The 70466-nt window shown below is 40.8% G+C and overlaps 4 protein-coding genes across 10 annotated transcripts in view; 3 read left to right on the top strand and 1 right to left on the bottom strand.

The window, feature by feature from the left end:
• Window positions 1-20168, top strand: part of kpna6 (karyopherin alpha 6 (importin alpha 7)) — a 24140-nt gene extending 3972 nt beyond the window's left edge. The window contains exons 2-15 of one of the 2 annotated variants that reach the window (XM_083543316.1): window positions 662-795; window positions 3280-3375; window positions 3544-3643; window positions 4234-4328; window positions 5595-5726; window positions 7892-7980; window positions 8064-8163; window positions 9115-9278; window positions 9630-9708; window positions 10126-10251; window positions 10361-10488; window positions 12368-12546; window positions 16279-17327; window positions 17406-20168. In XM_083543316.1, the coding sequence (XP_083399442.1) occupies window positions 662-795; window positions 3280-3375; window positions 3544-3643; window positions 4234-4328; window positions 5595-5726; window positions 7892-7980; window positions 8064-8163; window positions 9115-9278; window positions 9630-9708; window positions 10126-10251; window positions 10361-10488; window positions 12368-12546; window positions 16279-16466 (1610 nt within the window). In that variant the 3' untranslated portion in view covers window positions 16467-17327; window positions 17406-20168. Of the gene's footprint in view, window positions 1-639; window positions 796-3279; window positions 3376-3543; window positions 3644-4233; window positions 4329-5594; window positions 5727-7891; window positions 7981-8063; window positions 8164-9114; window positions 9279-9629; window positions 9709-10125; window positions 10252-10360; window positions 10489-12367; window positions 12547-16278; window positions 17328-17405 lie in introns of those variants that run through there. The other variant, XM_083543315.1, reaches the window with a different exon arrangement.
• Window positions 20169-26636: 6468 nt separating this feature from the next.
• On the top strand, window positions 26637-39727 carry txlna (taxilin alpha). Its single transcript, XM_083543320.1, has 11 exons — window positions 26637-26789; window positions 28870-29042; window positions 29191-29430; window positions 29799-29890; window positions 35449-35619; window positions 35705-35899; window positions 35990-36109; window positions 36837-36911; window positions 37047-37139; window positions 37490-37585; window positions 38020-39727. Exons 2-11 carry the CDS (start codon window positions 28877-28879, stop codon window positions 38338-38340), a joined length of 1569 nt encoding a protein of 522 aa, XP_083399446.1. The 5' UTR covers window positions 26637-26789; window positions 28870-28876; the 3' UTR covers window positions 38341-39727.
• A 3490-nt stretch (window positions 39728-43217) lies between these two features.
• Window positions 43218-54342, top strand: eif3i (eukaryotic translation initiation factor 3, subunit I). Its single transcript, XM_083543369.1, has 11 exons — window positions 43218-43378; window positions 45039-45131; window positions 45351-45438; window positions 47668-47733; window positions 48365-48514; window positions 49623-49750; window positions 50048-50158; window positions 51588-51677; window positions 52687-52760; window positions 53775-53867; window positions 54075-54342. The coding sequence occupies exons 1-11, from the start codon at window positions 43376-43378 to the stop codon at window positions 54154-54156; spliced, it is 978 nt and encodes a 325-aa protein (XP_083399495.1). The 5' UTR covers window positions 43218-43375; the 3' UTR covers window positions 54157-54342.
• Window positions 54343-58875: 4533 nt separating this feature from the next.
• The window catches only part of chd4a (chromodomain helicase DNA binding protein 4a), a 22794-nt gene continuing 11203 nt past the window's right edge, over window positions 58876-70466 (bottom strand). For 2 of the 6 annotated variants that reach the window (XM_083543153.1, XM_083543154.1), the window contains exons 16-41: window positions 70223-70423; window positions 69806-69943; window positions 68921-69042; window positions 68655-68828; window positions 68350-68491; window positions 67285-67416; window positions 67081-67198; window positions 66742-66866; window positions 66152-66244; window positions 65910-66048; window positions 65628-65797; window positions 65363-65540; window positions 65091-65180; window positions 64911-65002; window positions 64691-64824; window positions 64463-64607; window positions 64164-64341; window positions 62587-62690; window positions 62258-62483; window positions 61896-61958; window positions 61648-61803; window positions 61457-61565; window positions 60455-60587; window positions 60178-60373; window positions 59295-59458; window positions 58876-59152 (exon numbers count right to left, since the gene is read on the bottom strand). In XM_083543153.1, the coding sequence (XP_083399279.1) occupies window positions 59138-59152; window positions 59295-59458; window positions 60178-60373; window positions 60455-60587; window positions 61457-61565; window positions 61648-61803; window positions 61896-61958; window positions 62258-62483; window positions 62587-62690; window positions 64164-64341; window positions 64463-64607; window positions 64691-64824; window positions 64911-65002; window positions 65091-65180; window positions 65363-65540; window positions 65628-65797; window positions 65910-66048; window positions 66152-66244; window positions 66742-66866; window positions 67081-67198; window positions 67285-67416; window positions 68350-68491; window positions 68655-68828; window positions 68921-69042; window positions 69806-69943; window positions 70223-70423 (3537 nt within the window). In that variant the 3' untranslated portion in view covers window positions 58876-59137. The remainder of the gene's footprint in view (window positions 59153-59294; window positions 59459-60177; window positions 60374-60454; window positions 60588-61456; window positions 61566-61647; window positions 61804-61895; window positions 61959-62257; window positions 62484-62586; window positions 62691-64163; window positions 64342-64462; window positions 64608-64690; window positions 64825-64910; window positions 65003-65090; window positions 65181-65362; window positions 65541-65627; window positions 65798-65909; window positions 66049-66151; window positions 66245-66741; window positions 66867-67080; window positions 67199-67284; window positions 67417-68349; window positions 68492-68654; window positions 68829-68920; window positions 69043-69805; window positions 69944-70222; window positions 70424-70466) is intronic. The other 4 variants (XM_083543156.1, XM_083543157.1, XM_083543158.1 and 1 more) reach the window with 3 other exon arrangements.

Genomic DNA, 70466 nt, shown 5'->3' with positions numbered 1-70466 from the left:
TTACACGTCAGAGCGGTATATTATATTTATAATTTATTCACTATTTAATTATATATATTAATTAATGAACATAATTATATTTGTTTCATTTAGCACATGATTCACTGTTTTTTATTTTTGTTCGTGGTTTTTTATTTATTTATTTATTCATTTATTTTTGGATAATAAAGTTCAGTACCTTCCTAACATGGAGTGTTTTATAAATTTTTTTAAATTAGAATTATAGGTTGATTAATCGGTTACCGGCAGGTACTGTCCAATCCACTATCGGTCGACCTCTAGTTAAATATTTGTTCGAATCAACCATATGAAGTAACTGTTTTGATTTTAATAGCAATGAATATGAAAAATAAATTTGATAGTAATAATGCTCTTTTTATAGGCAATATGAATTTCTTGAAAGGTTCAGCTCATTTGTCTGTACGGCGCAGAGCATTACAACTAATCTAGCATTAGAAGGCTTCATAAATACGTTTACAATCATAAATCTCCACATTACATCTGCAGTAAAGATTCGAGCAAGGAACCTTTCATGGATGAAGTTTATGAAGCGATCCTTATAAACTCGTTTTAGGTTATACGGATAAAAGTTTTAGTTTGGTTTCTCACGAAGGTGCGTTTGAGTTTACGCTCACGTTTTTCATCCTCTTTTGTATGTCAGAGCCGTCAGCAAGTCCTGCGAAGGATAACTACAGGATGAACCGCTACAAGAACAAAGCACTCAATCTGGAGGAGATGCGCCGGAGACGAGAAGAGGAAGGCATTCAGCTGAGGAAACAGAAACGAGAACAGCAGGTAATAGTTCCACGTTCGCTTTTCTTCCCGAGGCATTACACTCGCCTGGGAGGTGACCTGTACCCCAGGTTGGACAGGGGGATTTATTTGCATACGATGTTTGCAGGGTCCTGCATTGACCCATGAAAAGAATATCACAAAATCTATCATTAAGTGGACCTTTCTCTTGATTATTGTCATGATACTCTGGAAAAAGAACTGAAACGATCCTGTAGAGTGATTTAATTATTTATTTTTTTATTTTTGTCATGAACCACATTCTCTTGGACATTTGTATGAAAACACAGGGTTCCTACATGTTTTGAAAAAGTAAAGAATTTGATTTGAATGATTTCCAGGTCTGAATTAGTATTGGTATTGTTTCTATTAGAGGGGCCCGCATGTAGGACGTTTTGGAGACTAGGTGAGGTGATTGAGATGTTTTATATTGGGGTATATCGATAGGAGAATGCTGAGGATGGAGCTGCCAGGAAGAAGGAAAAAGGGGAATTCCATGGAGGAGGTTTATGGATGTGGTGAGGGAAGACATGCAGGTAGTTGGTTTGAAAGAGGCAAATGTAGAGGACTGGGGGGTGTGGAGACGGAGGATTCACTGTGGCGACCCCTAGTGGGAGCAGCCGAAAGATGTTGTTTTCTAAAATCTAAAATTAAGTATTTGTAAAAAAAAAAAAAAAAAAAATTTATTATAAAAACTAATCTAGAACTGTTTTTATCTATTAAGCATTGGCGAACTCTGTCCACGACAACGAGGATTGCATGATTTCTCCTCGTCCTAGCTTTCCCCCTAGTGCACTACCCCCCAGTTTAGATTCAATGTAGATTAGATTTATTATTAAAAACAATTCCATATTTCATTTTTTTTATAGAGCGCTTTTAACCGTGGACTTTGTATCAAAGCAGCTTTTACAGAAAGAAAAAGGTTATAAAGTTGTAAAAAAAAAAAGAATGTATGTTTGTCCCTAATAATTCTAGGTTTATCCCTAATAAGTGACCCAGTGGTGACTGTGGCAACGAAAACCCGAGGTGGTGTGAAGAGGAAACCTTGAGAGGAACTTCATCCTCAACACTGAATGTCCATTCATTACAGTTCCATCATTGTTGAGGTGCTGTTCAGTGATTGGTGCTGAAATGTCAACTGTGATCCTGAGCACATTTTAACAGATTGTTGATGTTAATTACAGTCCAAATCCATCCAGTTCTTAAGTTGCTTAGGAAATTCACGGATCTTTAGGCTGTTGAGGTGGAACTTGGAATTGAAGAGAACACCATCCAGAGGTAGAGTGTCAGCAGGAATCGGGCAGATCTGAAGAGAAGAAAGTCGCTGGTACCTCAGGTGCATGTTCGATAGAGAGAGAGAGAGAGAGAGAGAGAGAAAGCGAGAGAGGAGAGGGCCGATTTAGAAGTACAGTAAAGCAGTGATGGGATGATATAAGAGGCGTCCAGGTTTCCTTTCAGGAAGTCGAGACATGGACGTTTTAATCTCTGGTGGAAGGTTACTGCTATGCAGGCTGAATGTGGACGAGCACAGAGTTTGGTGAAAAACTAGTAGGTATATATTTAATCTTCTCCAACTAGGCCACATTTGCACCGAGGAGAAAAGATAACAGTCAAAGGAGTGTGCAGATCGAAAAATTCACCATCATGGTACACTATATGGACAAAAGTACTAGGACACCTGTGGAAGTGGACGCTTTTTGGTTATGGCATTGTAATTTGGCATTTCAATCCTGAGCTAAAATCCAAGCCATGGCAAGCTACCAGTCCTGGGCCCCTGAGCAAGGCCCTTAACCCCATAGCTGCTCAGTTGTATAAACGAGATAAATACAAGTTGTTCTGGATAAAAGCGTCTGCCAAATAATGTTAATGTAAAGGAATTTTCTATCCATGTCGTTCTTCCCCAAACTTTTCCCACAAAGTTGGAGGCACACAATTGTATCGGACATCTTTGGATGCGGTCGCATGAAATGTTTCCATCACTCGAACTCTGAGCATGTAAAGTTCCAGCATGACGGTGCCCCTGTGCACAAAGCCAGCTCCATGAAGATATGGGTTAGAGGGGAAGATCTCAAGTGGCCTGATGTAACCTCAACCATATTGGGATGAATTGGAACACCACCTCAGTTCACCTACATCAGTACCTGACTTTACTCGCCCCAAGCACACTCCAAAATGTAATGGAACATCTTCCCAGACTAGTGGAGGTTAATTATAGGGGCAAATAGGGATGAAATGTGAGAGGAATCTTGTGATCAGGTGTCCTCAAATGTCCATATAGTGTTTTTGTATGCCACATCATAAAGTCTAAATAAATAATAGAATGTCGTCATAGAAATTCTTTGATTAGATTTTTTTTTTTTTCAAGGCACGATTCAAAATGCAAATCCATCTCCCTTATGAACATGCGATGAATTTTTCTCTGTTACTACTCGGTGCTTTTCCTCACACTACCCGCCACCCTGACATGCCTGTCTTTGCTTCCTGCAGCTGTTTAAGAGGAGAAACGTGGAGTTGCTGAACGAGGAAGGAGGAATGTTTGACAGCCTTAACATGGACGCTTACGTCAGCTCCAGCACAGCACCAGTGAGTCGGAGCACTTCAGAGCAGTGCATTTGCTGACTTCATTAGAATAATCCTATAATCCCGAGCTGAACCGTTTCACCGTTGTTATTGCTGCTCATTATAGAGTCGAACATCGAGCAGAAATGGGATCTGGTGTGCAAATTTACTTATTACTTTTGGTTTTTTCAGGAAGGAGTCATAACCAGAGACATGGTGGAAATGCTCTTCTCAGATGATCCTGATCTGCTGTTGGTGACCACTCAGAAATTCAGAAAACTACTTTCCAAAGGTGTGCACGAATTCTCTGTAACAGTAGATTAGGAAGTGGTAGCTCAGTGGTCGAGGGTTCAAACCCCAACATCACCAAGCTGCCACTTTTGGGCCCTTCAGTAAGGCCCCTAACCCTCTATGCTCCAGAAGCGCTGTATCATGGCTGACCCCAGCTTCCTAACCTCTGCTGCTACGTAAATGACGTAGTATCACAACACTACGGAGGCCGAGGCGTGTCCTGAGAGTCACATAGAATATAGATTAACATGGCAGAGGTAGAGCTGCATCTTCCTGGAAACAGAACAGGAAAAGAACGGATCATGGATCAACGTTTAAGGATTCGATTAAGGATCACATGATGGATCAGATTTTTCCTCTTTTTTACGATAAGAAAAAAACTATTAAAAAAAATATTTGTAGCTGCTGATGCATAAGCGATGCAGCGGATGTTTTAGAAGGTACCACTAAATGAAAGAAGTACAGATTGTTCTTTAATGCATTAAAAAGCATGTGCTAGTTTAGGAAAATAAACAAAATCAAGGTGGATGAAGTATTTTGCTGTTTATAATTTTTTTAGCTTATCGATTTTCCAATGCTTTTCATACGCAGAACCGAACCCACCCATCGACGAGGTCATCGGCACTCCGGGAGTCGTGAACAGATTTGTGGAGTTCCTTGAAAAAAGCACCGATTGCACATTGCAGGTAAAAGAAATCATAGCCACCGTCTACACCCCCCTCTTGTCTTTCAAATACAGTCACTTTACCTGAGCAGAGCTGCTTCAGGACTCTGACCACTGCCTAGTTCATCTTCTCCCTACATACAGGCAAAATCTAAAATCTAAGACCAATGAAACAGAGCAGGCATCACAGCCTGTTTTCACTGCCCTGATTAGAGTGTATTTAAAGTGGCTGCCTCTGATCTGGATGAGCTCATATTTCTGTGAGGATATATGCATAAAACATAAAACCAGGATAAACCGTGGTTCACAGCAAGACTCAGGCTGCTTCGTCAGGCCAAAGAAGATGTATAATCAGACCAGGAACACACTGGAAGCTGGAAAATCAATTTTCATTCAACTGGTCGATGACCTAAACGAGTTTTACTGTAGATTTGAAACTCCCGGTCTCACAATTCACACCTGGTTTGACCATCTCGCCACTCAACTAATAACACCTCCAGCAGCCCCCCCCCCCGTACTTAAGATCAGTGAAGATGATGTGCGTCAGGTCTTCATGAAACAAAAAAGAAGAAAAGAAGTTTCACCATCATCTTTTCGCAGATCTTTAACAGATCAATGGAAATGTCAAGTGCCTGCATGCTTCAAACATTCCACCATCATCCTCATCCCAAAAGAAACCAGGAATCTTCAGATCCACTGCCCTAACATCTGTGGTCATTGTCATTTGAGAGAATGGTGTTTGCTTATCTGAAGGATATCACTGGACCCTTGCTGGACCCCCTTGGTGGAAGATGATTGTGGATTTTAGGAGCTCAGCTACACAATCAGACATCAGAAGACTACAGAGGACGCATTGAACGGCTGAAAGGATTATTGCTGCTCCCCTGCCCAGAAAATCACTCTGGTTTCCACACATTCAAACCGTATGCTTTTTTAACTTTTGCCATCTGACCGACGGTACAGAGCACCAGTTCAGTCAGTCACAAGAAAAGTTCTTCCCCCAGGCATCTACCGCCTGAACACTTAAAATGTGTAATACGAATGTTTACTAATCTAAATCTTTACTTTTTCTGTCAAATAATACTGTTTTTCTTTATAAAAATGTGCAAAAACTTATCTTTTTTTTTATTTATAATTTTTTGTTTTTTTTCCCTTTTTACTTAAAAATAAAATGTGCAACTCAAAGCTTCTGTCACCAAAACAAATATCTTGTAAGTGCAAACATACTTTGCAAAAACGTCCTTTTTCTGATTTCCTCACCGTGCTAATGTGTCTGTTTCCTGTGCAGTTTGAAGCAGCGTGGGCGCTGACCAACATCGCCTCGGGAACATCTCAACAGACCAAGTTTGTGATCGAGGCAGGTGCCGTGCCGGTGTTCATCCAGCTGCTCAACTCAGAGTTCGAGGACGTCCAAGAGCAGGTAAACGGAAGACCGAGGCAGTTCGAGCCGGCTGTCGGTGTAATCACCGGCATTAGCGCGCCAGTGAAGCTGCGCGAGCCAAATGAATGCTCTTAATCATATTGAAATGAGCTGCAAATTAAGTTCGGGCTCAACACAGAACCTAAAGTGCAAAAACACATTTCTCTTTGGCCCTGTGGTGGTTATTTCAGCTGTTGGAGCTTTCCTGTTTCTTCACGTTTAAGTCCTGTTTCCCCTCTGTGTCTATGGGTGTCGTGGTGAAGCTTTTCAATGTTTAGGGAAGTTTTTCTTGTTTTTATCAGCAGTCTTGCAAAAATGAAATTGAAGGAAGCGGTTCAAATATTCCTTTTTAGACTTTTATCTTTTCTCTCTGTACCCCTGAAATAGTCGACTAATGCGTATAGCAAACAAACACTGATCGTGCTGATGAGCTAAGAAGCTCATTAACACTGAATGAAACAAGACTCTTATTTCTGTAAGGTTTGACCACAAGGTTTCATCATCTAAAGAAATGAAAGCAGGGAAAAAAACTTCTCCCGTACATCTTTCTGTTTCATTCTTGCTCATTTCCAACCACGATTTGAGGATGAAGAAGTGAAAATGGGTGGAGTGGTGGAGGCCATTCGAGGTGGTATCAAAAAGTTTCAAGACTTGCCATGTCTGCAAGAAAGTATTTTATTTGTCTACGTGTACGCAAGATCACCTTGCACATCGATACAGCACTGTTCCTGCCACTTCCGTAATGTGTCCTGGAAGTGTTCTTTTCGTAGCGCGTCGTACCTTCTGATTTCTCATTTCTGTGATTGATGGTTCGGAAAAAGGGCACTCATGCACTGCTAATCATCCACAGTCTTCAAGGAGTGGAAGCCGCTTCCCTGAATGCAACAAAGAAAAGAGTGTATTTTTGGGATGGCTGAGGTCCTTTACAATCTTCCTGGTCCTGGTCCGGCACCGCGTGCTGTAGGTTTGGTGCGGATGGTACGTTCAGCTGACCGCACCACCCTCTGGAGGGCTCGCCTGTCCTGCAAGGTGCTGTTCAAGAAACAGGAAGTGATGCTACCCGTCAGGACGCACTCAATGGTGCAAGTGTAGAAAGTCTTTAGCACCTGAGAGGGTAGTTTAAAGTTCCTTAGGCGTCTCAGATGGTACAGACGCTGCTGGGCCTTCTTCACCCGGGTGTTAATGTGACCGGACCAAGACGGGTCCTGTGTAATGTGAACACCTAGGTATCGGAAACTGTCCACTCTACTGTGGTCCCGTTGATGTTTAGCGGTATGACCGCTCCAGCGTCGTGCTGAAGTCCACTATCAACTCCTTAGTCTTGCTGACGTTCAGGAGAAGATTGTTTTCCTGGCACCATCTCTCCAGGTTTTTAATCTCCTGTAGGTAGGCCGTCTCGTTGTTGTTGGGGATCAGGCCCACCACAACAGTGTCGTCAGCAAACTTGATGATGGTGGTGGAGCTAGAAGTGGCCACACAGTCATATGTGTACAGTGAGTACAGCACGGGGCTCAGAACACAACCCTGGGGAGCTCCGGTGCTGTGAGTGAGGGTGGATGAGGTGTGTTTGCTCACCCGTACGGCTTGTGGTCTGTCTGTCAGGAAGTTGGAGATCCATTGATACAGCGGCAGGCTGTGTCCCAGGACCTCCAACTTAAAGGTGAGTGTGGATGGAATTATGGTGTTGAAGGATGAACTGTAGTCCACAAACTGCATTATTGCTCAATTCCATTTCTGTTCATACATCCTTTATTTGTATATATATATAAAATATATTTTCACCTGAAAAGCTGCAGTCTAAAGGAATGCAAAAAAAATTCCGTGAAATACCATTGGTTGTCAGGTGTCTGCACATGATAGCCTTTTCAGTGTTGCTAGAATTCAAAAACTTATATACACATCGCTGTATGAAGTGATCCACATGTTGAACTTTCACTATCGAACATCACAAGTATAACAAAGACAAAGAATGTAAACTACAGGACCTGCTTTTATTGGACAGCACCTTGTCATTATTGATTACTGTTAATTCGTGTGTGTGTGTGTGTGTGTGTGTGTGTGTGTGTGTGTGTGTGTGTGTGTGTGTGTGTGTGTGTGTGTGTGTGTGTGTGTGTGTGTGTGTGTGTGTGTGTGTGTGTGTGTGTGTGTGTGTGTGTGTGTTTTAGGCCGTGTGGGCATTAGGGAATATCGCAGGAGACAGCGCCATGTGCAGAGACTTCGTCTTGAACTGCAATATCCTTCCCCCACTGTTAATGTGAGCGCTCTGACAAATTCGAATACTCCTCGTTTTGCTTTTTGTTCGTTTTGCCTCACGCCTGTCTCTTTCACCCCATCCAGGCTGCTGACCAAATCAACTCGTCTCACAATGACCAGGAATGCTGTCTGGGCGCTTTCTAACCTCTGCAGAGGCAAAAGTCCACCACCTGACTTCGAAAAGGTTGGTCCCTTTCACCAGTTCACGTGACTTTATACCAATAATTTATGGACATGGTTTTGGACTCCTGACCATGTGTGCTTTGTAAACGTCCCATTCCACATTTAGTTCCTTATTTATTTATTTATTTATTTATTTATTTCGAATAACCTCCACTCTTCTGGGAAGATGTTCCACTCGATTTTGGAATGTGTTTCTAGAGATTTGTGCTCATTCAAGCACAAGAAATGTCATAGGTGAGGTAAAGAGAGGTATGGGGTGCAGTCAGCATTCTAATGTATCATGTTTAATAGGGTTGAGGTCCAGATTTTTATATCAGGCCACTTTTACTCCATCCCATAAAAACATGTCCTTGTTCAAGTAAAGGGAAAATGCCATGCTACCACACTCAGACATCCTATACAATTGTGCCTCCTACTTTGTGGTAGAACCTTGAGGACAAACCACATATGGCTGGAAAGTCAGGTGTCTCGGTGCTTGTGTTCATAAAGTGTAGCTGAGTGCATGAAGGCTGACACTCTGTCCTGTTGTTCCCGTACTTTCTGAATGAAATAAAAAATAAATTGTTAGTAAATTATCAGTGTTGATTGTGTTATAGCAGAGACACGTGGCTTGAAATTTTAATTTTTGTTTTTGTATTGGGTTGACCATTTATTTGGGTTGATCCCCTTCTGCAATCAAGATGCTCTATTTCACTTTAATCAGCAGGTTCTTATCGGCCTGGATTTGCCCTTCTCCAGAGCGACTTGGTTATCTAAAGGTTAAGGGCCTTGCTCAAGGACCAATCATGGGCAGCTTGGTGTTGATGGGATTTTAACCCATGACCTTCCGATCTGAAGTCTAACATCTTATCCACTGAGCTCCCACTTCCTTTTACTACTGGCTGATAGTGGTTCAGTCAGAATTAGTCCTCATTTCATGTAATGGGCTGTTTTTTTTGGTTTCCTGCATCAGGTGTCCCAGTGCCTACCTGTACTGTCCCGCCTACTGTTCAGCAGCGATCCCGATCTGCTGGCTGACGCCTGCTGGGCTCTGTCCTACCTCTCAGACGGACCCAACGAGAAGATCCAGGCTGTGATCGACTCGGGAGTCTGCAGGCGACTCGTCGAACTGCTCATGTGAGTCGCAAAAAAAAAAAACGTAAAATAGAACTGAACTTTATTATAAAAAAACAGTACTGAGTTATAAAAATGTGCTAAATGAATGATTATATTCATAAATATAGAGGAAAATAAGATTCATTCTAAATTAAACAAAAGTAACTCTCTAAATCCCCCCCCAAAAAAAAGACCTCAACAAACAGCACGTAGTGTCAGTGATTCGTCCCCAGAGGCCGCTCTCTTTGCTGTAAAAACTGAAAAGCTCTTAATCTGCTCCGGCAAAAGACAAAACCCGGAAAAACTATCAATATGGATTTTTGGCAGATAGTCAGTATAACTGATAAATTGTTTGTTTTGTTTTTTTTCCAGGCACTCCGATTATAAAGTGGCTTCTCCGGCTTTGAGAGCCGTCGGGAACATAGTCACCGGAGATGACATTCAGACACAGGTAAGTGTGAATATTGAGGGTGCAACGGTACGCAAAATTCAGTTATAACATTTATATATAAAATAAAATATTTTCAAAAAAATTAACTAAATTAATTCAGTACACATTATTATTATTATATTGATTAAATTGAGCAATCAATTAATCAGCACAAATTGTTTAAATAATATAAAATAAATGGAAGAATTTAATTAAAAAGTTTTCATTTAGTAGACCCCATTTGGGTAATACAGATGTGCATACAAGTGTGTATTAAATGTATTATTTAATTTTCTTTTAAAAGATTCTATTTAACTGTTTTACTTATTTCAACTCGTTTTTTTTGTTTTTGCGAAAACAAAAACTTTTGAGCAGTCAAAAACGATTGAATTAAATATTGAATTCTCTGTCCATCTTTTTTGTCTTGCTTTGTTTAAGGTGGTACTGAACTGCTCAGCTCTCCCCTGCCTCCTTCACCTGCTCAGCAGCGCAAAGGAATCAATCAGGAAGGAAGCCTGCTGGACCATCTCCAACATCACAGCAGGAAACCGAGCTCAGATCCAGGTTCCAGATCCATCCACTCGCCCCAGCTGCTGTTCTGATGGGTTTTTAAATCCATCTGCAAAATAGAAAAGTATCCATATTTATTATGTAACCTGTTACCTTTCCTTAGACCGTCATCGACGCCAACATCTTCCCCGTTCTCATCGAAATCCTCCAGAAAGCCGAGTTTCGCACCAGAAAAGAAGCCGCGTGGGCCATCACGAACGCCACGTCCGGAGGCACGCCCGAACAAATCCGGTAAAATTTAAAAAATTAAGACTTGTTTAGAGGTTTTTTTTATTTTTATTTAATTTGTATTTTTTATTTATTTATGATATCTTCATCTTCAAATATTGTTAATTATTTTTTTCGTTTAATTAAAGTGTTTTAACAAAAGGTCTCTGTTTGCAAATGTGGCCAGTCCACTTTATGTTTCTATTTTGTTATTTTTTTTCTACTTTATACACTTGGACGTGTGAGAGCTGCTGCCCCAATCACCAAAGAGAAATTTGAGGCTTCTAAACTTACTGCCTCAGAGTTACCAAGTAGATGACAAGGGCCATGTAAATAAAGATTTTATAAAAGAAAACTCGCAGATGTTAATTGCGATTGGTTTCATAAACCTTGCATGAAAGGATATAAGCCTTGTACAGTGGTACCTTGACATACGAGTGCCTTGACCGAAGAGTTTTCTGAGATACGAGCGGTCACTCGGTCGATTTTTTGCTTTGATACGCGAACAAAAACTTGAGGTGCGAACTCGAGGCGGCGCAGCTAGATGGCGAATCGAAGCCAGAAAGCGAAGATTGTGACGAAAATTAAGATAAGCAAAGAAGAAAAAGTAAAAATTTTTAAGTTTAGGGATACGTAGTGTACAGAAGTGATAGTAAAAAACAAGTTTTCCCTCCGCCTCCGCTTATCGCCTCTACATACCAACCCCCCCCCCCCCCCCCCGCACACACACACACACACACACACACACACACACACACACACACACACTCTCTCTCTCTCTCACACACACACACACCCCACCAGCGTTTTCGTTAGCTCAAGTCGTCTCATCTCCAAGGAAAATACACTGAATAAAACCTTAATATATCTTTACCTTCTCTTTTATTATGTTTTTATACAATATTTGTCATTTATAATTAAATTTTTCTTATTCAAAAACACGTAACAAAAACAACTGGGGTGGCATTTTGGGGGCTGGAATGGATTAATGGCATTTCAATTAATTTCAATTGGGAAATTTGCTTTGAAATACAAGCAAATTGACATACCAGCAAGTTTACGGAGCGAATTAAACTCGTATGTCGAGGTACCACTGTATATATGTACACAAAAAACATTATTTAATAAATAAAGAAAAACAGTAGTGAGACAGGCAACAAAAGCCTGGAAAAGTCAGTGTTACTAAAAAGAAACAGCTGGAGGAGCAAATCATTGGGTTAATTGGCAACCCATTGGAGAACCATAAATAGCTCAGAGTTTGAACATATCTATAGTACACATCATGAAATAATTCAGAGAAGCTGGAGAAAAATGTGGAAAGGGACGAGGATGGAAATCAGTATTGCCTGTGATCTTCAATCCCCCAGGCTGCACTGCATTTAAAAACAAAAAAAAGGAATGGTTCTGTAATGGAAATCACTGTATGGGTTTAGAAACATCTCCAGAAGTTATTTACAAATGCAGGATAATTTCTATCATGCAAAGAAGAAGCCATATGTAAACATGATCCAGAAACGCCACCATCATCTTAAACATGGCCCTGTCCCAAGTTTTTTGAGACGTGTTGCCGCAATCAGTTTCAAAATTACCTTATTTATTTTTTTTCTTAATTACAATGGCAAACAAATATAAAAGCAAAATCGGCTATATAATACAAACTATTATATAGTCTTCTGATTTCATTACAGAGAGTGAATGACTGTTCCCCAGCTGTAATGAAATCAGAAGACTATATAATAGTTTGTGTTTAGATGACCATATGATACACAAAATAATCCAATCTCTTTCAGGTTATGTAATTGGACCTCCTCAGAAGAAGCAGTGCAGCTCAGTCCATGAGTTCATTCCTCACTCTTATTTTCTCTCTCTCTGTCTCTCTCTCTGTCTCTCTCTCTCTCTGCAGGTATCTGGTTAATTTGGGCTGCATTAAGCCCTTGTGCGATCTGTTGACCGTGATGGACTCCAAAATCGTGCAGGTCGCTCTGAATGGACTGGAGAACATCCTGAGACTGGGAGAGCAGGAGGCCAAGCAGAACTGCAGTGGCCTTAACCCTTACTGCAGCCTCATAGAGGAGGCCTATGGTAATGCTAATGTAACTTTATATATGTTTCCTGATTTCTTATTTTTTTGCATTGTTGTTACACTTCAATGTTTTAGATCATCAAACTAATTTAAATATTAGTAAACGATAACATGTTTAATTACTTAAAAAATTATTAATGACCTTAAAAGGGTGGTTCATGGTCGAAAACCCTCCAATGTGGCTGAATTACAACAATTCTGCATAGATGAGTGACCAAAATTCCTCCTCAGTGCAAGTTATCGCAAACGTTTGATTGCAGTTGTTGCTGCTAAGGGCGGCCCAACCAGTTATTAGGTCTAGGGGCAAACACTTTCACACCACTGTTTGTACGAGACGACTGTTTGTGTGTGTGTGTGTGTGTGTGTGTGTGTGTGTGTGTGTGTGTGTGTGTGTGTGTGTGTGTGTGTGTGTGTGTGTGTGTGTATATATATATATGTGTATATATATATATATATATATATATATGTGTGTGTATATATATATATATATATATATATATATATATATGTGTGTGTATATATGTGTGTGTGTGTGTATGTATGTGTATGTATATATATAAATAAATAAATTAGGGATGCAACAATACAGTTAGCCCACGGTTCAATACATACCTCTGTTTTTTAACCACGGTTTTCGGTTCGGTTCGGTTCTGATGGCTTAACACAAGTGTTTTTTGTTATTCTATGCGTAGGCAATATAAACAGTAAGAGGTTAAGAAGAAACAAATAAAAATGATTTATTGCAATACTCCTTTATTTTACTTAAAAGCAAAGAACTCTTCTGCCAAATGAGCGCTTGTATGACTTTCATACAGGGGACGGGTTTGGAGTACAGCGCTTTTTCATTTCCCAATCCGACATGTAGTGAACAGTTACAGTGAGGTAACTCACGGTTGCCCGCGAGGTCCAACCATCTGTGGTCAGAGCAAGGCTCTGTGCTTGAGCCAATTCGTACACAATACTGTGCATGTCTTTTCATAGAGGTCGGGAATGATCTCGGTGCTGAAAAAAAGTGCGAGACGGTATTCTTTAACGCGGATCGAGTGTTTTTATAAGAAGAAAATCACCGAAAACTGCTGCAAATCTTTGGCAATGAGCACCCCCACTGCCTTTGTTATTTTCATGTGTCTCTCAGAACCAGTTGGGTATGTATGCTGGAAGGATTCAGCGAGGCACTGTTGTTTTTGGAGGACTTTATTACCTGCTCTGCTATCCTGCCTTCAGACATTGATATTGCTGGGTGATGGCGCCGCAGATGTGCAATCATATTGGAAGTGTTTCCGTTTGAGTAGGCTACACGTGTAAAACAATGCTTGCAGACAGTCATTTTTTTGTTTGACGTTTTTTCTTCCTCGGCATTATACTCAACAGCAAAACCGAAATGTCTCCACACCACAGATTTAAAAGACGCCGGTGCCTCCCCGTACTGTAGCCTTACTTCACCACCGCTCGCCATGTTAAAGTGTGGAATGATGGGTCAGCGCCCCCTAACTTTAGAGCATAGTGATTAAACATTTACTCGGAGGGGAGGAGTTTCTTCATCTCAGCTCGTAGACTTACAGGCACACACAAACAGTCAATTCGGAGAGAAATAAAAAGCACAAATTATTTCAACGTAAAACCAAAATATATATATATATATGTGTGTGTGTGTGTGTGTGTATATTCAATATATATGAATGTACTCGAGCCGCGGTTAAATATTATATTTAATATTATTCTCTCTCGCCGACACTTTTTTTTTTTTTTTTTTTTTTTTTTTTTTTTTTTTTTTTTTGCCAAATAAACTTGTGGATAATTAAGCTAATAAGCTATATATCAAAAGCTGAAGGAAATTTCTTGTGAGGAGTGTTGAAGATTAAAAGAAAAAATAACAAGAACCGTACAGAACCGAAAACCGTAACCCTAAAATCGTGATACGAACCGAACTGTGGGTTTTGTGAACCGTGCCACCCCTAGTATATATATCTACAGTGAGGAAAATAAGTATTTGAACACCCTGCTATTTTGCAAGTTCTCCCACTTAGAAATCATGGAGGGGTCTGAAATTGTCATCGTAGGTGCATGTCCACTGTGAGAGACATAATCTAAAAAAATCTATATTGTGATTTCTGGATTTATTTATTTTTAAACGAATTTATTTGTATGATACAGCTGCAAATAAGTATTTGAACACCTGTCTATCAGCTAGAATTCTGACCCTCAAAGACCTGTTAGTCTGCCTTTAAAATGTCCACCTCCACTACATTTATTATCCTAAATTAGATGCACCTGTTTGGGGTCGTTAGCTGCATAAAGACACCTGTCCACCCCATACAATCAGTAAGAATCCAACTACTAACATGGCCAAGACCAAAGAGCTGTCCAAAGACACTAGAGACAAAATTGTACACCTCCACAAGGCTGGAAAGGGCTACGGGGAAATTGGCAAGCAGCTTGGTGAAAAAAAGTCCACTGTTGGAGCAATCATTAGAAAATGAAAAAAGCTTAACATGACTGTCAATCTCCCTCGGACTGGGGCTCCATGCAAGATCTCACCTCGTGGGGTCTCAATGATCCTAAGGAAGGTAAGAAATTAGCCCAGAACTACACGGGAGGAGCTGGTCAATGACCTGAAAAGAGCTGGGACCACCGTTTCCAAGGTTACTGTTGGTAATACACTAAGACGTCATGGTTTGAAATCATGCATGGCACGGAAGGTTCCCCTGCTTAAACCAGCACATGTCCAGGCATGTCTTAAGTTTGCCAATGACCGTTTGGATGATCCAGAGGAGTCATGGGAGAAAGTCATGTGGTCAGATGAGACCAAAATAGAACTTTTGGGTCATAATTCCACTAAACGTGTTTGGAGGAAGAAGAATGATGAGTACCATCCCAAGAACACCATCCCTACTGTGAAGCATGGGGGTGGTAGCATCATGCTTTGGGGGTGTTTTTCTGAACATGGGACAGGGCAACTGCACTGTATTAAGGAAAGGATGACAGGGGATTTTGGGGAACAACCTCCTTCCCTCAGTTAGAGCATTGAAGATGGGTCAAGGCTGGGTCTTCCAACATGACAATGACCCGAAGCACACAGCCAGGATAACCAAGGAGTGGCTCTGTAAGAAGCATATCAAGGTTCAGGCGTGGCCTAGCCAGTCTCCAGACCTAAACCCAATAGAGAATCTTTGGAGAGAGCTCAAACTCCATGTTTCTCAGCGACAGGCCAGAAACCTGACTGATCTAGAGAAGATCTGTGTGGAGGAGTGGGCCAAAATCCCTCCTGCAGTGTGTGCAAACCTGGTGAAAAACTACAGGAAACGTTTGACCTCTGTAATTGCAAACAAAGGCTACTGTACCAAATATTAACATTGACTTTCTCAGGTGTTCAAATACTTATTTGCAGCTGTATCCTACAAATAAATAGTTAAAAAATCATACATTGTTATTTCTGGATTTTTTTTTTTAGATTACGTCTCTCACAGTGGATATGCACCTACGATGACAATTTCAGACCCTCCATGATTTCTAAGTGGGAGAACTTGCAAAATAGCAGGGTGTATTTAAATATATTCAAATACTTATTTTCCTCACCGTATATCTATATATCAGACAGACAGACAGACAGAGACACACACACACACACACACACACACACACACACACACACACACACGTACTGTGTGTGTGTGATGTGATATCTCAGTGAGTTATTTAGAGGCTGATGTTCCTCCTTGTTTTTTCATAAGGCCTGGACAAGATCGAGTTCCTGCAGAGCCACGAGAACCAGGAGATCTACCAGAAGGCCTTTGATCTCATCGAGCACTATTTCGGCGTGGAAGAGGAAGATGCCAGTCTGGCCCCGCAGGTGGACGAGAACCAGCAGCAGTACCTTTTTCCTCAGCAGGAGGCCCCCATGGAGGGCTTCCAGCTCTAATCAACCTCCTGACACTCGCTTCAGGCCCATACAACGCATCCAGGTCCTTCCCGTGCCCTTGTCTGTACTGCAGGCTGTATCCCCTGTGCCCCAGGCACAACCACACAAGCTGATTCATTTGGAGCCAGACCGAGAGGGAGAACTTTTTTTTTTGTTAGATGATGTTTTGTGTGTTCCTCCTCCACTCGTACTACGACCGGTCTTTTTTCTTTTTTTTTCGCGAGGCTAATCGCCTTCACAGGAAAAACATCCTTCCCACACCTTTCCGAGGCTTCGCACTCTTTCCCCTCATAGCGCCGTGTTCTTTCGCTCTTTTATTTCCTATTCTCTGGTGTTTGGTCCCACAGTGTTTAAAAACACCATCCTGGCTGGTGGTCTTTAAAAGGCAGAATAAGCAGTCGTCTTTTTTTGCGGTGTGGTAAATACCTAGAGATTTATAGATAATTCTGGAAGCGTAGGGCGGGGGATTCACAAGGCGTGCGCGTGGTTCCGCTTTCCCTTCATAATAGTTTGGGGTTGTTTTGGTAGTTTTTTTGTTTAGCTAAGGTGATGGAGACTGCGTTCAGATCTTTCCCGAGGCCTTTGCATTGGGTTTCTATAATTCCGTTCGCCGTTTCAGAGGATCCCTTGCCAGGATTTTCCATTCTTTTCGATTTGAAAGCGATGATAAACGTTTGGCGATCGCCTCCATGCTCTAATTATTTCACTTTTTTTCTTTTTTCTTTTTTTTTTTTTTTTAAATATACTCGCAAGTTAACAAAGATGGCAAAGATTTTTTTTTGTTTGTTTGTTTGTTTTTTTTTTTTTGTTTTTTTTTTTTTTAAACTAAGCTCTAGGTAAGATATATATATATATATATATATATATATATATATATATATATATATATATATATATATATATATATATATATATATATATATACATACAAATATATACAAATATGACTCTATATAGTTGCACACACCTTTTGCACACGAAATGACACGAAGGAGAAAAACTGCTTTTGCGATTTTCCATTCAGGTTTTCAGATTTCAGTGCTAATGTTCATTCTTCATGTTAAAAAGTTTTTTTTTGGCTCACTGCACAGAAACCCATGAAGCGTGTACACGAAGATTTGAATCGAACTCTCAAAGAAAAAAAAGAAAATGTATATATAAAATCTCGGAAGCATTTTTCTCCTCCGTGTACACTACACTGACGCAAAGGTTTTGAGAACGCCGATGAACAAATGAGGAGCGAGACCGAGACCGACGGACATTCTGTGAAGCGGCAGAAAGAACTTTCCAGTAATCTTCGTCACTTCCTGATGATAGCGGCGAAACTTTATAATATATCTAGGTAGATTAGTAAGTGCTGTTCGTATAATGGACATATAACAAGTCCAGTTTTCGGTGTAACACATGATCAGCATCGGACGTACGAGTCAACGTCCGCAAGTGTTTTGGTGAAGCTGGAAGGGTTTTTTTTTTTGGGGGGGGAGTGTTTTAGCTAAATATCTTGATCGTGCCTGAACCTCAGTTTCCTGATCTGTGCCATCATTCACCAGAATTAATTTTCTTCCTTCCCAAATTCGATTTAAATGATCTGGAACGCTCCGTTCATTTTTACTGATTTTCTCATTTCTTTGTTTTCACGTAAATTCCTGTTTCGTTGACGACTGAGCGAATCCTTTGGTGAATGACGGAATCCCAGAGCGGCGAAACTGAAGTAAAGCACGATGAACTAGTTTCTAGGGGAAAAAGAAAATGTATTTGTTGATTTGGTTGAACGGACACGAAGGCGTCGTTGACGTGCTGGTGCAATCTGGTGGCAGCTCATGTTCTTTGCGTTATAGTGGTTTAGCTCCGATTGTGTGCTTTGTGGCATTTCTTTTGTGCATGGAAACGTCAGCTGTTATCCCCATAAAGTGGCGTTTCGGCATTTCCGTTTAGGGTTTCGCGGTTCCTGCATCAACCTCGCTAACAATTTGAAGGAAAAATCCACCCTGAGGGACTTCAAATCAAATTTGATCTTGATTGGCATCCAGGGACACCGGTGCTTTTCAACTATGACGGCAGTGGAGCTAAATTGGGTGTAGATTTGGGCGCTGATCGAGGTGCTGAAATGGGATGTAGTGGGATCCCTGAAGAGGCCGATGCGGCGATGCTTTAGTCCTTTTAATCGCCACTTTTCTTTTAACTGTCAGCCTCTCCAGCTTCAATTTTAATACCCATGGCCTCTTAAATCCCAATCTTCACGAGCTGTAACTCTTTTTGATTTATCATTAATTTTACATTAAAGATTGTTGGATAATAATCAATGAGCGTAGAAGCTGTTGTAGCCACTTATGTAGATCATGAAATCTTTTTTTCCCACACATTTGCTGTTTTTGGTTGTGATTCTTTTCTCACACCATGTAATGTAACAACCCCCACCCCAAAACAAATCTCTCTCACTCTTGTTTCAGGGTGGATTTTTCCCTGCATAGGGTTGGTATATCAAATCAAGGTTTCATCAGCTTCGATGAACATCTCGAAATTGGAGGGTACAGATGTACACTTCTCTCTCTGACTTTTTACGTCCTTTTTTTTTTTTTTTTGTGGTGAGATAAAAAAATAAAAAAATGGTCAGATGAAGTTGCACTTAAAGGGATCCTGCAGCTCTCTTTACACATGTAAATGAAGGGGTAAATGGGAAAAGGTTTAAAGTATATACACACGACTTGCGGAGAGGGTGGGAGGAAATTCACCGCTCGTGACCCAAATTGAATTTCTATTAAAGAAAACCACAAATGCACTCCTTAATTCACAAAAGTGCCAATCAGACTGAGGAAAACTGGTGGCTGATGTATATCGATTCATCTGAAAATTTTTCTTATTATTCCTCTCAATTTTTTTGTGTTTTGTTGTTTTTTTTTCCTCATTTCTTTATGTACTTGAATGTGCACATGTTTGTGCAGATGTTGCTGCTCTGTTCTTTTTCATACCTTCGAGTAATCACATCAAGGGGTTACATGATCTCGAGTAGTTTGTGTAGACGTGACGGTCTGTCGTTTGTACACCAAATTGGTATTAAAAAAAAAAAAGAAAGAATTTAAAATAATTTAAGTAAATTATACTTTTTTTGTGGGCTTGATTGCATATTAAAAAAAGTATACTTTTCATACTGCAATACAAATATCATAGGAGATTTTTTTTTTTTTTCGCCTGTTTGTAATGATGTCGCTTGCAATTTTTCCGGTTACAAAAATATCTTGAATTCGACAGCAGTCAAGTCTTCGGAACCGCAGACAATTCGATCCAAACAGGTTCACGTTTCAGGGAAGGAGCGCGGGCACCTGCAGCTATCGCTCAGAAACCCAGTCCCCCCAACAGTACAGGTAATCAATCCGGCGCTTCGGTTCAGGGTTGAATCATGTCAATCTTTTTGTTTCGAGAGATTTTATCAGATCAGGGCTTCAGAAGTCGAACGCAGGTTTTTTACGCCCGCTGAGGACGAGTCGTCCTGTCGGCACAATTTCCCGACGCTCTCCCTGATTAAAAACACTGACTTCCAAGAAGTGCAAACAAACAAACAAAAAAAACTGCAAAAGGCCACATATGTACAGTCGAGGCTTTCTGGTCTTCCGTCCTAGATCTTGTAGATGATTTATATCTTTTCGAGACTTTTTGTCTCCTCCAAATCTAAAGCCTGATGCTTGGCTCTATCGTTGAAAAGAAGTTTAAAAAAAAAAAAAAAAAAAAAAAGATTAAATATTCAAACCTCTGTTTACATGTTTTTTTTTCCTATTAAATTGTCAATCCATTCATGACCTGGTGGAGTTTTGTGTCCTGTTCTTGTTAATTTTAATTTTTTTTCTATTTATACAATCAGTTCTCCTTTTTTCCTACATCTCATACTGTGACTGACTTGACTTTACCGACCGTATGAATGAGCTACACGTGAAAAAAAAAAAACATGAACATGTTCATTAATGCTGTACAAATGTTTTAAAAAAGATTTAAAAGGTTTGTCCAGAATGCAAACAACAAGCAAAAAATAAATAAAGAGAGAAAAAAAACAATGAACTGTAGGGTATGTTTTTCTTTTTATCATGCAGTTGTAAATCTAATCCACTAGAGGGACAAACATTAGGAAAACTGATTTTTTTTTCAGCTGTGTGCTTCTTCCCCAAAAAAGTCTGAGGCACACAGGATGTCTTTGAAACTTTCATTTCCCTTTACTTGATCTAGGAGACTCGAACCTGCACACAAAGCACAAAGCCAGCTTCGTGAAGATATCATTTACAAGGCTTGGAAGATCTTGAGTGGCCGCTATAGAAACCCTGTTGAACACCAGGGGATAAATTGGAATGCTGACTGCACCCCAGGCCTCATTACCTCACCTACACCAGTATCAATGCCCCATGAAGCATTGCAATCTATTGAAAAAATTACCACCCCACAATTGTTTAAATAAAATGATCATCAAAGGATTTTAGTATGTTTTTCTTTTTTGGTTCCTGGACACTCAGAAATCTTTGGTAATGAGCAACAGAACAAATAAAATGCTTTATACCGTTCACAGAACTGAGACTATGCATACGCCAAAAATAAATGGCGATTAGAATGGGATCGGTGATCAGTTAAGCAGCAAATTACATGAAATAAATGTTTTAGGTGAAAAACCTACTCCGTGGGGTGGGGGTGGGGTCTTAAAAAGTTGAAAAGGTCTCAAATTTGAAAATCTACATTTTAGACCATAAAAAGTTCGATGTTCTAGGGCTTAAATCATTTTAAACGGGTCTTAATTTTCCAAAAATGTATTTGTGAGTGTGTTTGTGATGTCATGATACAAGTCTTAAATTTAATTCTTAATGATCTTAAGTCCTAAATTTTACTTGGAAACCTGCAGAAAACCTGAATAACCCTAAATAAATCAAGTTATTTACACACAATACCCGATAAGACGCATAATCAGGAAAAAATTACCAAAAAAATTCATCCTGTCAGAATCTGATGTTTGTTAAACATGTTTTGCTGGACTGTAATATTTCTACCCCTTTGAGAAACTTGTTTTATTCTGTTGATTCTTTTGGAAAGGTTCAATCAAGTTAATCCAAATTTAGTCTTAAAGTATTATAGAAAAAAATAAGTCTTAAACATCATATTTAGTTTTATATTTGTATATTTGTACAAGTAAACCTGGGTTTTGTCATGAACGTAGCCATAGAAGCTAGCACCACCACCACCCTTGTGGCTGGATGAGCACAAGTTTCCACAGAACTTGTGGAACTTCTACCCAGAAGACGACGACTGGAGGTTTTTACAACAGCAAATGGGGACTACGTGTCGAATGGGATGTTCAAAAATCCCATAATCGTATTGTCAGGTGACCTCAAAAGGTGTCTATATTTTGCTTGTACTATAGAATATGACAGTTTTGAGCTGATTGAGTCCTCAACTTTCTTTAATAATAATATCAAGTCAGCACTAGTTTGGGGATTATTATAACTCCAACATCTTTATCAAGTATGCAGATAACACCACCGTGGTCGGCCAGATCGACAACAACGACGAATCGGCCTACAGGTACGAGATCCGTAATCTGGCAGCATGGTGTGCCACCAACAACCTGACCCTCAACACCACGAAGACCAAAGAGCTCATTGTGGACTTCCAGAAATCCAACAGCAGGAGATATCTACCAGTCAACATCAATGGAACTGAGGTAGAACGAGTCTCCAGCTTTAAGTTCCTGGGAGTTCACATCTCCGAGGATCTGACATTGCAGCAGAATACTTCAGCCCTGGTTAAAAAATTATGTGTTAAAAAATTATGTTGGGAATTTTTTTGACCACTGAAGTACTAATTCTGTAGAATCATTGCTTGTATTTGATATATACATGCATCCGGAACTTAAATGAAAATCCGACAGGGTAACTGGGGTCCAAGAAACTGCAAACTCCCAAACAACTCCCAAAATGTTCTATTTCCGCATACGTGTCCTAAAACTGATTTTCGGAACTGAGTTCTAAGACAAAGGGAAGTGAATTAATTTTACAGAGAAAATCTATATATGATTCAATATTCTTTTTTATGAGTGGCAAAAAGATGTGAACCATTTGCATTCAGTATCTCATACAATAAATACAACTAATAATATCAGTAGGTAAGTTCAGTGGGTAAGTGGAAGGTGGTAAGTTCAAATCCCAGCACCACCAAGCTGCCAAATGCTGGGGTTTTGAGCAAGTCACTCAACCTTTATCTGCACAAGAGTAGAACTGTAAAGGGAAGGGGTAAGGTGGTTAAGATGATGGACTTCTGATCAGAAGGGCGCAAGTTCAAATCCTCCTGCCACTAAGCTGCCACTGTTCAGCTGTTATGAATGAGTGAAATGTAGGTGGATAAGGGCGTCTGCCAAATGCTGTAAACGTTATTCTGAAGCGGGAACTCAGACTGTTGATTGGAATTTTTTGAGTTCAAATTCGCAGCACCACCAAGCTGCCACTTCTGATCCCTTAAGCAACTCGATTCAATCTAGTTTATTTTTTCGGAGCACGTCTAACAATGAACATTGTTCCAAAGCAGCTTTCAAGAGATAAAGAGGTTATGAAGTTTATGCCTAGATGTTTGTTTCTTATAAGTTTGTCCTTATAAGGAAAAACTCTGAGATGGCATGAGGAAGTTGAGAGGAACCAGACTTAAAAGGGAACCTGTCCCCATCTGGGTGGCACCAAATGTCCATTCTTTACAAATGATCCTTTTCAGTAATAGGTGATCAAATGCAGAACTGTTCATAATAAAGAGATTGTAAATGTCTGTTTATATTAATTACAGTCCAAAATAACCCTCATTCTTGAGTTGCTCAGAAACTTCATGGATCTTTAGGCTGTTCGTGTGGAACCATCCTCAGTTTTACAGTGTCTCAACATGAATTAAAGAGAACTTCATCCAGAGGTAGTGTGTTGGGATAATAAACAACTTACTCGACACCAATATTCAAAGTATTAATACTTCAGGGTCCATCCACCCATGACTATATCTTGTAGCTGAATGATCGCAGAATCTCCTCAGCCATGCCTTGAAATCTAGTGGAAATCCTGCTCAGAAGACTGGAGCTTGTTATAACCAAATGGGGGAGCTGGTAGCTTAGTGGTTAAGACATTGGCCTTTGAGTTAAAAGGTTGTGAGTTCAAACCCCAGTGAAATGGAATACATCACTAAGCACTAGGATGTTCTCATCCTTTAACCCATGTAGTGTACATATTTGACATTTTTGCAATTTCGTATTGTAGAAATCACCATTTCTTAATACTATCATTATGACGCTACAGCTATATAAAAAAAAAACATCAATATTGCCACATCTTCTCCACTCACATGAGCAGAAACATCGATATTAACCCCATAAAATGACCCCGGGTTTTTCGTGCATTTTTATGTGCGTTACGGTTTTCCTGGGGATCTAAAATTAAGGCAAAGTGTTTGTTTTTGTGCAAATCCTACCAAAAAAAAAAACGCAAAATGTGTGGAATGAAAAAAAAAACAGAATTCCACACAAATATATTTGAGTTTGTGCAGTTTGCTACAGATGCGGTTCGCAAGCTCTGACCGGTGCGGCTTCTGACCATCCAATCAAAGGGTGTGAAAATGCCGATGTTATTGGACGCCTGCTGGATTGCCCTGGATCTGCTGATTGGTTTACGCTACAACCTTCAAGCAACATGGCTTTTACCTGCAGGTGCCCACAGTGAGATTCTGAAGGTTTGAAAAAGGTACCAGTTGACTCCAGTGACACGTGATGTGACGGCTGAAATCTGATTGGGTAACGTAAACTTACACTTAGAAAGTGTAAACACCTGAGAGAAAAGCTATGAAATGAAGAGAAACAACTAATGGGCATGATATTCATGGACAGAAAAAAATATTCTGACAGTGTTTATGCCCTGCTGGCCCTGATGGTCCGAAAAATATAGTGGAAATCGTGCCCAGAAGACGGGGGGCGGGGTGGGGGTGGGGGGTTGTTATAACGAACGAGGAATACATCTGGAATCTGACGTTCACCAAGCACAGATAGGTTCTCATTGTTTTGCCCATGTATAGAGGTAGCAAAATTACATTTAAAATGTTTTTTGTCATCTATGCATTCAGACTCTGGACACTTAAGATTACATTTTCATTATAATAAACTTTCTTTCGGCTTCTCCCATTAGGGGTCGCCACAGCGGATCATCTGCATGTTTGACTTGGCACATGTTTTTACGCTGGATGCCCTTCCTAATGCAACACTCCCCATTTATCAGGGCTTGGGACCGGCACTAAGGCTTGTGCAACCCTAATGGCTGGGGTGGGTTCCCTGACCGGGGATTAAAGCAGCGGTGAGAGCGCCGCATCCTAACCACTAGACCACCAGGGAACCATATTGCATTGTCATTATAATGTCATGGGATATTTGCAGTAAAGTTCGTTTTATATTTCAAAAACGAATTTAAAGCCAAAATCACTCTCCTATGGTACATAGAAGGATTTTCTTGTACACGTTGTACGGCTTTTTCATCAGTTGGTTTTTGCGTCTTCATTTCCTGCTACATAAATGAATCTTTATCTTCGTTATTACAGAAGATAAAGCTGTAAAAACTCAAAACTTTGCTCCAAGAGTCATTTATGTCCACCCTCCCTCGTTGCAAAGTCCCTTCCACATCTTTTCCGAGAAGCTGCCCAAGCTCTGAAGTGGCAAATTGTACTGTTGTTTTGTTCAAAATTAGCATTTGTCATACAGATGCTGGTCAACGACGAAAGAAATGGGACAGTTTGGCGTTGGGCGGCTTCTTGGAGAAGCTGTGAAATGAACTTCGCAGTGACGGCTTAAGTCTCAATGCATCAAAAAAGAGAGATTTAAATCACCATTTTGCTATAATGTCCCACAGCATTATAATGAGAGTAGGAAGCAGATTGAGAAGAAGGATCGGCTCTGAGCCCTTTCCTGTTTGCAGTGGTGATGGACAGGTTAACGGACGAGGTCAGACAGGAGTCTCCATGGACTGTGATTTTTGCGGATGATATTGTTATTTGTGATGAGAGTAGGGAGCAGGTTGAGAAGAGCCTGGAGAGGTGGAGGTACGCACTGGAGAGAAGGGGAACAAAAGTCAGTAGGAGTAAGACAGAGTACATGTGTGTGAATGAGAGGGTGGACAGTGGAGTGGTGCAGTTGCAGGGAGAAGAGGTGGAGAAGGTGGAGGAGTTCAGGTACCTGGGGTCAACAGTGCAGAGGAGAGTGTGTTAGAGAAGTGAAGAAAAGACTGCAGGCAGGGTGGAGTGGGTGAAGAAGTGTGATAGCAGGAGTGATTTGTGATAGAAGAGTATCTGCGAGGGTGAAATGGAAAGTTTATAGGACTGTGTTGAGACCTGAGATGTTGTATGGTTTAGAGACAGTGGCATTGAGTAAAAGACAGAAGGTGGAGCTGGAGGTAGCAGAGCTAAAGATGTTAAGGTTTTTGTTGGGAGTGACGACGATGGACAGGATTAGAAATGAGTTTATTAGAGGGACAGCGCATGTAGGACGTTTTGAAGACAAGGTGAGGGTGATGACATTGAGATGGTTTAGACATGTGCAGAGGAGGGACATGGGGTATATCGGTAGGAGAATGCTGAGGATGGAGACACCAGGAAGGAGGAAAAGAGGAAGACCAAGGAGGAGGTTTATGGATGTGGTAAAGGAAAACATGCAGGTAGTTGGTTTGAAAGAGGCAGATGTAGAGAACAGAGTAGTATGGAGACGGATTGATCCGCTGTGGCGCCCCCTAATGGGAGTAGCGAAGAAGTGCCCTAACCGTGAGTGTAAATGCATTTGAAACAAAACCTATATCAATTATTATTTTGCAACCATTTTTACTTGGACATGTTACACGTTTATTTAGCTTATAAAGCGTAAAATTAGTAGGTAATTTAAATATTACAACTACTGCTGGAAATGGCAATTGTAAATGATACCATTTCATTAATGCAAGATGTAAATTTAAATAAAAAAAAAATGTGCATGTTACATTTTAAATTGGATTTTGTCGCCTCTATGTTTCTATAATAGTTTTTTTTTTAGTTGGTTTCTGCGTCTTCATTTCCTGCTACATAAATGAATCTTTATCTTCGTTATTACAGAATATAAAGCTGTACAATTTTAAAACTTTGGCATGTCCTCGCTTTGGCGCTTCTTCTCCCTCCTCAGTGAAGCAGAGGTTTCGGCGGAAGCTGGGTTTTCCCGTCGTCCAATCAGGTCTCAGCTACTGCTTTCTGTTTCCGGTGACTGTTGGCAGAAGAAACAAGTCCATCTAGAAACATTCCTAGAAGCGCTTGAAGAATCTGGTAAGGTTTTAATACGCGTTGAACTCTGGGGAACGGGACAAGAAGGATATGAGGGTAAAATTCGGGAAATTTGACAGAAGTTTGGACACTGGCTTTGGTTTTTAGTCTGAAACTTAGCAAGCTAGGTAAGTTAGCTCGCTGGGCTTGTCAGGAGGCTAGCAGGCTAGTCATGGTATTAGCCAGATATTAGCATGGATGTCTCCTGGTCCTGGTCTTTGTTTTGGTCTTGGTTCTCTCAGTTCTCCATTAGGTAGTTTGTTATCTGTGTGATCCCACCATTATAAACTCACGAGAAGCTTGACTCGATTATTGAGGCTGATTTGGTGAACTTGAAAAAGCCCTCAGCATTCTGAGGAACTTCTGTATATCTACAACAATGTCTCCATAACCCTCACCTTCTCTTTAGACTTTATCAGTTTTCCCCAGGTCATGTTAATGGGAAAGTCCCTTCGTGACGCCATTGGAGTCATTTGCATATTCATTGCGCATATTTGCATATCAATGGGCGTTTTATAGTATGTTTTAATCAAAGTTGGAAAATAATGTTTGTTTTTCCTAGAAAGACTAAGCTGTATGGTGCTTGGTCATGGCACTGCAAATTATTGGACAGAAATAAGTGAAATTAGCTATTTATCTATTTGTAGAAATTGGAAGTCATCTGGAAATGGACATAAAGGAAACAGTTATGGATGCAACAACTCGTTTTTTGATTTGTTAATAAATTGTTAATATTACCGTAAAGTGTGAGGGTGGGACAAACAGTGGTAATTATGACCACCGATGGTGTCGGTGGTCATTGATTGGTTGTTGTGGAAAATGGAAAATCATTGGTTGTTAGGAATAATAGCGATCAGTGATTGGTTGTCATGAATAGTGGTCACTATTGATTTGTTGTTGGGAATAATGGTTATTAGTGTTTGGCTTTTTGAAGCGCATGAAGGATGTTTTGGAGACGAGGTGAAGGAGGTGAGAACGTGGGGTATATCGATAGGAGAATGCTGAGGTTGGAGCCACCAGGAAGGAGGAAAGAGGAAGACCAAAGAGGAGGTTTATGTATGTGGTGAGGGAAGACATACAGGTAGTTGGTGTGAAAGAGGCAGATGTAGAGGACAGGGGGGTATGGAGACGGATGATCTGCTGTGGCTGAGCCGAAAGAAGTAGTGCTTGGCTGTTTAGAATAGTGGTCATTGATTGGTTGTTGGGAATAATGCTGCTCAGTCATTAGCCTTTAGGAACATTGATGGTCAGGGATCGAACATTAAGAATAAAGTTTTTCAGTGATTGTTGTATATAATGGTGATAATTTAATAATAGTCATCAGTTATTGGTTGATGGGATTAATGGTGATAGGCTGTTGGGAACATTTGACATTACCTATTGGCTGTTGGAAATAATTTTGATCAGTGATTAGTTGTTGGGAATATTGATGATTAGTGATTGGTTTTTGGGAACTAAGGTGACCAATGCTTGGTTATCATCAGTAAGGCTGCTCAGTCACTGGTTTTTAGGAGCATTGATAGACAGTGATCATACATTGAAAATCATGTTGATAAGTGATTGGTTGTTGGAAATAACAGTGATCAGTTATTGGTTCTTGGGATTACACAAATTTAGCTCAGTCAGGCTTTTTAATCTGTAATCTGATTAAACCTGCAGTGTCAGTGTTTATATCGAGCCACAGTAATCTAAGATGGACAGCTGGATCGAGTGCATGACGTCAGTAGATTTGTCGCCACCATATTCAAAAGACAAATTCACTAAGATGCCAACTCCGCTGCAGTCATCCATTAAAAAATTTTATGTTGGATTTAATCGCCATTCGCTGCACCGGCACGAACTGTAATGAATAGGCATCTGGTGATGAGGATGGGGTTTGTCTTCCTCATACCATCTCAGGGAGATTTTCCTTACCACAGTCAGCACTGGCTCACTCATTAGGGGCAAACTGACAACTTGCTTCGGGACGATGTCCATTGTTAAAACCGCAATAAACATAAAATTTAAATAATATTGAATTAAAAAAATGGTGTAACTGAGTCTGTGTGCATACGTGTGCTGAAATTGACCCGTGTGTTCGCAGTTGAATAATGAAGAGGCAGGACACTGAGGATCAGGTAGAGGACAACAGCGGAGAGTCCAGTGCAGAGGGCACGTCAGAGACTCCGGCTACTCCAGAAGGCACTGAGAGCCCAAAGGAACAGAACACGCTGACCGATAGCTCTCCAGCTGTTAATTCTGAATCTGACGAAGCCTGTAAGAATCATTTCGATGTGTGGTAAAGTGTAGTAATATGACGTTCAATTTGTAAATTTTAATTACAGCCACACTTGCCAAGTTAAACCGATTAACTCCATGTTTAATTAGCATGGCGTGCGTATAACTTATTTGTCTGTGGCTAAAGCTGGATCTAAGTCTACCTCCTGCGATGTGGCCGAGGAGCTTAGCAGACAGCTGGAGAACATCCTCAACACGTACTGTCAGGCGGATGGCAGCGAGGACCCGGCTGTACCTAACGGCCAACCTGACGGCGCCGAGGTCAACGGGCTGGCTGACAGCAAGTCCGAGCGTGCCAGTCTGAGCAGCGGCAGCACGGACAAGGACAAAAAGAAACAGCAGGAGAAAAAGAAGGTTAAAGGCCTGGGTATGTGGATTTTTCGGGTCAAATTGAAACTGTACTTTTTTATTTGGATCGTCTTTTGTCCGAGGTATTTGGACAGTTGAGGATTGGAATAAAACCGGGTGGGGTTTTTTTTTTTTTTTTTTTTTTTTTTTTTTTTTGAGTCTCAAAAAATGACCTCCTTTTTCTGGTCTCATCCACATTAAGGGTCAGTGTGTAGTGTTAGACGATGATTTTATTTTTTTAAACACCACAGTTGTAAAAACTGCTTATTTGAGTGTCATATATATATATATATAGTAGTGTAATAACCTGATATAAACAGATTAAAACAACATTGTCATTGGCCCTTGACTATTACCAGCATGTCTGGTGCTTTCTCCACTCTGTAGGTAAGGAAATAACGCTGCTGATGCAGACGCTGAACACGCTGAGCACCCCTGAAGAAAAACTTGCCGGTCTGTGCAAGAAATACGCCGAGCTGGTGAGTTTTTCATTCGTCATCAAAGCATAGTAATTAGGGTTGCAAAATCCTGGTAATTATGATGACCTGAAATTTTCCATGGCAATTAACCTAAATTAATGGGAGCAGGCTGGGAATTGAAACTTAAAATTGCAGGTCAACATGTTAGAGAACTTAAAGGAAGAAAAGAAAAAAAAAAAGGGAACATATTTTTTGTTAAAACTACCAGAATTTATGCAATTTCAGTTCAGCATACAGCATGCTTACTGCAGGGTTACTGAGGCCACGCCCCCTACACCCACCACTGTGCGTTCCACCATAACATAACGCAGTTAATTTCTTCAATCAAAACAAATGTGCTTCATGCCAATTATTTATGTAAATTACATAAATATTATCTACATTTATGTTTAAAACTTCCTCATGCTGTGCGGGAGCTGTTGTGCATCAAAATAATGCTAACAATGAAATCAAAAACGTTATTTTAAAAAATTCTGTGTTAGTTTACATGCATGTGCATGCACCTTTTCACTCTGTTGCACTGCTTTCTGTAGTGAATATTATGTTAGAGTTTACATGAGAAGAAAACTGTTGCTTTAACCAATCAGATTTCTACTAGGCAGGCGTACAAAAACATTAGCGTTTTCACGCTCTTCAAATGGACGGTGAGAGTAGTCAGAGTCAGAGCTCGCACACCGCATCTGTGCCAAACAGCACAGGCTGGAAAATATCCGTGTGGATTTAATAAATAAAATGATTTGGTCGTAGATACATACGCAGTTCCCGAGATGAGGATGGGTTCCCTCTTGAGTCTGGTTCCTCTTAAGGTTTCTTCCTTATGCCATCTCGGGGAGTTATTTTCCCACAGTTGCCACCGGCTCGATCATCAGGGACAAACTTACTTATAAAGAACATATTCACTTTTAATCACCACATTATCTGTGTAAAGCTGCTTTGAGACAATGTTCATTGTTAAAAGCGCAATACAAATAAAAATTAATTGAATTGAATACATTCACAAGGACAAGTAATGGAGAGTGTGTTAGAGAGGTGAGGAAAAGAGTGCAGGCAGGTGCAGCTGGTGGAGCTGGAGGTAGCAGAGCTGAAGATGTTGAGGTTTTTGTTGGGAGTGACGACGATGGACAGGATTAGAAAAGTTTATTAGAGGGACAGTGCATGTAGGACGTTTTGGAGAAATGAGGGACACTAGATGGAGGTGGTTTGGACATGTGCAGAGGAGGGACATGGGGTATATCGGTAGGAGACTGCTGATGATGGAGCCACCAGGACGGAGGAAAAGAGGAAGACCAAGGAGGAGGTTTATGGATGTAGTAAGGAAAGACATGCAGGTGGTTAATTAGAAAGAGGCAGATGAAGAGGACAGGGGGGTATGGAGACTGATGATCCATTGTAGAATAATAATCTTCACCCTTTTTTGAGTCTTTGTATACATGGAAATAACAGCAATCGTGTGCCGGTAAGATATGATGCACATAATCGCGCTGTATGTTCTGGATAATTGCAGGATGTTGTTCCTGGGTCTGGTTGAAACCCCCCTTTGGCAGCCCTGCTATCTGAGCTGATTGATTTTATTCAGCCGACGCCGATCAGCCACGCAGAAAACAATAGCAGGAAGTATGCCGGAGACTTGCCATGGCTCTCGTGTTTGTTGTGGCTGTTAGACATGGTAAATTTGGATATGGCCATGTATTTAAAACATGTACTTATTTCAACAATTAATAATGTTTTAGCCTTTACGAAGGACCCATTGTCATGTTAATGAAACCAGTATGAGATGCTTTTTGGCATTAACATTTTGGAAATATCCATCAATAGACGGATTGCACTCGTTCTGCATCGACAGTCAGATTGTGGCATTGGTATTAGGCGGCCCAATATGCACCTGGAAAATATTAGCCACACGTCACACCACCTGCCTGATTAGATGAGATAAGATTCAAGTACGGTTGCAACCCTAATTGATAATTGATTAATCAGACCATTTTTTTCTGATTAATTGAATAAAATTTTTAATCTGTTTTGCTTATTATAACTATATAAACATCGTTATTTCAGGGTATTTATGTATAAAGTGTACTTTTGCAAAAATACAAAAGCCACACATTGAGTTTAGGCGAATCTTAAGGTTACTTTTATAACCCTGGTTCGCTCATAACAGGAGTCTGACATCTCGCTATAGGAATTGCCTTGGGAGGGACCAATCCTGCAAGCACCAGTTAAACCACGTCTGTCGGGCTGACGGTCCCTACCTCGTTCTCCGCATATCTCTTCTCTGTGCTACTGCAAGGAGGGAAGTGTGGTGAGATACCTCAGTCCTGTTATCAGAGAACCTAAAGTACTCTTTCAAACATTTGTTCGGTATCTCACTATGGGATAAAGACAACTCCCGTATTGCAGATATGCTGTCCGAAGCAGGGCAGTGATGTGTGATGATAACACAGGCTCTCCACTATTCAAAGAATAGAACATATGAAGACGTGAACACACTAAGGAAGAAATGAGTCAACAAGGCTCCGTAACATCCCCCATATAAAGACTAAAAGTGTCTGGCAAAGCAAATGTCTTGAATTGAAATGCTCTTGAGCAATGCCCAAAAGGTGGCCAACCCTCGGGTACTACAGTATCTCACAAAAGTGAGTACACCCCTCACATTTCTCCACTGTTTGTGGGTTTTCTTGTGAGCAGCTTCAGAAGAGGTTTCCTTCTGGGGCGACGGCCTGCAAACCGATTTGTTGCAGCGTAACTGCTCTAATACAAGATACACACATTTGTATGGTCCTGTCAAGCAATATCATGAATGATGAATAGGACATGTGACTTTGCATGGTTAAATGATGTATAGCTGTTATCACCTGGGGTGTACTCACTTTTGTTGCCCCCATCTTGACAATAATGGCTGTATGTGGAGTTCTTTTTAGAGGACACTACATTTATACTACTATACAAACTGCACATTGACTACTCTAAAAGATGTCCAAGATTTATTTTTATTATATTGTCCCTGAGAAGATTAGGCTAAAATGTGAGGGGTGTACTCACTTTTGTAAGTTACTATATGTTCAGAACCTCTGGAGGATTAAGACCCATGCTATTATAACCCAATTTAATAGCTTCCACTAACCAGTTGGACAGACGCTGATGGAAAACAGGTTTACCCTTGTGAGAATCAGCCCATGAAACGAATAGCAGATAAATTCTTCTCGATCCCTTCATCCCACCAAATGGTTGAGCTGTGGCACCACAGCTCAAACACATTCCATTTCCTATTATATGCAGAGCGCGTCGAAGGCGTCTCGCATTTTGAAAGGTTTCCATCACCCTCAGAGGCAAACTGGTAAATCTTAAATTCAACATCTTACGAGCCCAGAGAGCCACTTTGTCCAGTGCCAGGTGAAAAAGCATTCTCTTACTCTTTTTAAAGTTGATATGATCAGACTTGGTTGAGGAAATGTGTAAAGCAGTACATTTGGCCACAGGTGAGCCAAAGCATCGACCCCCATAGGGGCACCGTCTCTTTCCAGAGAAAAGAATAGAGGGCAATGAGTATTTTCATGCGAGATGAAGAGATCTACGGCGACTCGGCCGAACCTTTTTCCAGAATTGGTCCACCTGAGGGTCGAGAGTCCGCTCCATGTACAGAGGATTTCCCCTTGACAGTAGATTAATTGTCCGTAATTAATTAAATTGCTTCATGCACCACACCATGAGTTCTCATGCTAGACTGTGAAGCTGAGGAGAACGTGTCAAGCTTGGAAGCTGTTCTCCTACACATTTCAGTGATGCCCAGCTCCCCTGGCATTGGGAAAAGGGGCTCACCCATAGCACTGTGCCAGAACAAAGATTTAAAGGGAGGATAGCATCCTCTTCATCTTCCTCCAAATTATCCTCTAAAAGACAAGCAAACTCATCATCTTCCTTCTCCTTTTCTTTTTCCCCTGCCAAAGGGTCTGATTTAAAGAGGGGAGGACGTTCAGGGGAGCCCCTCATAGATCAACTATTCCCAGCTGCACCGGACCTCGTTTATTCGCGGCCACAACTCACACTCAGCGCTTCCTGTGCGTGTCTAATTTTCAAACATGCTATGCACATTGAGTTAGTCTTTAGATGAAATCATAGACCCTCATGCACATAGATGAGAGGGACCTTTCTCCTTCCACTTCCACTGGTTGGACTCGCAGTTGCCATAACACAGATGCGAACACATGGAGATTAACAAGATCACCACAATGTGTCTCTCTACATCGGGTCTTTTTATTTTATTTTTTTATCCCACTTAAGTAACGTGGGGGAATAATTGAGGGAGAGGAGCTTTAACTGTTCGAGAAAATAATGACAACAATTGAAAACAAGCATTTGAATGTAGTAAAGTTAACTGTTGTAGTAGAGAAATGCTATACAAAGAGAATGGAATGGACAAATGCAGCAAGCTAACAGGCTTGATTGAAAAGATTAGCTGCTTTTAGATTTAGTTTGTTTGCGCCGTTTTAATTGAATCCATCACTGTGATCATGTCGTGAGCGAGGTGATCGCACAACCTGATGGTCACGACAGTCACAGCTGATGTTATGCCCTGAACCCGATGTGTTTTCTTTGCTTATGTGCTCATGCTTCACTGTGGTATTTCCATCCCACACAAGCTCAGCTTTGCAGAACTTACAGGTTACAGTCTTCTTTGTTGCGTTGAAAATGCTTTCATCTCTTGAATGACTTGGGACGCACACTTTTTCCTGCTGTCGGTTGACCTGTATTTTTCAAGCAGCCGTTTTATCTTGCCGTCACGCTAACCCGTAACTTGAGCAGCCCAACTAATCGACAACGGCATTCGTTGACAACGAATTCGATTATTATCTATTTTATCAATTAGTTGTTGCAGCCCTGGATTCAAGTTTGTGACTGTGCAGAGTACTAGTACAAATATCAAATCTAACCAGACATGCAGATAGGAATATCTATCCATAACATATACACATGTAGTCTATATACACAGAGACGTGTTAGTCGAGGGACTATAATACTGTAATTCCTAAATCATTTTTAAATATTACTGTACATAATTTTGCAAAGCCGAGCAATTTACACTACCGTAGTTTTTAATCTGTACAGTATGTTTGCATGTGCCGGCATGTGGATGAGGTCCGATTTAATAATCACTCGAATACCGAGACATTTAAGGATTTGAGAAAGTTTGACAAATTGTAGTGTGTAAACAACTGGGTCAGAGCATGTCCAAAACTGCAGCTCTTGCGTGGTCTGCAGTGGTCCGTATCTATCAAAAGTGCTCCAAGGAAGGAACAGTGGTGAACCGGCGACAGGGTCGTGGGCGACTGAGGCTCATTGGCGCACGTGGGTGCGCGAAGGCTGGTCCGTGTGGTCCGATCCAGCAGACAAGCTCCTGTAGCTCAAACTGCTGAAGTAGTTCATGCTGTTAATGATCGATGGGTCACGGTGGTCATAATGTTCTGCCTGATTAACTGCTCTGAGAATATTTGCTGTAAGTAATTTTTGGATTAATACAAAAAAATAATAATAATCTTAAAACATCTAATTTTCTTGTTTAGCTTGAAGAGCACCGCAACTCTCAGAAGCAGATGCGAGCTCTGCAGAAGAAGCAGGCCCAGCTGATCCAGGAGAAGGACCACCTGAGGAACGAGCACAGCAAGGCCATTCTGGCCCGGAGCAAGCTCGAGAGCCTGTGCCGTGAACTGCAGAGACACAACCGCACACTCAAGGTATATACACTCGCACCATGAATTCTGAGCCCCCCCTTTAAAATTTGCCATGGTCTGAACCTGTTTCGTTCGCTTGTCCCGGCAGGAAGACGGCGTGCAGCGCGCCCGGCAGGAGGAGGAGAAGAGGAAGGAGGTGACCTCGCACTTCCAATTAACGCTGAACGAGATCCAGGCGCAGATGGAGCAGCACAACGAGCGCAACGCCAACCTGCGGCAGGAGAACATGGAGCTGGCGGAGAAGCTCAAGAAGCTCATAGAGCAGTACGAGCTACGGGAGGAAGTGAGAAAAGAACCGAATTACTGAAAATTGGATTGTCACTGATCGCTACATTGATCTCATCGCATCGCCACGCCCTTTTTTTCTTTACAGCACATAGATAAAGTTTTCAAGCACAAAGATCTGCAGCAGCAGCTGGTCGACGCGAAGCTCCACCAGGCCCAGGCACTGCTCAAAGACTCGGAGGATCGCCACCAGAAGGAGAAAGAGTTTGTGAGTTTCCAGAGAATCTTCTATTCATAAACATACAATGCCTGGGCAAAAGTATTGGGACACCCGACTTTTCCACAAGGTCTTTGGATGTAGGAAGAACTTGTGGACCCAAACCTGTTCCAGCATGGCAATGCCGCTGTTCACAAATCCAGCTCCCAGAATATATAGTTTGCATGGGAGGAAAGATGTAGAAGATCTTGAGTGGCCTGCCATGGATCTCCACAACCCTGTTGAACACCTTTGCGATGAGTTGGAACAGGCCTCCTCACCTCACCTACATCATTGCCTGACTTTCAGATCTCCACAGGCACACTCCAAAATTTAGAGAAACCTCTTCCCAGAAGGTTTGATGTTAATATAAAGGTGGTATCAAAAAGTTTCAAGACTAGCTCTGTTTGCTAAAAGTACTTTATTTATCTATGTTTACACAAACTAGCCCCCTCGCACAGCAATACAGTGCACCCAGCGTTTCTGCCACTCCTATAAGGGTCGGTGCTCCCTGTGACCGTGCGTGCAGCCTTGTACTGCTAGCTGTTGGCGTCAAAACAAATACAAAACTAGTCACGCACCTTTTTGATACCACCTCGTAAGAGCAAATGGGGACTAAATGAGGAATGGGATGTCCAAAATAATCGGGTCTCCACAAACTTTTGTCCGTACAATGCAATGTGTGATAAAATGGAACTCATAAAAATGAAATTTTTCTCGATTCTCTGGTTGTACGCAGCTGCTGAAGGAAGCCGTAGAGTCGCAGAGGATGTATGAACTTATGAAACAACAAGAAGGTCATCTGAAACAGCAGGTGAGGACCAGGTTTATAACATTAGCAATAAATAATAAAAACAACATAATAATAATAAGATTTACACTCTTTTGTGGTTATGAAGTGTTTCACGGCTGAATAATCGCACGGTTTTGTTTGGTCTGCTTATTCCAGTTGTCCCTATACACTGAGAAGTTTGAAGAATTTCAGAATACTCTGTCGAAAAGCAACGAGGTGTTCACGACCTTCAAGCAAGAGATGGAGAAGGTGTTTTAACTCTTTATTACTAATAAACACTTTCATTTCCTCTTTGTTTCCACTAGGGGTGTCCCAGACTGAGGATTTATAGTCACCCCCATCTTACATCTGTTATCACTTTGCTGTTTTCTGATTACGGTTGCCTCATGTTGGGTATTTAAAATTGTTTTGTAAATAGGGTTAGGCATCAATAAGTGTTTCACTTCAGCCTAAACCCCTTCAGTCATTGCTGTACTATAAAAATTCTGTTTGTGTATGTTATGTTTAAATGACTGAAGAAAAAATGAACTAACTAACCCTAATCCTTGCATGTTGGGTTTGTTTTTAGTTTATATAAATAAATGTATGTTGTCTTGCAGATGACCAAGAAGATTAAGAAGTTGGAGAAGGAGACAACCATGTACAGATCACGATGGGAGAGCAGTAATAAAGCCCTGCTCGAGATGGCTGAGGAGGTGTTGCATTCAATTACGTTATACAATACATGCACCACACAGGCATAACATTATGACCATCTGCCTAATATTGGTTGGCTCGTCTGTTGGATCGGACCACACAGACCAGCTTTCGCTCACCACTGATTCTTCCTTGGACCACGTTTGATAATACTGACCACTGCAGACTGGAAAAACAGTCTACAAGAGCTGCAGGTTTGGAGATGCTCTGACCCAGACGTCTAGCAAGCGCAATTTGGCACTTTTTTCCTGCTTCTAACACGTCAACTTTGAGGACAAAATTCACATGCTGCCTAATATATCATACTTACTAACCAGTGGCATGATGAAGAGATAATCAGTGGTCACCGGTCATAATGTTATGTCAGCACTTTTGTGTTTGTTTTTTTAACGTTTTAACACATTTACATATTTAAATCTGAATTTTTTTGCAGAAAACCCTTCGTGACAAGGAACTGGAGAGTTTGCAGGTGAAAGTGCAGAGGTTGGAGAAGCTGTGCCGTGCGCTGCAGATCGAACGCAATGAGCTGAGCAAGAAGGTCCAGGACCTCAGTAGCCCAGGGGACGAACAGGTCTCAGAGACCGAGTCCAAACCGCCACAGTCAGCAACGGACTCGGCAGAGTGTTGTAGCCCCGCCCACACAAACGAGCCACGACCAGAGACTTCGCCCCCCACCCAATCTCAGCCGTGTCACTGCGGTCCCGCCTCAGGGGCCAAGACGCAAAAGGATTCAGCATGTTCATCCCAGGACTGAGGTAACGCTCCGGTCGGCTGGGTTACGAACCACTCACAATCTCCCCAGCAGCTCTCCAACAGTCCCCGAGCTGACTCTGCATTTTTTGGGGGGGCTTTCCATTCTGTCAGGGAAGATTGTGCCTTTGAGATGCTGTGTTTTAAATGTTTTTTTTTTTTGTTTTTTTTAAACACCCCTCTGTTTTCTTTATTCCTTTATTTTTTGTTTCATCACCTACGCTAAGAAGCACTGAGCTGCACTGCTGCTTTGGACCGCTAACCCTGGAGCACTCGCATACTCCTCATTTACGTATTAGCATCACGTCCTGAGCACTGAAAAATAAAGTAGGTATAAACCAGGTTTAAAGCATATCATATTATCACTTACTAAATGAACACCTTTTTTTTTTATTATAGACCCTTTCTTTTTTGAGGGTCTATACACCGGTTAGTATGTAGACCTCGAATCATGTAATCAATATTTCCGCAATCATCAAAGTCACCTGCTCTTTGAAATGTACACTCGGTGAATGTCCTTCAAGTTGCCAGGTTTTTCCGTTTCCCCCCAGAAATATATAATAATTATATACGCTTTAGATTCTGGTCTTTCAAAAGAGAATGGACAGTTTTACGTTTTATTTTCCTCACCATCCATTCCAGAGGGGACGACGCACATGGGCGAGGCTCCGAGTGACGACCGAGGCGTCTCCTGCATCCCCCATACCCATCCCTGCCCCCCCGCCCCAAAAACAAAGAAACACAAACAAAAAAAAATTCTCATTTCGTTTTTTTCCTCATTGCGGACCATTACTTCGTTCACGACGCTGCTCTTGCACTGTATGTCTCTCTCTAAAAAACGATTGTACACGGCAACATTTCCAGCTCACCTCGAGTTTGCGGCGCGACCAGGACAAAAACGAGAGATTCAGAAAAAGGGTTCAACTCTATGCAATTCTAATGCCGTTCATCTTCGATCACGTGGAAACACACTAGCAAAGGAATCTAGGTTTATGTATGTAATCTCAAGGCTTCGAGTCATGTCTTGGTAGAATAACTGTGCGTTTGACATGATTGTATGTTTCGATCTTTTTTTTTTTTTTTTTTATACCAGGGCATCATGAATTTTATTGTCTCATTAACCTGAACACTAAATCTCCATGAGGTCCTGCAGTTTATACACAAGGTCTTTCACATTCCTACATTTGCTACACACAAATAAAACCGCATGCCACCTTCAATCGGCTACGGCTTGCTCATTAACGCTGGACACACCCACTGTTACTGAAGGTACCAAAGATTTTTTTTTTGCTGGGTTTCCCTGGGGTTGTTTTTTTTTTTTTGTTTTGTTTTTGTTAATTTTCACACTCTGTAAACATGAATTTAAGAAAAATAAAGATATTACACATTAATCCATTTGTAAGTCTGACTTCTTTATCCCGTGTCATTGGTCTTTTATGGTTTTTATGAGAGACACATGTTCCATTTGATTCTGTGTGATAAACTCATGTAACGGTATGAAGATTTAAATTGACCAAACAAATTATAGACTTTTATTTCATCCCAAAATCGTCCCTTAGCCTGAAGAACAGCTTTACACGCTCTCTGCATGTCCTTAACATTGCGTTTTTCCAAACATCCAGCTGAAGTATTTTGCCATTCTCTTTGTAGAACTTGCCAAAGATGTTCTTTACTAGTTGGAAATTTCTTTTCTTGTAATCCAGTTCATCCCAGAGCAGGTCATTAGGATTTAGGTGGCTGTGACTGGGCAGGTCGTTCAGATAATACTCCAGACGACTGCTCTCTAAATAACACAGCGTTTGGATGTACACTTTATTGTCCTTTAAGTCGATTCCATATGGAATTGCAATGGTGTTAATATATGAAATGGTTGCCATGTTGGTTCCTTTCACTCAAATCATTAGGCCCCCACCTCCATGTTTGGCTGTGGTGATGAGTCAGTCTGCTAAAATCATCTCTCCTGTTCGCCATCTTATACAAGTTTATCTGTTATAGCCCTAAATGTCCAATTTGGACTCCACAGAACTTTCTTCCAGTCATTCACCATCCAATTCTTGTGTTTTTTGCCTTTTTACCGAGTTTGTTGCATAGAAACAAAAAGAACATGCATGTCTCTGAAAAAACATGAAAGATCTTAGATACTGAAATGTAAAAAAATTTAATGTGTTGTGTTGTGATTCTCGATGATGAATATGTTTAGAGAAGTATTTTGGCAAGAATTACAGCTCATACCTTCGAAGTCCTCATAAACAGTCATGTGAAAATAAAAGTACACCCTCTTTAAATTTTTTATAGTGTTACATATCAGGATGTAATAAAAATGCTCTGGTCCTTAACAAGTCTTTAGATAACAACCTCATAAACAAAACCGCATGACACTTTGTCATTTTATATATATATATATATATATATATATATATATATATATATATATATATATATATATATATAAAATTAAATTTTTTATTTTTTTCCAAAAATAAAGCCATAAAAGTGGGAAAAACCCAAGACTGGTTTAAAAAAAAAAAAAAGTTTGTCTACTTTTTGATGTTTCAATGTCCTTTTCATTCATGTTGAGGTTTGGACTTTGACTGGGTCATTGCAACACCTTGATTCTATTGTTGTTCAACTATCCTGTAGTGATTTTCCGGTCTGTTTGGGATCATTGTCCTGTTGCATGACCCAATTTCAGCCAAACTCTAGTTGTCAGACAGATGCTTCAATCCAAGACTCCTTGATGCTTTAGGGAAAGCCCCAGGTCTGTACCATGCAGTGTAATACAATACAACCAAGAAAAACATTAACAAAATCTATTAACATCTTATAGTTCTGAACAATTTTAGAGACACATACACCAACCTGGCATAACTATATGGCCATCGATCTGGCATAACATTATGACCACCTGCCTAATGTTGTGTTGGTCCCCCTTTTGCTACCAAAACACTCCTGACCCATTTAGCATACAGGAGCTTGTCTGTTGGATCGGACCACACGTGCGTCAATGAGCCTCGGCCATCAATGACCCAGTTGCCGGTTTAACGCTGTTCCTTCCTTAAACAGCTTTTGATAGATATTGACCACTGCAGACCAGGAAACACCCCAAAAGAGTTGGAGTTTTAGAGATGCTCTGTCCCAGACATCTAGCCTTCACAGTTTAGCCCTCGTCAAACTCACTCAAATCCCATTTTTCCTGCTTCTAACACATCAACTTTAAGAACAAAATGTTCACTTGTTGCCGTATATATCATACTCGCTAACAGGTGCCATGATGAAGAGATAATCAGTGTTATTCACTTCACCTATTATAATGTCAATCTCTGATCAATGTATGTTGGTCATTTTAATTTTAACATGTTTTACCCGTATAATATCTGTATTTGATAATAAATGTCGGCTTTCAAGCTTAAATTTCCCTTAACTATTAATAGAGGTCAAAGCACCTATAGTAGATTGCTGGAACTATCGACTATCGGCAAAAATCAATGCAATTTTTTCCGGCTTCCGGTTAAGTCATTACGAGAGCGGCCACTAGAGGCGAATCACTGATGCCACGTGCTGTTTGTTTTTACACATAAGAATATATATTATATTTATGTATTAACTGTTTGATTATATTTATTATCATTAATATATTCACATTTAATTCATTTAGTACATTTTCATGATTCCGTACTTTTTTCTTTTTCTTTTTTAATTAAAGTTTTTGTTTGTCTGCAAGTAGGATCCAAACTAGTTATGGGTATCGGTAAAGTTTACTATTGGTCGACCTCTACTTATTAACATTGCCTGATTATTTGTTAACCGTGTGCATATGCATAAGTAAGTAAATGGTTTGGAACAGTCGCTTTGATGAAAAAAAGCTCCATATTGCCGTTTTTTCATTTGTAATTGTAGTGCAGCAGCTAACAAATGCTTGTTTAACCGACATAAAATTATATTACACTTTATTCAACTGCTGTCATGACATGTGTGATGTATGGTGATTTTAAGCCTATAAGCAAGGCTAACACTGCGTAAGTCTGTAGCACATCAGATGCTACAGTTAATTTCAGTTTACCCTCCACAACCCTGCTCCTCCTCAGTCCACAACTAGTGCTCCAAAACACACCCATCTCTTGGCTGTTTCAGCCCCAGTTCAGGCAGTTAGCGATTTCAAGAAGGGCGTTTTATCCCAGCCAATATTAGCTCATTACCCAAAGCATGCTTTCGGTCATTTACACCGCTCTTTCTGTTAAGCGCACACAACCATGGCTGGAGAGCTGGAAATTGGTGTCTTCAGCATCATGTGAGAATTCCTTCTCCACACTGAATAATCCTACACCCCTGTCGTCACACCATGTTGCATTAAGGAGAAATTGTGTGATCTTGGCCCATGAGAAATCCATAACAAATACTTTAGACATGGATGAATTTGTAAGGATTTTTGCCAAGGTAAACAGGAGACTAATTCTGTGGATGGATGGATGGATGGATGGATGGATGGATGGATGAATGGACATATCAATAGTTAGACATAAATAATTGGGAAATATAACAGATAAACAATACAAATAAAGTTTTATGTTTTCTGGTGTTTTTTAAATAATAAATTAAGGAAAAATCGTATACAAAATTTAACATTTTTAAAAATCTAAAAAAGTGGAAAATGGAAACTTTTTATAGAATGTTTGGGTTCTGTATTGAAGTTCAAAAATAGACTTGATAAGTTGTTTAAGGATGTAATTTTAATTTAGAACTGATCTGATCCAATATAAACAAGACGTTTGGAGCTTCAAATTAAAATACAGCTAAGGTTTGAAGTTGTTTTGCATTAGTTTTTTTTCTCACAATTTTCTGATAAAAGAAACCCAGGCGGAAAGCTCGTGCGAGGGAACTTGTTTGTGTCCGGTCTTCTTTTCAGAAGAACCGGAAGTAAGACGTTCCCTTTCCGTTTTAAACCCGGCGCTTAGCAGCACGCGCATGGAGTATTGAAATATACGTAGGTCTAATACGCGGATCTTTATTAAGAAGATACAGAGTGAGCGAGATTATCAAACATGGTAAGTGTGGGGATTTGGGCTCTGCGTCTGTATGTGTGCGTTATAACCCGTTATTAATGGCAGTAAAACGCGGCGGTTCATTATCAGTGATCAGCTGTGACGAACTGGGCCCGAGCTGCGAGCGCTGGAAGAGTAGGGGCCATGTTCCAAATGGGGTCTGACTCCCTGTGCATTCGCTCACTACATTGCGCTTTTCACATGCAGCGGAGTGCACTACACGGAGTCCTGATGCGAGCTGTTTAGGATACAGCCGTGCTTGTAAAACCCCTAATTGCGCTCCCGCGGCTTGCTGTTTATTTTTTATTTATTTACACGTTTTATGCGACGTTTCTTGTTTGGCAGTAAGACGATTATTCTCTCAGTGAGTGTAACAGCTGTTTGTTTTTAGCAATTATTTAGTGTTTTATTTACATTTTTCGCTCAGACTGACTTATTCTCGCGTAATCTCGCGAGACCTTTCAAGACGTCCGAGATCTTGGAGTTAATGATGAGACTACAGGTAGTCGTCGACTTACGACCACAATCGCTAGCCGTGGCGTACGATAGTGCGTACCAGCTTCCGGCATCAATTTACAGTACTGTGCATATAGCCTACTCTACTTACGACCAGACTTACGGTCTTCGGTCCCAATCGTGGTCGTAAGTCGACGGCTACCTGTATGCGTATCCCAAGGCAACCTCAGCAGGTGTGTCTGATCATACAGCATCATATTAGACTAAACCTAAACCTTATCCTATCATTTTAATCTAAAGATCCATGAAGGTACTGAGTAACTAAGAACCGTGAGGATGGATTTGGACTGGAATCTTCTGTGAATAATATATTAATATTGTGAAGTTCTACTGCAATGGCTCAGGACTCAGATGAAGAGTGGTTCCTCTCCAGGTTTTTTTTCCTTATTCCATTTCAGGGAGATTTTCCTCACCACAATCTCCACTGTCTGAAGCATTAGGTGTTAGGGATGTGCATCTCCATAACTGAATAAAACCGCTCTTTTCCTGTTCAGTCTCCCGGAAGATGCAGCTCTACCTCTGCCAGGTTAATCTCTATTTTGTGTTCTATATTCTCACAGGCGTGTCTTAAAACAATTTTACTTGCGTAGCTGTAAAATAGTCATATTCATCCGAATCCATAAATCTTACCATCCCTGTTAGACGTAAACTTATAGGAACGAATCTTTGTTGTTAAAAGTGCGATAAAATTTGAGTGTAAATTGAATAAAGAGGAGTAAAGCTGATGTAGGAACGTAATTAGTGATTTTGTAGAGGAGTTTGTCTCATTACCCTGAAGTGTGTTTCTTCATAACATTTATAACTATAACAGAGCACAAAGACAGGTTTAACTGGGTCTAGTTTCTGCAGCGCCACCTTCTGTCTGGCTCAAATTCATCATCGTCTTCAGTGATGAATATTTCAGTTTACTGGACGACAGCGATTCCTGGGAATCCCGTCAAGAAAACGTTAAAAGGGTTATAGTGTGTGAACTTGACAGATGTTCTCCTGATGTCTGTGGTGGTGTTTTTCCTGGTGGTGTTCTTCACACCCGGCTGAAGACACGCCTGGTCTCTCACTTTGCACAAGAAGGAAAAGGGGACCCTGCTTGTGTATCTGCCACCGAACAGTGCGCGTTAATACTGTTTTCTCTCGTATTATTACACAGAAACCCATCCTTCTGCAGGGCCATGAAAGGTCCATCACTCAAATTAAATACAACAGAGAGGGCGACCTGCTGTTCTCCGTGGCCAAAGACCAGGTATGTGGACATGTTCCTCTTAAACATAAATGTAACTAATGTATTTTTTTTTTTAAGATTATTGGCCAAAAACTGCAAATTGCACATTAAAATATACAAATAACATAGAATGTGTTTCATGGTATTTACGTGTGTGTGTGTGTGTGTGTGTGTGTGTGTGTGTGTGTGTGTGTGTGTGTGTGTGTGTGTTTTTTTCTTCTTCTTCCCCCCCTTATTCAGTTTGTGAACGTGTGGTACTCTGTCAATGGGGAGAGACTTGGCACTTACAACGGTCACACCGGAGCTGTGTGGTGTGTGGATGTCGACTGTATCCTAAAACTAAGTGAGAGGGAGAGAGAGACTAAGTGAGAGGGAGAGAGAGACTAAGTGAGAGGGAGAGAGAGACTAAGTGAGAGGGAGAGAGAGACTAAGTGAGAGGGAGAGAGAGACTAAGTGAGAGGGAGGGAGTGAGAGACTAAGTGAGAGGGAGGGAGTGAGAGACTAAGTGAGAGGGAGGGAGTGAGAGACTAAGTGAGAGGGAGGGAGAGAGAGACTAAGTGAGAGGGAGGGAGAGAGAGACTAAGTGAGAGGGAGGGAGAGAGAGACTAAGTGAGAGGGAGGGAGAGAGAGAGACTAAGTGAGAGGGAGGGAGAGAGAGAGACTAAGTGAGAGGGAGGGAGAGAGAGAGACTAAGTGAGAGGGAGGGAGAGAGAGAGACTAAGTGAGAGGGAGGGAGAGAGAGAGACTAAGTGAGAGGGAGGGAGAGAGAGAGACTAAGTGAGAGGGAGGGAGAGAGAGAGACTAAGTGAGAGGGAGGGAGAGAGAGAGACTAAGTGAGAGGGAGGGAGAGAGAGAGACTAAGTGAGAGGGAGGGAGAGAGAGAGACTAAGTGAGAGGGAGGGAGAGAGAGAGACTAAGTGAGAGGGAGGGAGAGAGAGAGACTAAGTGAGAGGGAGGGAGAGAGAGAGACTAAGTGAGAGGGAGGGAGAGAGAGAGACTAAGTGAGAGGGAGGGAGAGAGAGAGACTAAGTGAGAGGGAGGGAGAGAGAGAGACTAAGTGAGAGGGAGGGAGAGAGAGAGACTAAGTGAGAGGGAGGGAGAGAGAGAGACTAAGTGAGAGGGAGGGAGAGAGAGAGACTAAGTGAGAGGGAGGGAGAGAGAGAGACTAAGTGAGAGGGAGGGAGAGAGAGAGACTAAGTGAGAGGGAGGGAGAGAGAGAGACTAAGTGAGAGGGAGGGAGAGAGAGAGACTAAGTGAGAGGGAGGGAGAGAGAGAGACTAAGTGAGAGGGAGGGAGAGAGAGAGACTAAGTGAGAGGGAGGGAGAGAGAGAGACTAAGTGAGAGGGAGGGAGAGAGAGAGACTAAGTGAGAGGGAGGGAGAGAGAGAGACTAAGTGAGAGGGAGGGAGAGAGAGAGACTAAGTGAGAGGGAGGGAGAGAGAGAGACTAAGTGAGAGGGAGGGAGAGAGAGAGACTAAGTGAGAGGGAGGGAGAGAGAGAGACTAAGTGAGAGGGAGGGAGAGAGAGAGACTAAGTGAGAGGGAGGGAGAGAGAGAGACTAAGTGAGAGGGAGGGAGAGAGAGAGACTAAGTGAGAGGGAGGGAGAGAGAGAGACTAAGTGAGAGGGAGGGAGAGAGAGAGACTAAGTGAGAGGGAGGGAGAGAGAGAGACTAAGTGAGAGGGAGGGAGAGAGAGAGACTAAGTGAGAGGGAGGGAGAGAGAGAGACTAAGTGAGAGGGAGGGAGAGAGAGAGACTAAGTGAGAGGGAGGGAGAGAGAGAGACTAAGTGAGAGGGAGGGAGAGAGAGAGACTAAGTGAGAGGGAGGGAGAGAGAGAGACTAAGTGAGAGGGAGGGAGAGAGAGAGACTAAGTGAGAGGGAGGGAGAGAGAGAGACTAAGTGAGAGGGAGGGAGAGAGAGAGACTAAGTGAGAGGGAGGGAGAGAGAGAGACTAAGTGAGAGGGAGGGAGAGAGAGAGACTAAGTGAGAGGGAGGGAGAGAGAGAGACTAAGTGAGAGGGAGGGAGAGAGAGAGACTAAGTGAGAGGGAGGGAGAGAGAGAGACTAAGTGAGAGGGAGGGAGAGAGAGAGACTAAGTGAGAGGGAGGGAGAGAGAGAGACTAAGTGAGAGGGAGGGAGAGAGAGAGACTAAGTGAGAGGGAGGGAGAGAGAGAGACTAAGTGAGAGGGAGATGTTATTTAAGAAAGAAAGAGACAGTAAGTTTGAGAGAAAGAAGGAGACACTGAGTGAGAGAAAGACACTGAATGATAGACAAAGAATGGAAGAGAGAACAATGAGTGAGAGACACAAAGAAAGAAAGAAAAAAGAAAACACTGGCTGAGTGAGAAAGATGATGAGAGATTGATTGTTTCCCTCAGGGATCAATAAATCCATTTTGTCAGCAGCCAATTATAGACTACATACAAGACACACTAATCTGTCAGAGCGCAGGGGAGAATTTTACTGTTTACTATCTCATGGAACCAAGTGTCCAGCACTCACTCACTCACACACACACACACAACTGATTTCTGTACGTTTGCTTTAATAACTTGTGAAGGGGACACGAAGCACGTCTTGACCGGATCCGCCGATAACAGCTGCAGACTCTGGGACTGTGAAACAGGTTCGTTACTGTCTGTTCTAGTTTTAATAAGTCATTCAGAAGGTCCCCTGGTGGAGGTCCCCTGGTGGTCTAGTGGTTAAGATGCAGCGCTCTCACCGCTGCGACCCGGGTTCGATTCCCGGTCAGGGAACCATCCCCAGCCACTCTCAGTGCCGGTCCCAAGCCCGGATAAATTGGGGAGGGTTGCGTTAGGAAGGGCATCCAGCGTAAAACATATGCCAAATCAAACGTGCGGAGGATCCGCTGTGGCGACCCCGGGAGCGGGAGAAGCCGAAAGAAACTACTACTACATTCAGAACACTTCAAACTCGAGAATCACGTTTTTGTGCGTGCACAGAAAATAAACCAGAATACAGAATGAGAGCTTCGCTTAATGTCCTAGACTACAATGGGCTCTGAGCCGGAAGTGAGATCATGTGGATTGTTCTCCGATGATCATCATGCACAAGTTGGCTAATGGTTTTGATATTGAGCTCGTTGATGGGCCCAGTTACACGTGGAATTTCACGTTTGCGCTTTGCTCTCAGAAAAGCACCGGTTATCACAGTCAATCTCAAAAAATTTTTATACCACCTTGTAAATTTAATCTGTTGAACCCTGGTAGAAAGTTTGTCACTGCATTGCTCCGCAGGTAAACAGCTTGCCGTGCTTGACACCAACTCGGCAGTGAGGACGTGCGGATTCGACTTCAGCGGGAACATCGTCATGTTCTCCACGGACAAACAGATGGGCTACCAGTGCTACCTGAACTTCTTCGATCTCCGAGACCCTCAACAGATCGGTACGTATAAACGGGTGCAAATATGGGCTTTGAACTGAAATTTCCAAGGATCCAGATATTGGGTCATGTAATGGAGCACTAGTTAAGGCTCTGGGGAACTGATTGGAAGGTTGGGGGATTCAACCACGCTGTCACTGTTGGGTCCTTGAGCAAGACCCTTAAACCATTCAGCTCAGAAAGAGGTTAAGATCCTATGCTCTGACTCTAACTTCCTAACAATCCAGGATATTTGAAGAAATAATTTCAATGTTCTGTAAAAAAAAACAAAGGCTTTTTCTGTCTAAACTCACTGGACTTCTGTCTGGTATGATTTTAATGTTTCACGTTTTATTAGGGGTGTAACGGTACACAAAATTCCTGGTTCGGTACATACCTCAGTTTTTAAGTCCAATTCAGTGGAAGGAACGCAAAACGCATTTATTTATTTATAAAACTTGGAATAAATAAAATTAATGCAGTAATTGTTATTGAGTGAATCGATTTAATTGGTACAAATGAAATAAAATGAAATATATTGTGTATGTATGTGTGTATTTAATATTTAATATTAAATTTTCTAAACACGTGTTCTACTTAACTGTTGTACTTATTTCATCATACTTTAACAAACGTCTTCATTCCTTCCATCCTTTCTTCATTCCCTCCCTCGCTAAAAGCAAACACTAAAGAATCCATAATCACTAGACAGTCATAAAAACGGAAGTGGCACGTGCCACTGCATGCGCACAACAAAATCTGAGTTTTACAATCGTATTTACACGTCGTATTTCGGGGCACCCACGTCGTATTTCCGGTACAACGCGAGTAGCCACAGTGACACTGCGCTAACTCTCGTTTCTTTTTTATGCCCCTGGCATTGTTGCGTATGCTTTTGAGTTTATTTATTATCAGATCTGTTAAAAGTGCTGTACAAAAATGATTTGGGGTTTTCTGTTTACCACTTTGATTATTACTATAAGGAATTACTCTTCTGCAAAAAAAAAAAAAAGCTTTTGCTTTTGCTGATCTCAGCTCCAGAATGCTCAAAAAAAAAAAAAAAGGTCTAATGGTGTGAAGGGATATACAGATACTTTACTAACCATAAAGGTCCTTTTTCTCCATCGATCAGAGGACAACCAGTCGTATCTCTCGGTGCCGTGCAGCGAGTCCAAGATCACGAGTGCGGTGTGGGGGCCTCTGGGGGAGTTTGTGATCGCAGGACACGAGAACGGAGAAATCAACCAGTTCAGCGCCAAGGTTCAGTTCCTCCCATCTACTGATTTTATATCCTGAAGTCATTTCTGCATAGTTGCATCTAAATAATAGTAGAGTGCTTTTGGGGTTTTAGTTGAAAAACCTTCGCAGTAATCGTGTGTGTGTGTGTGTGTGTGTGTGTGTGTGTGTGTGTGTGTGTGTGTGTGTGTGTGTGTGTGTGTGTGTGTGTGTGTGTGTGTGTGTGTGTGTGTGTGTGTGTGTGTGTGTGTGTGTGTGTGTGTGTGTGTGTGTGTGTGTGTGTGTGTGTGTGTGTGTGTGTGTGTGTGTGTGTGTCGGTAGTCTGGGGATATCCTGACGAAAGTGAAGGAGCACACAAAGCAGATCAACGACATCCAGTCGTCTGTAGACCTCACAATGTTCATCACGGCCTCTAAAGACTGCGCTGCCAAGGTTTGTATTTTCTAAAAGAAACAAATACTTGAAACTATGAAACAAAAGACTTTTTTAATTGAAAAATTCTCCCATTAATTAATAATAATTTTACGCACACGCAGCATCTGGACAGTTCGTTTTTTTTCCAAACATTCAGCTAAATACTTGTCGTGCCTCTTGTTAAACTTGCCAACGTTCATCCCAGAGCAGTTCAGTAGGATTTAGGTGCAGTGACTGGGCCGGCCGTTTTATGATGGATATCACTCCAGATGACTGTTTGCTCTCTGAAGAGCTCTTAGAGTTTGGACATATGCTTTGGCTCATCATCTTGTTGTACGCTGAAGTCTGTTCCAATGAGCCAATCGAGCATGGAATGGTTGCCATATTGGTTCCTTTCCCCCTGGAATAAGTCTCCAAACTTCCCTGCTCCAAAACAACCCCAAACCATTACGTTTCCACCTCCATGTTTGACTGTGGGGGTGCAGTCACCACACTGCTCACATCTTCTCCTCCTGTTCTTCACCTCACGTAAGAGCCAAAAATGTCAAATTTGCACTTATCTCTCCACTGAACTTTCTTCTCAGAGACCATTAAAGTCTAGCTGTTTCTAGCAAGTGCTGTTCAAAGTGTTTTAGATCTTAACATACCAAAACATAATGAAATTAAATATGATGTTTAGTGATTCTTTATTCTGAAAAAATAAGTTATCAGATCCTTTTTAACTCCAGCCAAACGTTTGCTCGCTAAATAACGCTCGCACATATGACACATTGAATCATATGACTCGGCTCAATCGGACATATGATTTGGCTCATCGTCTTGACGTCAGTTCCAGTGAGCTGCAGTCCAGGCGGAATTGCGTAATACTTTTGCATGAAGTATGGAAATGGTAGCCATGTTGGATTAGTATTCCTTTCACCATTTAATCTACATGTGTATACTTTCTAAATATGAACAGAAACGTGTGAAGTAAAATGTGACAGCGCTACATATATTTCATTGAAAACCTACTGATACTACCAATTAATTTTGGTTAAAAAAAACGAGTTTCCTGCATAGAAACCAAAAAAACCTGCATGTGTCTCTTATAAACCGTAAGACTAGGCACTGCGAGGTGGGGGCAAAGAAGCACCTGACACACAACAAGCTCATTAACATCAGGTAACACACCTGCTCGACAAATCCCACTCATACTCTGGTCATGCTCCATGTTAACGCCGTCATTGGTGTTTTCAGTAGAAAACTAACTGAAAGGATGAATACAACAGTTGCTTTTTGTTAGTTATTTTAGGTTGTCAGATGTGAAATTCTACCAGGAGGCGTATGTGTGTATGAAATTGCTTTTAGGCATTGGTGGATTGTTCCTAAACGATTTTCTTGACTGAATCTCTCGCTCGCTCTCTCTCGCTCGCTTGCTCTCGCTCTCGCTCTCTCTCTCGCTCTTTAGCTGTTTGACTCAGCCTCTCTCGACCACATCAAAACCTTCAAGACCGAGCGACCCGTGAACTCTGCCGCCATCTCGCCCAACATGGACCACGTGAGTGCCTTTTTATTTGACACGTTTCTGGGAAAATTAAGAAGAATTATGACGACTGGTTTTGTTTAATGCTTAAATACAGTATATGGACAAAAGTTTGTGGATCTCCAAATTCAAATTTAGTTCCTATTTGGACTTATTATAAAGTTGCACTCTTCTGGTAAGCGGTTCCACTCGATTGGTGAGTGTCTGTTCACCCACAGTCGAAGGTATGGTGATGTAGGTGAGGTGAGGAGGCCTGGGGGTGCAGTCAGTGTTCACATTCATCCCAGAGGTGTTCAATAAGATCTCCTAGTTCAGGTGAAGGGAAAGTTTCATGCTACCGCACCCAAAGACGTCCTTATACAATTGGATGCCTTCAACGTTGTGGTAACGGATATGAGAGAACCTCATAGGGCTTAAAAGTGTGTCCCAATATTTTTGTCCATATAGTGTATATGAAATTTGTCTGGTCAATTATGATCATTTAATTTGAAAGTGCATTCAGGCTTGGGGCTGCAACTCACGATTATTTTGATCATTGATTTTTCCATTTAAATGGAAAAGTCACAGAGTTTCTTTAATTTGGACATTTTAAAGCTTCTAGCGGCTGCTTGTTGAGTGCATGGCGGATTTCTCCTTAAATTCACTCATGCTGGGTTGGTTGTTTCTGGGGGGGGGGAACTAGCATTTGAGAATGCAGGGTGAAGCCATCTGCAATTAACATTTAAAAAATAATGTTGCAAGTTGACAACCATGCTTAAAAAATCTTAAAATATATTGTTTTGACACTTAAAAAAAAAGATTGTTTATTTAAAGATATAAGCATCTAAAAAATATAATTAATTTGTATAATAAAATGAAACAAGCATTTGAACGTAGTAAAGACGCAGTAAATCACATTTGAAAACATAAGTTACTGTTGTAGTAGACAAATGCTAAGGAGAATAAAGTAGAATAAAATGGAGAAACTCAAACAGGCCTGATTTAAAAAAAATCTTCTTGTTGATGGTCTTCTGTTTGTGTCCAGGTGGTCATGGGAGGAGGTCAGGAAGCCATGGAGGTCACGACCACTTCCACCAGGATCGGCAAATTCGAAGCCAGGTTGGGGAAAAATGTTTTTAACTTGTAGCATCATCTAATTTTAAACATTCATTTATATTTATTTTTCAAATTGTATATAATGGAATAAGTACGATCACCTAATGTTTTAAGGATAAATTATACTTGCAGTGTAACAAAAAAAGGGGTAATTATAAATAATGAATTACAAATGACTTGCATTAGGAACATGGATATTAAGCAGAGTATATGTTTGAATATCTATACAGTATGTCACTAAAGTGAGTACACCCCTCAGCAACCATAGAAATGAAACTTGGAAGTAGTGAACGTGCAGCTTGTACAGCAGTACAGATTTACATTCTTTTGAAAACAACGCAACTTCAATTAATCAGGACGTTTTTTTTATTTTTTATTAATCGACCGATTGTGCTGCAAGTTATGCCGTTTATTAGGTTCATCTTCCTCATCAAACCATGCGTGTATGTTCTGCGATTACGTAAGAGAACATAACTCTCCCATACCAGTAGGTGCCAGTACTGCGTATTTGGTGTCCAAACCTGGAAAGAGTTAAAACTGTGAATACATAAAGCAGTGACGTCACCTGTTAGTTCATTACTAACGAATGTGGAAATTTTTATTTATTTTTTTCAATCATCTCTGCTAAGTTGCAAAAACAAGAGCAAGAATGACTGCAAGTGGCTGTTTGTTTGTTTGTTTTTTCTCGTGTGCTACGAAGTAGCCAATCAGAGTTCTCATAGATGAGCTCCGGCGCTGATTCGACATGCAGATTCGTGAAAAACTGCTGATGTCGTCCGACTCGAAATGAATGCTCGATTAAAAAAAAAAAAAAAAAAAAAAGACCAGTACTAACTCAAAAATGTGCTAACACATCAAATAAACAGCATGCTTTATCAGTGATTCGCCTCTAGAGGTCGCAATTGTGCAACCGATTAATTAATTGACCTCCAAATCCTACACACACAAAAAAAAGAAATACGGAAGGACTTTTGTACATTGAATCGAGTTCTTCAGATTTCAGTTTTTTCTGTCCAGGTTTTTCCACGCAGCCTACGAAGAGGAGTTTGGGAGAGTGAAGGGTCACTTCGGCCCAATCAACTGTGTGGCGTTTCACCCAGATGGCAAAAGGTATTTATTCATAGTGTCATATTTTGCCTTTATTTACTGGGTTTAATCATTTAGACGGAATAGACGGAAGAGTTGCTCGAGAAAACGGATGATCAAAAAGCACATGATTTTCTATGAAAAGTGGAGCTTTGGGTCGTTGTTGAAACTGCTATAAAAAGTGAACGTGTATTTTGGAGTAAATGTTTTTTTCTCTCTTTTTGTCTGCAGTTACAGCAGTGGAGGTGAGGATGGTTACGTCAGAATTCACTACTTCGATCCTCAGTACTTTGATTTCGAGCTCGAGGCGTAAAATCACAGCCAACATTCCCGTTTTAACATCAGCTCAGCCACCAGATTCATGCAGGGGTTCAGTCACACATACAGCCTCTTTTCTTTTTTTTTTTTTTCCTTTACTGTTTACTCGGTTTCCATGACCTGTGCGTTCGCTGGCTGGAATATTCATGAATATTTAATAAATCATTCTCCATTAACAGACGATCAGAATGGCTCATGTTTTTTCTCTGGTTGCTTGGTCACGACTTGATACATGGGAAAGAAAGGAAAAGAAATGACCAAATGCGAGGCTGAGACTCACCCTGGGGGCAGCAAACACTAGGAAGTGGTGCTCAAACCAAAGTGGTCTGTTCACCCAGATGACCAGCCTTTACCTCGGAATGCTCCACCTGATGAAAGAGAGTTTAGTCTTATATTAATTAAACTGAATTTTTTATTTTGTTATCTAATGAATGTATCCAGGCTGAACATCCACCATAGAGAACACAAGCAGAGCAAAGATGATGATCAGGAATGTGTCTGTTCTCAGTCATGTTTACATCACTGGACATGATACACCAGTGGTAGATTGAAAAAGCTGCCCTATGAGAAGAAAAAATATCGATCATGTCACCAAATAGATAAAAGTGGTAAAAATGTTGTCAAAGTAAAAAAGTTGTCTGAAAAATAGAGAAGTAAAGTACTGATACCAGAAAAATCTGCTTAAGTACACTAACAAAGTATTTGCACTTCATGACCTCCCACCTCTGTGAAGAATGTATAGGATTGTTCTTTATAATTGTAAGTTCATCCCTAAGAAAAAAATTTGCATGAGGAATAAAACCAGATTTAAAGAGGGAACCCATCCTCGTCTGGGTGACATCAAGAGTGTAATTATAGTCTTTAAACAATACAGAGCAGTGATGCAGTGATGGTGATTAGATGCAACCTGTGGTTCTGAGCTGTTGTAGCAGACTCTTGACATTAAATGGAGTCCAAATCCATCCTCAAAGCTCCTGTGTTGCTCTGTAATTTCACCAATCCACCCGCCGCTGATACGAAACCAACCCCAGCTGCACAGATTAGCCTCAATTTGAAGAGAACCTCATCCCAAAGCAGGGTGCTGGGACATACCCGGCAGATCTGAGAGGAGAGGGGCAGGAGCACTGATCACTGGTACCTCACAAATGAGTGAGAGATTGGGAAGAAGAGAAGAAGGGTAATACAGGGCGAGATATAAGTATCAAGTACAGGCCTTTGTAATGCAAAAAAAAGAAATAAACAAAGCCAGGCGTTCGTTTGCTGTTATGTCTCCAGGAAGTTACAGCTCTACCTCAGCCATGTAAATCTCTATTCTATGTGACTCTTGGGACGCGCCTCGGCCTCCTAAGTTTTCCGATACATCGTATTCAGGTAGCAGCAGCGGTGCTGAGAAAAACGCCCTCGAGAAGGAGAGGAGAATTTTATCTACATATAAAAATATTGCCGTTTGCCTTAAGCTTTCTACATAAAAGTTTGCGCATCTACTAGCAATGCTATATTAATAAATCTGTTTTCACTGACGCAAATAAAAACAATGAATCGTGATACAAATGCCAACTTGTGTATCACGTCGTTCACTTTTACGCCGATCCACTGATGCGAATCAGTTACTTACAGAACCCCTTGCAGAGCTGTGGGGCCTAACCTCAGACTGGATTATACCGGATTAGTTCAGACTCCACAGTAAAGCGAAAGTACTGGATGCATACTAAATTTTTGATGATGCGTCTGAAAGAATTATAAGTCTCCCCACACCAGTACATTACCGTGACCCAATGCTGAGATTACTGAATTTTCTTAATTATACTATATCACCTGTAGTCTGGGTTATATCTGGACTACATATATACTGAATATACTTTATATATACAATATATGTTGGCGAACTTTGCATAACCCTGGCATGATACCTTGTTGATTAATGGTCAATAACTTACTCTGATGACTTGCACTGAATGGAGTCAGTCAGTGTTGCATGGTCCAGACAGTAGCTGCAGTCAGCATCAAGAAGATTTCCAAATGATCGATCATGATTAATATGTATTTTAATCATGTGTTTGATCTTTATTTTCAGATGTTGAGTTGCTCAGAAGCTTTTGGTTCCAAAACTCGAATGCCCTTTCTACAGTTACTCATCTCACTCTCCGGTGCTTGTAATGTTTTAATGATTGATAATCAAACTCTTGGTGTTACACAGATGAGGATGGGTTCTACTTTTGAGTCTGGCACCTCTCAAGGTTTCTTCCACCATCTAAAGGAGTTTTATCTTGCCACAGTCGCCGCAGGCTCATTCCTCAGCATGGATAAATACATATATTGAAATTTTTTTCAAAATTCTCTGAAGCTGCTTTAAAACAATGTCCACTGTAAAAAAAAAAAGCGCTATAGAAATAATCTTGAACTGAATTTAATTTTTATTATTACAATATATACAGTGGGTACGGAAAGTATTCAGACCCACTTAAATTTTTCACTCTTTGTTATATTGCAGCCATTTGCTAAAATCATTTAAGTTCATTCTTCTTCCTCATGAATGTACACACAGCACCCCATACTGACAGAAAAACACAGAATTTATTAAAAAAGAAAAACTGAAATATCACATGGTCCTAAGTATTCAGACCCTTTGCTGTGACACTCATATATTTAACTCAGGTGCCTTCCATTTATTCTGATCATCCTTGAGATGGTTCTACACCTTCATTTGAGTCCAGAAATTTTTGATTATATTGATTGGACTTGATTAGGAAAGCCACACACCTGTTTATATAAGACCTTCCAGATCACAATGCATGTCAGAGCAAATGAGAATCATTAAGGTCAAAGGAACTGCCTGAAGAGCTCAGAGACAGAATTGTGGCAAGGCACAGATCTGGCCAAGGTTCCAAAAAATTTCTGCTGCACTTAAGGTTCCTAAGAGCACAGTGGCCTCCATAATCCTCAAATGGAAGACGTTTGGGACGACCAGAACCATTCCTAGAGCTGGCCGACCGGCCAAACTGAGCTATCGGGGGAGAAGAGCCTTGGTGAGAGAGGTAAAGAAGAACCCAAAGATCACTGTGGCTGAGCTCCAGAGATGCAGTCGGGAGATGGGAGAAAGTTGTAGAAAGTCAACCATCACTGCAGCCCTTCACCAGTGGGGCTTTATAGCAGAGTGGCCCGACGGAAGCCTCTCCTCAGTGCAGGACACATGAAAACCCGCATGGAGTTCTCTAAGATGGTGAGAAATAAGATTCTCTGGTCTGATGAGACCAAGATAGAACTTTTTGGCCTTAATTCTAAGCGGTATGTGTGGAGAAAACCAGGCACTGCTCATCACCTGTTCAGTACAGTCTCAACAGTGAAGCATGGTGGTGGCAGCATCATGCTGTGGGGGCGTTTTTCAGCTGCAGGGACAGGACGACTGGTTGCAATCAAGGGAAAGATGAATGCGGCCAAGCACAGGGATATCCTGCACGAAAACCTTCTCCAGAGTGCTTTGGACCTCAGACTGGGCTGAAGGTTTACCTTCCAACAAGACAATGACCCTAAGCACACAGCTAAAATAACGATGGAGTGGCTTCACAACAACTCTGTGACTGTTCTTGAATGGCCCAGCCAGAGCAATGACTTAAACCCAATTGAGCATCTCTGGAAAAACCTAAAAATAGCTGTCCACCAACGTTTACCGTCCAACCTGACAGAACTGGAGAGGATCTGCAAGGAGGAATGGCAGAGGATCCCCAAATCCAGGTGTGAAAGACTTGTTGCATCTTTCCCAAAAAGACTCCTGGCTGTATTAGATCAAAAGGGTGCTTCTACTAAATACTGAGCAAAGGGTCTGAATACTTAGGACCATGTGATATTTCAGTTTTTCTTTTTTAATAAATCTGCAACAGTGTCAACAATTCTGTGTTTTTCTGCCAGTATGGGGTGCTATGTGTACATTCATGAGGAAAATAAATGAACTTAAATGATTTTAGCAAATGGCTGCAAAATAAAAAAGAGTGAAAAATTTAAGGGGGTCTGAATACTTTCCGTACCCACTGTATATATTGATTCAGTACTGTTTTATTTGTATTATTATTAGTAATAAGGTTCAGTAATATTTTTACATGATATATATTTTTACATGATTATATATATATTTATATATATATATACACACACACACACACACACACACACACACACACACACACACACACACATACATACATACATACATATACACACACATACAGTATTCATTTTAAAAACTATCGATCAATTAAATCAGCAAGTATGATCCAACCTAGGTATCGGTAAACTTGAAGATGGTTCAGTGGTTAGAACATTGGCTCTTTTGGATCTGAAGGTCATGAGTTCAAATCCCACCCACACCTATCTGCCACTCCTGGTCCCCTGAGCAAGGCCCTTAACCTGATAGCTTCTCAGTATTTATTGAGTGAGATTAATGCAAGTCGCTCTGGATAAGGGGCGTCTGCTAAACGTCGTAAATGTAAAATCCACCATCAGTCGAACGCTAATAACCGTGCTCCTTAAAAAAAAATAAATACTGCTCCATGTGGCCGTATTATTTTTGCCGTTTATGTGAACACCAGAACATATTGGTTTTTGAACATCCCTTCAGAAAGGGGCTCGTATTACTGCAGCTCTGATCATCGTTACTAGCAAACATGCAACACAAGATCTACATCTCCAAAAACATCTACATAAAACTGGCACAACAAAATGTTTTTATTACTTTTATTTTCGGTCCCAAAAACCATCAATAATAACATTATATCAATAATATTAATAAAGAAGAAAAAAATAATAAAAAAAATAAAATCGTTTCAGATTCCACAAACTCCATATTTTCGCCTACAGACTCATGTCCGTTTGTAGGTAAAGGGGTGTGGCTTCAAGCTAAGGCGAGATGTTATCTGAGGTGTCAGTCAGGAATGTAGAGGTGGTAGGTGGTGCTTGAGTGGTGGGCTTTGGCCCGGTGCAGGCTACTGCTGAGATACCTGAAATAGGTGAAATACACAGAAAATATGGTTTAAAAGACAAAAAAAACAAAAACAAACAAACAAACAGCAGTTCAGCTCTTCAGGTTACAGGTCAATCCAGCACTATAATAAAAAATTCAGATGACATTTTGTTTGGTACCTGCTGGGACTGTGTCTCTGGGCCTCTGCTGGCCAAACGACTGAGAATGTTTCTTTCGGACATTTGCAGCCGGACAGCAACAGGCGGTATCCTGGCAATGGTTGCTGGGAGACGGGTGACATCTGCCTTCATGTCACTCAGCAACTCTTCAAGCTGTTTCAGCACTAAAAATAAAAGCGAAACAGGCTATGAAAAAGGTCTCAGCATGAGGAAACTCAGAGAGACAAAATTTAGATACAGAACACATTAGAATCTAATGGATTACAAAATTAAACAGAATTGAATAAATTCCCTGTGTTTTGCTCATTTCAGATGAATTTTGCCTGATGATTTTTCCAAAACAGATTAATCAACAGTTTTTATTTAATGGATACTGAATAAAAAAAATATAGAACTGAACTTTACAAAAAACAAAACAGTACAGATTCATGAGAATGTGCTTAATTAAATAAATGTAAATATATTCATTATTGAAAATACTTTAAATAAATAAAAACATTTGCAACCAAAAGTGAATAAAAACAGACACTTTAAATAAAACAAATTTGAACTTGTAAAACAGTGGAAACTGAACTAGTCTTGTCAAAGGACTGCAAGCAATTAGAATATAAATATTAATATTTATATAAAGTTTAGAAGCCTCAAATTATAATAGAGAAAGCAGAGCTGTGAATTGGCTCCTCTCTTGGCATCATAAACTATGACCAAAAATAGCACATGGCATCAATGACTTGCCTCTAGAGGCCGCTCTCATACTGTATAATGACATTTGACCTTCTCAGCTGCTTAAGCAACCTGGATCGTTATGGATTTTTTGCAGATAGACGATAGTTTCAGCAATAAATTATCTGTGCCAGCTCTAGTTTCAGCTGCCGCAACCCACCTTTGTGCAGGACGGCGTTGGCAGGCTTATTGCCAGACATCGACTCCTTGCTGAGGTGTTGGTGCGACTCGGCCAGGCACTCCACCTCGCTGAACCGTGTATTCAGAGCCATGGAGGGATGAGACGGATCCTCGGTCATGTTTAAATATGCTGCCCTTCGTAGCTGTTCCTCGATCACTAGTGCCTGCTCCAGTAACTAACATGAAGCAATAAAATAAGTATTAAAGAAGACTTAAAAGTAATAATAATAAATAATAATAAAACAACATCTCTTTACCTTGAATCTCCGAGCCAGGAACTTGTTTTTGATCTCCAGAAAGTTTCCTCGGTTCATCTCACCCTTGAAGGGCTCGTTGAGAATCGCAAATTTGACATCGTTTTGGATGTCCTGCCACCGAGCGTAACCATGTCTGAGAACCAGGAGTTAAAGATACATACAGCACAAAAAAACACTTCTAGAAGGGTAAAGAAAAAAGTATGGTTGCCATTGTAACCATCACTTTCTGATACTATAAACTTTCTTTCGGCTTCTCCCGTTAGGGGTCGCCACAGCGGATCCTCCGCACGTTTGATTTGGCACATGTTTTTACGCTGAATGCCCTTCCTAACGCAACCCTCCCCCAATTTATCCGGGCTTGGGACCGGCACTGAGAGTGGCTGGGGATGGTTCCCTGACCGGGGAAAGAACCCGGGTCGCAGTGGTGAGAGCGCTGCATCCTAACCACTAGACCACCAGGGGACTTTCTGATACTATATTCGTTTTTAAAATGTTTAAAAATCCTGAGATCATGTTACAGCTGTTGTAGAAACCCACAGAAACTCCACAAGTCTCTATTCCAGTCTCCTCCCATAAAATATTCCAGAAGGTGAACTTGTTCCTCTAAAGGCACTGGGTGTAGAAGTGTGTGATGTCGTGTCATGGACTCGTGTTCTGCCTCATGCTCATTTTCATCCCTGGACATCCCAGCATGTAGAAGTTACTGAAGATGACATAATTCATATAGATTAAAATAATAATAATAATAATAATAATAATAATAATAATAAAAAGGTCCAGCAATGTTTTTTTGTTGCCTATTTGTAGCGATTATAAACATTCATGCAAGTTTGTAAATCTTTAATTAACTTGGAAGACGCAGACAGACGTCTACAAAATTGACTGAATATAATAAAATCCCCGGGGGTGGGGTTATTATATTGATTTTACTAGGGGGTGCAATATTGACACACTGATTCCTACACTGGGAAACTTTAGTCATAAAAACAGTGCAAAGGATACTGTATGATGCCAGCAAGAAGCCAGTAGTCATGCCGGCGATGCCAGATCTCGTTGGTTTTCTTAGTAACTGTTGCTGCTCTTTCCTCATTCTGCCACAAGGAGTGCAATTCTGCAAGATGCAAATATACAACAAATGAACTAACAAGAAGAAAATAAAAAATTCGAAATTTTTATTTGGTTCTTCGTCTCACCAGTAAATCCTCCGTCTGCAATATTGAACATAAAGCGTGTCTTTGCTTTCTTCTTCTCTTCACTCGCTCCCGCGGCAACGACATCTTTGCCGCTGTCGCCGTTCTGTAATTTGGACGGTTCCTCGATCTTAACAGACTCCTTTTCATCCTTTTGTTCTACAAGAAGCGGCAAGAGAGTGAATTTATTTACAACAAAGCAAATGGTGTACAAATGATGTACAAGAACAAAGCGAAATACGAGTCGCTACCTTTCTTCTCATCCGTAGCAGGAGTGGAGTCGATGACCTCTGCCTTATCTTCTTTCTTTACTTCTAATAAAAAAATGGATATGATCAGTTAAATCACTTGCTTTAGCCTGGAAGCAAAATATATTAGACTAAATATTTGTCCACTGATTTAGATGGCGTTCTGTCTATGATGAGAAAATGAGTTTTTATTTGTAGCTGTAACATGATACATCAGTTAAGAGTATTTTTTTTTTATTATTCCATGCACCAACAATGGGATACATTAATGTGCCAAAAGCGTTGGTGTCATAACTAATATGCGCTCCACATTATGTACTGAGAGGCAGTTGCACTATTTAAAAGGCAATTCTCAAACTAATTACCCGTGTTTGTGGATTCCTCCTTTTTATTTTTAGACTCTTCAGCCTTCGTCTCGTCAGAAGTCTTGCTTAGCTCCGCAGCTTCGCCGGATGTCTTTTCTTTCTCATCTTCCCCATTTCCTGTTTTTTCCGTCTCCGTGGTAGAAGCCAAGGCGAGGTCTTTCTCTCCTTTTTCTGTCTGTTCGGCAGGGGAGGGTATTTTCTCGTCGTCGTCAGGAATAGCGATGACCTAAAGACAGGATTTGCTTGCACATGTAAAGATTCGAGGGCAGAAAAAAATTCCATTATGTAAAAAAAAAAAAAATAATTAAATTAATTATTTTACCACTCACCTCATCCTCTATCTTTCTGCTCTGCTGTTCTATTTCACCATCCTTCTTCCCCTCCTTCTCTTTTTCAGTCTCTTTATTTCCATCTTCTGTCTTGGAGGTATCTTCTGTGGAGAGGAGAATGAAGGTTGTCAATCGATTCAAATATTTAATCGCGATTAATCACATGATTGTCCACATGCTGGACTCCATCTAAACCAAACGTGTTTATCTTCGACACATCAGAACACAGGACATGGTTCCAGTAATTCATGATGAATAGGACACGTGGTTTTGCCTGGTTACACGATGTACAGCTGTCGTCACTTAGGGTGTACTCACTTATGTCGCCAGCTATTTTTACAATAATGACTTTGTTGAGTTGTTTTCAGAGGACAGTAAATCTGTACTTATATACAAGCTGCACATTAACTAAAATATATCCCAGTTTCATTTCTATTGTATTGTATGTAAACGTATGTAAACTTGGGAAACTTCCAAACTTTTGAAAACTTGTTGGCCTGAATCTTAACTCTAACCCTGTCCAGGGGTCTCATTTATAAATGTGGTGTACACACAAAATAAAGCTGAAAACGTGCGTAATCCGTTTCCACACAAAGTTAAATAATAATAAAAGATAAATAAATGTTGATGGGAGAAAGCGACACCAGTGAGTAAACTCTGAGCCCTGCATACACACAATGTGAAAACCCAGAAGGCGAGAAGTGTAATTAACGACACGGATAATGTGCGCAACCTTTACGTGAAAAACGTTTATAAATAAGACCCATGAGCAGTCCAGAGTTTAGCGGGTGGTGCATCAGTAATAATTGTCAGTGGGGAAACAGTGCTCCGTGGGTGGTTAAATGTCCTAACTGCAGCAAATGATTTGCCTCGATGCATGAAATTCAAATTACTGGAGGAATCGTTTCAGTCCTGATATACATACATACACAGTAAAACCTTTACGAGTTTACAAATGCTTTGCAAAAATTTGTATTAAAATTTAACTCGCATTGCGAACATCGAGCATCACGCAAACGGCTCATGCTCAACTGAGACGATGGTTCTTTCTCTCTCATAGCGTAACACAATGGAAGCTCAGGTCAGCTTCCTGCGTATTCGTCCTCATTCCCTCATACAGAACGCATTCGCACAACCGTACTATTTACTATAGTGTTGTGACCGTGTGTTCTCATGGAAGGAGAACCTTCTTCCAAGCAATAACCCTCCTCCTCCTCCCTCTCACCAGCCACAACTCTTTTCAAAAGTAAATAAAAGTGAACACATCGATTTAAAGTGTGCATCAGATAGAAGTTGGCATTTGTATCACGATGCATCGTTTTTAACACATTTGCATAAATATACAACGATTTATTTATTTATAATTTTTAGTAGCTGCGCTATACTTTTACTTTATCCTTTTTAAAATTTAAAATGTGACCAATATTTAGTTGCTTCGTATGCATCTTTGTGGTATTTTATCGTTAGCTATGCATCGAGATGTGAATCACACCAGCGTCAGTAATAGAGATGCACATCACTAATACATATAAATTCTGTATTTGAGCTGGATTTTAATTAAAAGCCTTTAGAAATACTTGGAAAATGATGAAAACCTGGAACCGGTGTATTGGGTTGCGTGTCAGCTGGAGTGCCAGTGGAAGGAGTTTTCCCAGGTGAGTCGGGGTGGCCAGCAGCCGCAACCTTTTTATTTTCCTCCAGCTCCATCATCCAGGGCATGGACCACTGACCATTCACATGCTCGAATTCCTGCACCTGAAAACAGTCAATACAACGAAATAAAGTATAACTGCCACCAAACAGCATTGAGTCAAGTAAACGTTTATATTTCAACATGAGCAGCAGAACAAACCAAGAAACAACGAAGCGATTTTACCTTCTTGCGGATCAGCGACATCACCCCAATTCGAGTGAGAACGTGTTGTCGTGACAGGCCTTCTCGCGGCACACCGTCAGCAAAGGTTTCAGCACCATCGGCACCAGGCTCGCACAAGTGCCTCATAAAAAGTGACACATATGCCCTGTGAGGGGAAAATCAAACCATCAGGATCATATAATGCTCAGACGGAGATTCCTGATGCACATCAATCATCAAAAGACGCACTTGAACTCCTTTTCAGATTTCCCTCGTAGGTCTCTAACCAGCCATTGGGTGGTGAAAGCGTCCTGGGGTGGCATTCCATAACGCATTACAGCGTTCAAGAAGGCCTTCCGCTGGCGAGCATTGAAACCCAACACCTACAACAAAAAAATGTCATGTTAAAACAGGGAGAAGACTTTACCCACACTGTAAATGGTATTTTATTGGTGATTATTTAGCTCACCTCGATGTTGCCTCCCACTCTGGCCAGCAGGGGGGGTAAAGGCTTATCCTTGTCATTTCTGAGCCCTTTTCTGTTGGGTCTACGGGAGTTTGCTACATTTGGAAAATTTTATATAAAACAGATTAGAACATCTGAAATAACTTCATTTCAAATTTTTGTGCCATCAATGAAAGATTTTACCTTCTGCCCGTTCATCAAAGTCCTCATCTCCTTCCTCTGAGGCAACAGAGTAATCTGACTGACCATCAGATTGATCATCCTGCCAGTCTGCTTGTAGGGGGGAAAAAAAACAAACAACAACAAAAAAAAAAAGACAAAAATATTTAGCCCATGGTGCACCGCATTGAAAGGCTGGCCATCATTTAGGTTTTCTGAATGCACCCAATCCCGAACTTTACTCCAAATTTGCGGTTTAGATTCCAACCCTGTCCGAATTCCCGAACAAACAATACCTCTGTCTTCTTGGGATCCGTCATTGTAGTTGACTTGTTTACGGATGCGCTTGCCCTTTCCAAGGTTGCGAGCCAAATCTTCCTGCTGCTGCTCATAGTGATGCCTCAGCAACTTCTCCCAATAATCCGGATCCACGCTCTCCTCCTGCTTAATGATCTCCCTCTGCACCTCCTCCTCCTGTCGAAAACAAAGACGACATTTTATTTCAACACAACAAATCGGTTAGCGCTTCAACTCGATAAATAAAATTTGTAAAAGATCTACCTCGTCTTCCTCATCCTTGACCACATACTGTGCAACTTTGAAGGAACTGAGATACTCGTTCATACTCTGAAGCTCGGTGTCATCTGTGGCATCCTGGTTACGGTCCAGGAGTCGGTCTATGGCCTTGTCGTCGTAGTGAATCACGCTGCTGTCCTCCTCTTTGTTCTCCCCTGATAAAGTTTACAAAAAAAAATACAAATCCTACTCATTCTCTTACTTTACAAAATACATGATAAAACTGACTGGGCAGAACATCCGATTCTCACAAGACAATGTAATCACCTTCTCCGTCATCCTTGAAGAGTTCCTCTGTGCCAAATTTGAGAATATCATCCAGCTCTTGCTTAGACATGGAGCCTGTTTTAGAGCCCAAACCAGGTCGAACCACCAAGTGGGTCAGCATCATCTTCTTCTTGGCCACCTTGACCACGGAAAAGAAAAACGTTAAAGTAAAAAAAAAAAAAAAAAAAGAGATGAGAAATTAGCTTTTAGAGGTGCAACAAAATGATAGAAACCGGCTATACCTGAGTAATTCGTTCCTCAACAGAGGCTTTGGTGACAAAGCGGTAGATCATGACCTTTTTGTTCTGACCAATTCGGTGAGCTCTGCTGAAAGCCTACAAGAGAAAAATAAATAAATAATTACACTCAAGTCAACAGAAAGCCATACTGCCAAAATTAACCGTGTTTACTTCAGAGATGCCAAAACTTGGACCAGTGGGCCAAAGAGGGGGACTTTTTTTTATTTTTATAAAAAAATTAATTCATACATTTATTTCATTGGACATCACTGAATGAAGCTGTATTAGGCCTTGACTTGCACAATAAATTGGATTGTTTCCCATTACACTATAGGTTTCACTGAACTAAAATGAACTTAAGCAGATTAACAGAATCATGTTTCCTTTTTTTTACTGTAATTATTTATTCTTTTATTTATATTTTATTTATTTACATTTTATTAATCATATATCAAATATAAGAAACCATGGCAACTTTGATTGGAATTTGTTCGGTGATATGTTTGATATGTTTTTGGCTCTTCACATAAAAAAAGGGTTTGGGCACCTCTGGTTTTTTTTTTGGACAGCTGTGATGTTACAAATGAACCTGCCTGAATGTCATTGTGAGGGTTCCAGTCAGAGTCGTAGATAATAACCGTGTCAGCTGTAGCCAGGTTAATACCCAATCCTCCAGCTCTAGTTGACAGAAGGAACACAAACTGAACAGCACCAGGAGCTGTGGGACAAATGAGAATAGTTTATCATTGGCAAAGACACAGAATATTTGTTATACAATATATATATGGAAAGAAATTATATACATAGACAAATCTTTTATATATATATATATATATATATATATATATATATATATATATATATATATATATATATGGGGAATGTAAAAATTTCTAGATCAGTAGTGTTTTAGTCGATTAATTAATACTTACCATTGAAGCGATCGATTGCTTCCTGTCTCATCGCCCCAGTGATCCCTCCATCAATACGTTCATATTTGTAGCCCTCATTTTCCAGGAAGTCTTCCAGCAGGTCCAACATTTTAGTCATCTACACCAAGAAACTCATAAATAAGCTATTTCCTTCTAGCACATACAGCTTGGCTTGTACCTGCTTATGCATGCACGTGCACATACCTGAGAAAAGATAAGCACGCGGTGCCCTCCGTCTTTCAGCTTGCGAAGCATTTTTTGGAGCAGCATCAGCTTCCCGGAAGACTTTGAGAGGGCACTGCCGTCATACATCCCATTTGGCATCTTGGGTGCTTCCTGTTATAAACCAGCCAGGAATCAGATTATAACCAGTTTAAGACCCTGAATCTACAGTAACTATATTCAGACTCAAGGTCGATCGATTCATCGGTTTCGCTGATTAATCAGCACCAATAGTTGATTGCTGAAACTATAAGCTAAAATCTATACCGATAGATTTTCAAGGTTGCTGGAGCAGCTGAAAAGGTCTAATGTTAATATACAGTACAATAGCGGCCTCTAGAGGCAAATCACTGATGCCACGTGCTGTTTATTTGAAGTATCGTTTGTTTGTTTTTTATCCATTTTGTGTTACTTTTTGTTTCAGTTTAAATTAATGTCTTATTTTCCCTCAATATTCATTAATACAATTCATATATTCATATTTATTGAATTTAGCACATTTTTATGATTCAGTGCTGGGGTTTTTATTTTTGTAAAAAAGTTTAGTATTATTTTACATGGAGTTTAAAAAATACAAAAAAATTCAGTTGATTAATCAGCAACAGCTAGCCACTATCAAGAGGTCAGACCTGTTCACCCCGGAGAGGGATATGAAATCACTTGTACAAGAGAAAAAAAAGAAACGAGGAGAAATGGAAAAATGTATATGAAGATTTATCTTTTGTTACGAATTTTTGTTCTTTATCTTATAGAAAACCAGCAAGGGGCAGATCTGTATAAACTCCATTTATGTACATAAAATATATGTACTTAAATATTTCTTTATAGAGAATTTTTATACAAACATTACCGTTTGCCTAAAGAGAAAAGATGACACTATCCTTTCAGCAAGTAAAACACTGGGCAAGAGAGCAGCTCTTAACGGAGGTTCTTTCATGGTTAATTATGTAGATGGTGTGAATTTGTACAGGTCTGAATATTAATGTCAACAAATAATTATATTGTCCAGGTGTAAATATCTAATAAAAAAAAATAAAAACAGCTTACCATAGCAGCTACAGGGAAAAGGTAGGGGTGATTGCAACACTTCTTCAGGTCCATTACCACATTCAGCAAGGACACTTGATTTCCACCTCCTCGAGTGTTCAGGGCCTCAAAGTTGCGGGTAAGGATGAACTTGTAATATTTCCTACAAAGCACAAAGATTGTACTTAAGGTCTCTTCAAGGCAAAGAATAGAGAAAAACAGGAGAAAGGGGTGAAATTCACTCAAGTTTTTTTTTTTTTTTTTTTTTTTCGCAGGTCGTTCTGCTTTACTCGAATACCAACGCCATTCCTTCTTTCCCTACTTACTTCTGCATGGGACTGAGCTCGACTCGGACGATTAGCTCGGTCTTCGAGGGCATGTGCTTGAACACGTCGGCTTTGAGTCTTCGGAGCATGTGCGGTCCCAGCATGTCATGGAGTTTCTTTATCTGGTCTTCTTTAGCAATATCTGCAAATTCTTCCAGGAAGCCCTCCAGGTTGCTAAGGGAGGGGGGGAAAGAAAGCTGGTTTATTTTGGGCCGATATAATGGTTTAAGAGCCCTGCTCTGTCCACATACACACACACACCCTACCTAAATCTCTCTGGTGTAAGGAAGTTGAGCAGGTGGAAAAGCTCCTCCAGGTTGTTTTGTAGAGGTGTTCCCGTAAGCAGCAGTTTGTGCTGAAGAGGGTAATTATTCAGCACTCGGAAAAACTGTAGCACACGTGCACACACACACACACACACACACACACACACACACACACACACACACACACACACACACACAAAGATGCCACAGCATTAGAATACAAAAGTTCATCTGTTCAGGCAGTCTACAGTCAGCTCCAAAATACCATTTAATTATGCAGCTCATTCATTTTTGGGTATTTGTCATGTTTCATTGCTATTTTAATAAGTGAATGTATATTCTGTTATAGTCTATTCAGGTGAGAAAGTTCTCTCTAAAATGAACACAAATCATTTCGGAATCTTTTTTTTGTGTGAATAAGGCTGATGTTCATCAGTCCCATTAACCATGAAAAGATACCACCATACCAGCGCTAACTCCGCCAGTCATTTCAGACTGATAGAACTGTGGCTTTTTAAACTCTAGGTATACTGATGCATTTCGGTACAAGAGCTGCGCATCACTCGCTTGAGACGTTACAAAACATGCAAACAAAACTAGCGCAAAGTAGTATATGTCAGCTATAAGGAACCATCATTCAGATCTGTGACATCTCCGTACAAAACTGAAGTCATATTCGACTTAATACAGGCAGGGGAGGATGTTAATGTTTCCAGACAGGCGTATGGTCTTGGTAGAGTTTATCAGGGATCACTGCATCAGCTTTTTTCTATACCTATACTATCCCATCGGCATTTCATACCGAGTAACATCTCCTATAAACCTTAGCGGTAAAGGTGTCCATCACGGACTACTCCAGGTTTGTCTTGAAGTCTTTAGACTCACCTTGGACTGGTTATTTTTGAGTCTGTGTGCTTCGTCCACCACCAGACAGGCCCAGTCAATGGATCCCAGGATGGCCATGTCAATAGTGATAAGCTCATAGGAAGTCAGCAGCACATGAAACTTTACTGAAGCCTCTTTCTATATCATGCAATGAACAGAAAAGTTATGGAACACCAAGAGAGTAGAAAAAGAAGTTGATAACCAAAAATGCCTAATATTGATAAACAGCCGATCAACTGACATGTCTGGACATCAAAAGGAATAGACTTTAGAACACACAATATGCAACTGATCATTGTACAAAAATGCAGTCATGCACAAATAATTTCAATAAAATTAATTTTTTTATAGTCAAGTTTATAACAGAAAAGCTTAAAAAAATAAAAAAATTAATAAAGCTGCTGCAGAAAAACATACCTTCATCCGGGAAGCCTTTTTGCCTCCACGGATGGCATTGTCCTCAAACGAGAACTCGTTCTCTCGGATGACAGCTCTGCTGTCCTTGTCCCCTACATATGTGACCACGTACATGTCAGGAGCCCACATCTCAAACTCTCTTTCCCAGTTAATAATGGTAGAGAGAGGGGCACTGACCAGGAACGGCCCTTTAGAATGACCCTGAAAAGCAAGAAAATTAAATATTAAATGCATGCCATCATGT

This window comes from Silurus aristotelis (genome assembly GCF_946808225.1).
Source record: "Silurus aristotelis genome assembly, chromosome: 6".
In the NCBI taxonomy this organism is placed as follows: Eukaryota; Metazoa; Chordata; class Actinopteri; order Siluriformes; family Siluridae; genus Silurus; species Silurus aristotelis.
The sequence above is the reverse complement of the archived record's forward strand: the minus strand, read 5'-3'. Positions and strand labels throughout refer to the sequence as shown.

Bases quoted from the DNA above. Each gene is read 5' to 3' on its own strand.
- eif3i (XM_083543369.1), top strand. The intron at 51,678-52,686 runs GTGAGTGCCTTT...GTTTGTGTCCAG, and splicing joins TCTCGCCCAACATGGACCAC to GTGGTCATGGGAGGAGGTCA. The intron at 53,868-54,074 runs GTATTTATTCAT...TTTTGTCTGCAG, and splicing joins TTTCACCCAGATGGCAAAAG to TTACAGCAGTGGAGGTGAGG.
- txlna (XM_083543320.1), top strand. From the start codon at position 28,877: ATGAAGAGGCAGGACACTGAGGATCAGGTAGAGGACAACAGCGGAGAG. The intron at 36,912-37,046 runs GTGAGGACCAGG...TGCTTATTCCAG, and splicing joins AAGGTCATCTGAAACAGCAG to TTGTCCCTATACACTGAGAA. The intron at 37,586-38,019 runs GTGTTGCATTCA...ATTTTTTTGCAG, and splicing joins TGCTCGAGATGGCTGAGGAG to AAAACCCTTCGTGACAAGGA.